A 72,089-nucleotide genomic window follows, 5' to 3' on the forward strand; every position below is an offset into this window, starting at 1 on the left:
GTCTTCTCCTTTCCTTGGTTTTTCTCTCTGGATCTATTTTGATCCCTTTCTTATTCTTTCTCATGCTCCTCTCTTTCACATCCTTTTCTTTCTTACTCACATTCTTTGTCTCTGTCTCTTCTCTCCTTTTCAACTTGTCTTTCTTTTTCTTGCCTTCCTCTTTCTTCTTTTTGGAATGTGCACATTGATCTGGGGAAGGTGCATATATTTCACTGAAGTGTTTGCTTTATTAATCTTTCTATTTCTCCCTTTATGATCCAATCTCTCCTCTTGGTTTCCTCATCCACAACATCATCTGATGAATCCTATGTTTTCAAATCTCCATTGACTTCTTTCTTTTTGGCCTTACATTCATCCAGCTGGGCCTCAGTCTACTTTTACAAGCAGCATTTTGTCTCCCACTTGAAGTTCATGCAATAACCTTGATGCACGCAGAGTAGATTCGGGTTCTTTATACTCAAAAACTCCAAATGCTTGCAACTCTCCTGAAGCTCCTTAGACTCTCTTCCAGCTTAAAACTAAGCCACATTTCACATGTAACTACCTCATTAACATATCACAAAGGAGCTGGTTGTAGACTACAGGAGGAATGGAGACAGGGTAGCCCTGTGCCTCTTTCACCTCAGACGGTTGAAGAAGTTTGTATGGACCCCCAAATCCTAAGAACTTTCTATAGGGGCACAATTGAGAGCATCCTGACTGACTGCATCACTGCCTACTATGGGAACTGTACCTCCCTCAATCGCAGGATGCTGCAGAGAGTGGTGCGGACAGCCCAGCGGATCTGTAGATGCGAACTTCCCACTATTCAGGACATTTACAAAGACAGGTGTATAAAAAGGGCCTGAAGGATCATTGGGGACCCAAGTCACCCCAACACAAACTGTTCCAGCTGCTACCATCCAGGAAATGGTACCACAATATAAAAGCCAGGACCAGCAGGCTCCAGGACAGTTTCTTCCACCAGGCTATCGGACTGCTTAATTCATGCTGACACAACTGTATTTCTCTGTTATATTGACTATCCTGTTGTACATACTATTTATTATAAATTACTATAAATTGCATATTGCACATTTAGACTGAGACATGACATAAAGACTTTTACTCCTCATGTATATGAAGATGTAAGTAACAATGTCAATTCAATTTAATTTTCTCAGATACAGTATGTTGCCTACAAAAACTGTTGTAGTCCCAGCACTGCTTTCATCACTGTCATGATTTATCTGAACAGCATGGCCCTTTCATGGTCCAATTTGCTTTCCAACCAGAGGTACAGAGGTTGGCACCAATCCTGTTTTCCCTCTGTATGTCAGTGGTTCATGATGTACTGTATGGAGACAGTTGTGCTATCATTCACTACCATTCAGTTGACTCTTGTTTGGTGGATGTAGCTTGTAAATGCTAGATGTGTCTCCTATCAAATTGTACTGGTATCAGCTACTCACATCCCCACAATGATGGTACTCCTGTCTTTACCACATACAAGCACAGTGTGGTTTGTTGGTTGTTGTATTTCACTAACACAAATCTCATTCACACTGCATTTATCTTTTGCCAGGATAAGTTCTTAGCAGGATATCTCCACATTTCAGTTTAGTATCTTTGAAATGCTGTTCAAACTCATTCTGTGGAATGACTGACACAGCTGAGCCAGTGTCCAATTCCATTTTCATGAATTTGCCATTCACTTTTATTGTAAGCCATATTGCTTGTCTCCTGTTAAATTACAAGCTATAATCTCAAGGCTACAAATTCCTGCATCATTATCCAATTTTTTATCAAAAACATACAGATTAGTGTTCTTTTTGAAACTGCACCTTGATTCTTTTAGCTTTTTCTCTTCTCTGTGCAGTCTATATATTTTTGTCTGCCCAACATTCTTTTAGTATGTGTTCTACTTAGTTGAATTTTTTGACAAGGTTTGCCTTTAAGTCTGCATTTGTTCCATGTCTGTGAACTCTTGCCACAATGGTAACACAATTTATTTACTCAGGCACACTTCTGCTTTAACATTGCAATTTTGTTCACGCTCACTTTCATTCCTGACTGCAGCTCAATTGCTTCTCCGTCTGCAGTTTCCATTGATACAGTTATTTCAATTGTTCTTTTAAATGTAAGTTTTGCTTCAGTTAGGAGATATTTTTGAATGCTTTCATGTAAGATTCCACAAACTAAATGATCTCTCAGTGCATCATTAAGCCTATCATTGAACTGACAACACTCAGACCATCTCTTCAATTCAGCCACATCTGCTGAAATGGACTCCCCTTCCTTTAGATTCCACTTCTAAACCATAAAGCATTCTGGCATTTCCTTGCTGTGCTTTTTTTTAAATCAAACATCTCACTACACTTCAATAGCTTCGTAGCTTGTTTTGGGTTTGTTTTAAGAATACTTCATCATCATTGTTATGTTTTGTAATTTGAAAACATTGAACTAATTCAAATGAAGACACAGGAGTCCAAAATGTGAGTGTAACTTTGTGTTTTCTTTAAGCAAGGCATGCACATATCATGTGGTAACGTCATGATGCATGCAATTCATGTAATCTTACATATAAACATAATGAACTATATAAACAACAAAGAATACTTCATCAAACAATATATTTGCAAGATTACTCAAATATTACTGAAATAATAAATACACACCAGATAACCTTCCAGTGTATTGTATTTAACACCAGATGCCAGATGGTGCAGCTTCTATTACAAAACAAGCAGAAATTGCACTTTGCACAAGTAGAGCAATGAAAACTCTCATTTCTGTCAAAACAAGTTCAGACCATTGTTCCTCTGGATTAGCAAGGTCTTCAACAATGTTTAACACTTTTCCCGCTCTGAGTTTCTGTGGATGTTGTGATACTACCTTCTTGACCTGAAGTGCTGTGCGTAATGAAAACCTGTTGAATATCTTGTCTCAGGAGAGTAGCACTGACTCTAGGAAATACAAATCTGCAGTCCTCTCAGAATGATAGCATTTGTATTCACAGTTACTCATTAACCAGACATCCCAAACTACTCTCACTCATGAGGATTCTATGCAGATAAATGCTAGATCATTTTAGGACTGTTCTCAGTTACCTTCTATGGCCATCTGCAAAACCCTGGAAGGGACCAGCAATTCATCGGCTTGACTATAATCAAGGAGTACAATGGATAGAAGTAATAGAGCAAGTAAAGGCTCTTGGTAAATTCAGTAAGGAATGGCCTAAAAATAATTTCTCTTGGATTGAATAATTTCCATTGCATGCATAAAAATATTTGACTTTTAAATCATCTGGTTCCAGTTCCCAGGACTTTTGCAGAGTAGGGCACTTTATCTTTATTGCCAGTCATGGATGCTAAACAATACTGGGTGGTCATTCATCTTTTACTGCTCATCCCTAATTGCCATTGGGGCGTTGCAAAAAATCTTCTTGATCTGCTACAGTGATGAGGGAATTCCATCACTGCTGATGTGGGGACAGCAGCAACACAGTGAGGGATTGGAATGGGAAGTACATTTCCAAGTGACAATGTTGTGTAGTTGTCTGCATTTGGAACTTCAGTAAACTTGTCCTAAGGTCCTGCCTTTTAAATGGAGGAATATATAATGAAGCTATTCACAGTCTCTCAGGCGTTCTTTTGCACGCAAAAACTAAGCACCTGCTCCAAGTATTTTTCCACTCAGTGGTGATCTCCAGGATGCTGCTATTGAGGAACAGGATATTGATAATGTCATGTGCAGTGGTATTTGCTGAATCCTATTGTGACACAGTAGGAAACTGCTACATATCATTCCAAGTGTAAAGTGAGAGGGTATTATGTATCAGGTGCAGACTCTTTCTCTGTGATGAGCAGGTTGGGCTGGATCCTTTAGAGAATCTCATGATTATAAAAAACCCTGATAGTGTATTCACAGAGACAGCAAGCCACCTGCCATCTTCCTCTGCATCCTCCTGGTCTTTCAATACTTCTTCCCGCTCCAAATTCTGTTGCTGCCTCAGAAGAGGTAAGAACTGGTTGAAGGAATGTACTCAACCAGCAGTTCTTATACTTGGATTAGTGAAATAATACAAGGCCAAGTGGCCTTTGCATCCAGAATCAGAATTAGGTTTAAAATCTCTAGCACGTGCTGTGAAATTAGTTGTTATGCAACAGGAGTACATAATAAAAAAACTGAGAATTACAGTAACTGTATATATATTGGGTTGGCGCATGGCCAAGTGGTTAAGGTGTTTGTCTAGTTATCTGAAGATTGCTAGTTTGAGCCTTGGCTGAGGCTGCGTGTGTGTCCTTGAGCAAGGGACTTAACCACACATTGCTCTGCAACGACACCGGTGCCAAGCTGTATGGGTCCTAATGCCCTTCCCTTGGACAACATTGGTGGTGTGGAGATGGGAGACTTGCAGCTTGGGCAACTGCCGGTCTTCCATTAAAAAAATCCTTGCCCAGGCTTGCGCCCTGGAAACTTTCCAAGGTGCACATCCATGGCCTATTGAGACTAACAGAGGCCTACACACACTATAAATATAAAGAAAGGTTAAATTAAATAAATAGTGCAAAAAGAGAGAGAACAAGTTGTGAGGTACTGTTCATTGATTCAATGTCCATTCAGAAATCTATGGCAGTGGGGAAGGAGCTATTACTGAATCACTGAGTGTGTGCCTTCAGGCTTCAGTATTTCCTCCTTAAAGGTAGTAATGAGAAGAGGGCATGTCCTGGGTGATGGTGGTCCTTAATGATGGATGACAACTTTTTGAGGCATCACTCCTTGAAGATGTACTCGATGCTGGGGAGGCTAGTGTCCATGATGCAGCTGACTGAGTTTACAAATTTCTGCACTTATTTTGGTTCTGTGCAGTGCCCCCCACCCACCCAATGTCAGATGGTGATGCAATCCGTTAGAATGCTCTTCATGGTACATCTGTAGAAATTTGCGAGTGTCTTTGGTAACATACCAAATCTCCTCAAACTCTGAATGAAATATAGTCGCAGAACATTGAACATAGAACACAGAAATCTATGGTACATTACAGGCCCTTCGGCCCACAATGTTGTGCCGACCATGTAACCTACTCTAGAAACCTCCTAGAATTACACTACTGCATAGCCCTCTATGTTTCTAATCAACATATACCTACCTAAGAGGCTATTAGAAGACCCTATTTTATCTGCTTCCACCACCTCCGCCAACAGTGCCTTCCACACATCCACCACTCTGTGTGAAAAACTTACCCCTGACATCTCCTTGGAGCCTATTTCTAAGTGCCTTAAAACCGTGCCTCCTTGTGTAAGCCACTTCAGCCCTAGGAAAAACCCTCTGGCTATCCATATGATCAATGCCCCTCATCATCTTATACACCTCTATCAGGTCACCTCGCATCCTCTGTCGCTCCATGAAGAAAAGGCCAAATACACTCAATCTATTCTCATCAGGTGCACCTCCAATCCAGGCAACATCCTTGTAAATCTCCTCTGCTCTCTCAATAGTATCCACATCCTTCCTGTAGTGTGGTGACCAGAACTGAACACAGTACTCCAAGTGGGGTCTGACCAAGGTCTTCTATAGCTGTAACATTACTTCACTGCTCTTGAACTTAATCCAACTTCTTTGTGATGTCTTCTTTGCCACTACATCAATACCTTGGGCCCAAGACAGATCTTTAGAGTTTTTGAAACCCAGCAACTTGAAATAGCTGATCATTTCCACTACTGATCCCTCGATTATCCCATTGGGGATGGTGGCAAAATACGAATGCCATAGTAGACTGTCTCAAATTAATGCTGTCATCTGAGCTTCCCTTTTCTCACTATTGATCATAATGATCTTCTGCAGAAAGATCCCCATTTATGTTACTTCCATTGGTGTATGATTGGACAATATCCCTGGAAAACTTTTCTATCCATAGATCCTATCAAAGTCCCTTTTAAATGTTGCTGTTGGTAAATGATGAAGAACCCCAAATTCCTACGTGGAGAGGGTTACATCACATGAGTATGATCTATACTCCTTGAATCATTACAAAACTCAAAATCCAGACAAAACTTGAACCAACATCAGCTGCTATTCCGTCATGTTGGGGAACAAGATGGATCCTTGTTCCCTTGAGGACAAAGCAAACAAGTAATGCAGACTGGGATTATGAGATGTTTCTCAGTGCCATAGCCTGAAATGGTACCTCTTGCATTCAATGATCACCTCGCAACCAGTGCATCTGGGCATGGGAGTACAGCCAGCAGAACGTGACAGATCAAAGCCACCATTACCTTTAAAAGCATTTGGAGGCATTGTTCTTTGGACAGGAGGTGTTGAACCATGGTTGCTGTATTTGAGATGATAAAGTCCTCTTGGCCAGACCCCTTCTTCTCTACTCATTTCCTCTACACTGCATATGTGCCCTTGCTTTTGGTCTCACACCTCTTGTTCCTGGTTGTCCTAAAGCCACAGCTCAATCATTCCCCAATTTCCACTTTCCAATGAACACATTTCAAGATTCCAACAACAGTCTTGAGGCACCTTTAGCGCAGATCCAACGGACTGATCAACAGACATACGAGTAATTGATTACGCTTCCTTTAGCACAAGTGTTTTGCCCATACTGTACTGGATATTCATTGAATATATGTGAATCAATATTACAGCGAAAATGCCAATTAGCAAAGGTGTAAAGACTCATGTCAGTGCCAAATGCTTCAATTGTTTTGTTTATTTGTTCCTAATGCACAGAGAACTGTCATGTTGTGGTCGAATATCCCATTATGTACAATATGTGCTATAAAGGTTATAATCACATTTACTGGCACATTTCACGCTGCAATTCAATCTGAATGTACATAAAAACACACACACTAAGGTATCCAACCTCCAGAGTCTAGGAAACATGTCTCATTGGAATGAGTTTTTTCAAGAAAAGAAAGACTTTTATTCATCCCACACCATTTATGATTTTAGTGTATCTGAATGTGCTTTGGTAATAATTTTTAAAGTGTAAACTGTGTTGTGATATAAAAAAAAACAGCAGACAATGTACACACAGGAAGGTCCTGTGAACAACAATGAGGTAATGATTATATCCTCTGTTTAGTAAATGGGAATAAATATTAGGCCATGTCTCAGTAAGTACTTTTGCTTTTCCTCAAAACAATGTCATGGCAACCTTTACATCTACCAAGGAAGACAGAATGACTGATCCTAAAGACATCTCCAATAGTGTACTCATCCATGAATACTACACACTGGATTTTATGAACTGGTGTTGGCCTAGAACTTATAACCTTCTGAAACGGAAGTTCAATTGCTTCATGGTTGAAACAGTTTAATTTTTCTAAATCTGAAATCTTATAATCAAAGATCTGCTCCATTGATAATATATGACTTAGTCAGAGACATGAGGTTAGTTAGCTACTGTAACTAGTCCCTAGGACAGGTTTTTGTTCAAATATGGGAGAAATTATGAAATGTAGGTAGAATAGGTTATAGCAAAATAAGTGGGGGAATGAAATTGCTCTGTGAAATAGAATTGGCTAGATGGCTCAAATGGCCTCCTTCTCTGCCTTAAAAATTGAGAAATAGGAAATATATTTTATGAAGCTTTAAGATTCCACCAGTAAATTTATTATCACATTTTAATTTTCCAATAGAAGTAAAGTTGAAAATTCAATGTACATCTATTGTCAAAGTATGTATAGATTATACGACCTTGAGACTTTTTTCCTTACAGGCAGCCACAAAACAATAAACCAGAAAGAACACATTAAAACATACTAACAAACACACTATTTGCAGATAGAACAAAAGAACACAAATCATGCAAACATTAAATGCAAGCAAAAGCATTCAAAACAGAACTCATGTCCATAGACATGAAGCCTAAAGCAGCCAGAGTTGGCCCACATCCTTAGCCTCAGTTCATCACTCAGCAGAGCAAATCACTGTGGAGCTCTCAGACACAAAGCCCGGAGCAGCTAGAGCAGGCCATAGCCTCAGCCTCAGTGCCACATGGAGTGGACTAGCAAGCAGAACTGGCCCAACCCTCGTCTCCAGGCCCAGCACCCTGCCTTTTCCAACCATCCAGCCCAGCAATTAAATCTTCAAACACAGGCTCATTCCTTGCACTAGGACCCAGGCCTGTCCATTCAATATGCCTTGGGCCTGATCCTCGCCACTACATTTTGGCCCCTACCTGATCTTTTCAAATCAGGCCTTTGCTCAAATTCTTTATTCCTAGTGCTAAGCACAGTACATAGAACTGTTAATATGTTCATCGCTGCCTCCATGTTTTAACATCAGTGGAATGGAATCAGAAATAGTGCCTGTAGTATCAACCAGCAAGTGATCAATAACTGTTATTTGCTAGAGCAGCTGGTGAGGGATTAAAGTTATTAACAGGAGGAAGGAAACAGGAGTTAAAGGGCTGAAGATGGGGCAGTTGGAATACAAGAAGATGCCATGTAGTGAGACTGTGAGGAAGGACAAGCAGATGATAGGAAAAAATTACAGTTAGTGCCCTCTATTGTGGACCTGTACTCTTTCAGGTTGAAGAAGAGGGCGGGGAACATCATAAAGGACTGCGCACGGACTGTTTGATCTGCTTCCGTCTGGTAGGCGCTTCAGATCCCTCCAGACTAAGACTAATAGGCACTGGAGAAGTTTTTTCCCTACTGCTGTCACTTTGCTGAACAGTTAACTTCCGGTTAACTGTCAGCTAACTATTACTTGGATTGCACTACCTGTATGTACAATTTATATTTTCATTTATATTTATCATTATTATTGTTATGAGCAGAGAGACAACATCTGCCGGAAGTAAATTCCTTGTATGTGCATAGGTACTTGGCGATTAAAGTCTGATTCTGATTCTGATTCTGATGAGTTGAAGTGTAACATGAGAGGAAACCAGAAAAGGGTAATGAATACAGGATTGAAGGTGCTATATTTGAACACACACTGTATACAGAATCAGGTAGATGAATTTGTATTTATACATTACATTATATAGCCTTGAAAACAAGACCACCAAACACCCAATGGGCAGAGAGAAAAAGAATCATACAAAGAATAAAAATAAGGAATTAGCATTTGGAATGATAGTGATTCCAGAGACATACAGTCTGGAGCAGCCAGAGCAGGCCACAGCCTCAGTTCAGCACGGGGCTGAGTTAATGTCTCTGGACAGTCAGCAGAAGGATGTCCATTTAGAACAGAGATGAGGAGGGACTTCTTTAGCCAGAGGGTAGGAAATTTGTGGAATTCATTTCTACAAATGGCTATGGAATCAAAATTATTGAATATACTTAAAGTGGAGGTTGATAGGTTCTAGATTATTCAGGGTGCCAGGGGAATGGGGTTGAGAGGGATATTAAATCAGCCCTGATAGAATGAAGTGCAGACTTGATATACCAAATAGCCAAGTTCTGCTCCTATGTCTTATGATCTTATAGATTTAAGTGACATGTCTTATCAGTATGAAATATATCACATTAAAATAGAATGGTACCTCCAGCATTCATTACTTATACATACTTCCTCCAGTCTTTCTATGTCTATTCTCTTTCTCAGGAGTAGGTGACATCCTCACTCATAAGCGATACCTAATTTACAATAAGGCATACACTTACTAAATTGTGATATTAAAATAATTGCCCTCAAAGTGCTACAATGGCAGTTTAATTTCTTATGCAAATAGCAACCGAACGGCTATAGTTTCACCAAAATCATTCCCATGCCACTCGAAATTAAATCAAAGGGCACTGTGCAGCATCTTTAACTTGTAATAAAACAGCAGAAATGTAAATATTTTTGAATCAGGGTAATATTTCTTTGGCTATTGAAATTTTACTGATGTTTTTATGTGATCTGGTTGCTCCACAGATATTTCATATGCAATGCAGGGCATCATTTCAAAAGTGAGGTCTACATCCTAACTGCTAAAATGTGATTATGTGTGAAGTAATCTCCTATGTGAACAAACAGAGTGACCAATAAATCACTTCTGCTATGAGTAATTGTAATGAAGACCATGGGGGAAATTATCCTTTTCACAGCATGGGCTGTGATTTCACAGTAATCTGAGAGAGCAAATCATGTGCTTTTGTTAGTACTCCTACTTGTGTTTGTGTTTCTTTGAAAAGGAAGTGATAAAAGGTTTCCACTTAAGGGAGTAATTCACTTGAGTAGAATATCACCCAGGTAGTGAAGATGAAAACATGCCTCCATTCCTTTGAGCTGTAAACTTTAAACAAATTCTTCTAAGAAATTAAATCAAATAGGCACAAATGTAAGTGTAGCTGAATTTAGAACATGGCTAAAAATCACAATTATTTCTTCACATCATTTTAATATTTAATGGCCTTCAGCATCCATATTGAAAACTTCATATTTCATTTTGCTGTGGGTAGCAGTGGACGCAAGTATGATATAGATACTTAAGAAGGTTTTAGCCACGTGAATGTACAGAAAATGGAGGGATATGGGCATTTTGCAGGCAGAAGGGATTAGGTGATTGACGGATTTAAATACATGTTTAATTAGTTCAGCACAACATCATGGGCCCAAGGGACTGTTGCTACACTGTCTATGTTCCTATATGTTCTATGGTCTAATCCCAATCAAAATTATGCAATATCAAAAAAGATTTTTGTTTTGGTTAGTTTGATTTCCCATCTACCTGACTTAAGATAAGTAAACCCAGGCAAAAACCTCTCTTCCCATTTTTGTGTATTTAGTATTTTAGCAATATTTGAATAATATGCTAACTATATTGCTTAATTAAGCATTCATTGTTTGCTTAAATAATTGATTAGCGGTTATATGTAAACGTCCTCTAACGTGAATGGCATACATCATCACACTATCACATCGTATCTGCACACTTCAAAAAATGTAAAATGAAGCTTGGAAACTTTCTCCCATGGTTTTCATTCAGTTAGTTTTGGATTTACAAAACAAAACAGTGGCAATGAGTAAGTTTAAAAACAAACCCAAGACATCTACCTACCTGTTGAAGCGCAGCACATTTTTTCTTTGGAAAAGGAAAGACAGCTGAGTTTTAAAAAGGCAGAAAACAGGCAAATTCATGGGTTCATCGAGAGTGACTATTGTGTTTCTCCGGAAACAGAAAGAAGGTTGAGTTAAAAACAGTCAGAAAATGGATGAATTCACAAGTTCATAAAACATCAGTACTGGGTGATAAAAATCATGGGTTTTAAAAAATCAGAAATAACTGGCTACATTGGAAAGATAAACATATTTGATTTTACATGAGTTAACTGGATATTGTATACTGAGTGAACTGAGCAGTATTTTAAAGCATACAGTATCACCAATGTGTAATGAGTGCCAGTTTTCATGAGTGGAAGAGCAAACAGTTTGCTTAGAGATTTGATTGCTTAAACCAAACCCGCCAAAATGAGCCTTAATGACATTATGAAAACAATGCAGGAGCATTTGGAACTGAAACCATCATCGATCACTGAACACTTGAAGTTTCATAAGTTGAATCAAAAGGAAGGGAAGTCCATTTCAGTGTACATTGCTGAATTGAGGAGAACGACTGAGCATTGTCAGTTCATTGATTGGCATAAAGATGAACTGAGAGCTTGCTGAGTTTGTGGACTCTCACAAGAAAGCATTCAAAAATACCTCCTAACTGAAGCACAACTTACATTTAAAAAAGCAGTTGATATCACTACATCAATGAAAACTGCAGAGATGCAATAGAGTTGCAGTCAGAAATAAAGGTGACTACAAACAAAACTGTAATGTCTAAAGAGAAACCTGCTTATTGAACAAGTTGTGTTGCTGGCAGAAAAAGCAACACAGTAGAACACATACAAACAGTATATCAGGCTGACAAAAATAAATAGACCGCAAAAGATAAAAAGTCAAGTTGCAGTTTCAAAAAAAGTACTAATCTGAATGCTGCTGATGAAAAATCAATGATAGCTTTTACAACTTTAATGGATAGGAGAGTCATTTTGCTTAAATGGAATGACTCTAATCCACCTACTGCTTTTTATTGACTTACCTCCATTATGTCCTGTCTAAGTTTAGAGAAAATAAGAAGTCAGACATTTGATACATACTTTAAATTTGAAGAAACCTGGTGACCTTTTAGTCAATATTTTCATATGGTTTTGTTTATTGCTCTTTGAGTTACTTTCTCAAAACTTTGGATTTGATCAGAAAGTTTCTCTTTTTTCTTGCTTTTACTCCAAGTATGGGCTGCCCAGTCCCTTTTCTTTCTCTTACTCTTTTTTTTTGTTTTTTTTTTATATAGAGAAGTGTTTTTTGTGTACACAAAATTATAAAAGTTTCTTTATCTTTATTTCTTTTTATGAAATAAGAGGAGAATTGATTATCTTATTTTTATTATATACTATTAGATTAATATTATGTATGATCTTGACAATGTTTATTTTACCTTTTATATGAATTATCGATATAGATATTTGAGATAATTCTCTTCTTGTTTGTATATATGTACTTTCCTTAAATTAATAAAAAGATTGATAAAGAAAGAAAGGAGAAAATCAAATGATGAATAAAAAGAGGAGGGCCAGCATTGGGGTACATTATTGGCTCAGACAGCTACAACTTGATTGGAGCTCCAACCACTAATTGCATGCCAAATCCTTTAAAATAGAGTCAACTGAAAGCGAATTAAGAAAGGCACTGGATGATGTCACTGCAGTTTTCAAGGATGGCATTGGAAAACTCAACCATATCAAGGGTAAAATAGTGTTAAATGAAAATAGCACATGCAAGTTTTACAAAGCCCATCTGGTTCCTTATGGCCAGTGAGCTAGATTGCATGGAAGTTGAAGGAATTTTCTCCAAGGTTAGGTGGAGCCCATGGGCAATACCACTGGTCTCAGTAGCAAAATAGGTCAGTCAGGATCTGTAGTGATTTTAAGGTTACCATCAACCCAAGATGGAAAGTAGATCAATGCTCACAGCCCAGGAAAGGGGATGACTTTGTAAACCTTTCTGGAAGGAAAATCTTCAGCAAAGTGGACTTAACTGAGGCTTACACATGGAAGAGAGTCCAAAGTGTTTCTCACATAAACACTCACAAAGGGTTTTATCACTAATATTGGTTTATTGTTGGAGTACATCTGTACCTGCACCCTGGCAGAGAGCTATGCAAGGCTGCTTGGGCACTCAGTCCAACTTGGATGACAGCATTGTTACTGACAAGGATGACGAGAAACATTTCCAAAATTTCAAGAGTGTTTTAAAAAGATTAGAAGATGATGGGCTCAGAGCATCACGCAACAAGTGTGAATTCTTAAAACCAAGCATTACTTACAGTGGTCACACCATTGAAACACAAGTTTTACACATTTCTGATAAAATTCAAGAAGTAATGGATGCCCCATGACCAAGGGATGTATCACAGTTGTCCTTTTCAGGATTTGTCAATTACTGTAACAAGTTCATGCCAAACCTGGACACTGTGCTCCACCCCTTAAACCGATCAGGAGGAAATGGCAGTGTGAGTTGGCTTTCAAAAAGGTTAAAGAAATTATCACATCAGACACTGTCCTCACACATTATGATCCTCACCGTCCAGAGCTATAGGTGCAGTCACATCACATGCTATGAGTGACGGAAGTGAATGCTCCATCACCTTTGCATCACATTCCCTTATTGTGGCAGAGAAAAATCACACACAGACTGATAGAGATGTCTTGAGTCCGCTTTGGGGTGTAAAATGTTTCAACTGGTACTTGTATGGGAGACAGTTTATCCTCATTAATGATCATCGGCCACTAGTGTCCATTTTCAATCCACAGCACTGTGTTTCCCTAACAGCAGCAACACAAATGCTGAGATGGGCTCTGTTTCTTGGAGAATGCGATTACAGGATCAAATTCAAGAGAGCAACTAATCATGAAAATGTTGATGGATTGTCCCATTTACCCTTAGCAAGGAAATACTTGAAAAAATTGCAAAAGAGGACACTCCTCTTGACATACTCTCCTTAATTCAAATCGATAGTCTCACTGTGGTTGATAAGATTAAAGAAATTGACAAAAATATTTGATTGCTCCTAGTAAGGAGCTTTACAAACAAAGGGTTGAGCTTCAAATGGAACACAGTTTATTACTTACATCTTGGATTGAAAATCAATTAATGAAAACCAGAAGTGATTTTTATATACACAGTGATAAATCGGGTAAACTGTTAGCTAACCAATTGAAGAATGCTTAGTTTAAATGTCAAATTATTAAGATTTGTCAACAGAATGGTAAACTGACAGTTAATCATGATGAGATAAACAAATCTTTTCAAGATTTTTATACCTCCCTGTATCATTCTGAATTTCCTCATGATCATAATACCATGCATGATTTTTTACGGAAATTGAATTTTCCAAAATTATCGTCAGAAGAACTTTTAATATTAGAAGCTCCTATTACGGATGCAGAAATTAAAGGTGTTATTTCCTCTATGAATTCTGAGAAAGCTCCAGGTCCAGATGGGTATACAGTGGGATTTTTAAAGTTTTTTTCCTCTACTCTTTCTCCTTGGTTATGCAGGGTTTTTGAAGAAGCAATTAGACTAGGTAAACTACCACAATCTTTTTATAGAGCTTCCATTTCTTTAATATGGATAAAAGATAAAGACCCTACTGACTGTGCATCCTATAGACCAATATCTCCCTTATTGGCGACCAGGCTGGAGAAGGTATTACCTCAAATTACCTCGGAGGATCAAACTGGTTTTATTAAAAATCATTATTCTTTTTTCAATATTAGGAGACTATTGAATATTGTTTATACTCCTTCACGCAGCACCACAGAATGTGTCATTTCATTAGATGCGGAGAAAGCATTTGATAGAGTTGAATGGCCATATTTATTTACTGTGCTTGAGAAGCTTAATTTTAGTCCGACATTTATATCCTGGATTAAATTGATATATCATACTCCAATAGCCTCGGTTTTTACTAATAATCAAAGAACTCCCTTTTTTCGTTTATTTTGGGGTACCAGGCAAGGCTGTCCTCTTAGTCCATTATTATTTGACATTGCTCTGGAACCTTTGGCAATTGCTATTAGAGAATTACCTAACATTTTCGGCATTACTCGCGGGATAGATATACATAAGTTATCATTATACGCAGATGATTTGTTATTATACATCTCTGATCCTGAGAAATCCATTCCTGCAGTTATATCATTATTGGCTCAGTTTAGTAATTTTTCTGGGTATAAATTGAATCTTAATAAGAGTGAATTGTTCCCCTTAAATAGACAGGTTCCAATTTATGGAAATTTACCTTTTAAATTAGTTAATGACTTGTTTATATACTTAGGGATTAAAATTACAAAAAATCATAAGGAGTTATTCACGGTTAATTTTTTACCGTTAATTGATCAGATTAAATGTTTGTTTACTAAATGGTCACCATTGTCTTTACCTCTGATAGGTCGGATTAATGCTATTAAGATGATTATTTTACCCAAGTTCTTATATATATATTTCAAGCGGTACCAATTTTTATTCCGAAATCCTTTTTTGACAATGCTGATTCAAAAATTTCCTCATATATATGGGAGAATAAAAATCCTAGATTAGGTAAAAGATATTTACAGAAGTCAAAGAAGGAAGGTGGATTGGCATTGCCTAATTTTAGATTTTATTATTGGGCAATTAATATTTGATATTTGAATTGTTGGTTAAGGGATTTGGATTTATCTCCTAGCCCTCACTGGGTAAATCTGGAAACTAAATCTGTACAAGGATTTTCATTGGGTTCTATTTTAGGGACTTCTCTTCCCTTTGCTCTTTCTAAGTTGCATAAACGAATTGACAATCCGATAGTTAAACACACTTTGCGTATATGGTTTCAATTTCGGAAATTTTTTGGGTTGAATCAATTTGTTTTAGTAATTCCTATTGTATCCAATTTCTTTTTTCATCCCTCTATTATGGACCAAGCTTATTCAGCTTGGAAGACTAAAAGTATACTAAGATTTTCTGATTTATTTTTGGATAATTGTTTTATGTCTTTTGAACAATTATCTAATAAATATAATTTGCCTAGATCTCATTTTTTAGATACTTACATATTAGGAATTTTTTAAACACTGTACTTCCTACCTTTCCAAATCTTGTTTCTTCAGGTATTTTGGAGAAATTGTTAGAAGTAAATCCTTTTCAGAAAGGTGTAATATCAAATGTTTTCAATATAATTATGAAAATACATTCAGAGGCCTTTTATAAGATTAAAAATGATTGGGAAAGAGAACTTAACTTTACTATCCCTATTGAGAATTGGGATAAAATTCTTCAATTAGTTAATTTATCCTCTATATGTGCTAAACATTCATTGATACAGTTTAAAGTTGTGCATAGGGCTCATTTGTCCAAGGATAAATTGTCTCGTTTTTATTCCCATATAAATCCTATATGTGACAGATGTCATTCTGAGATAACTTCTTTAAATCATACGTTTTGGTCATGTCCACTTTTGAAAAAATATTGGAAAGACATTTTCGATATTATTTCCACGGTATTGAACATTGATTTACAACCTCATCCTATAACTGCAATCTTTGGTTTACCAATGACGGAGTCAATTCATTTATCTTCTTCTGCTTGTCGGATTATTGCATTCCTTACATTAATGGCTAGAAGATCTATTTTGTTGAATTGGAAAGAAATTAAACCCCCTACCATATTTCACTGGTTTTCTCAAACTATGTTATGTCTAAATTTGGAAAAAATTAGAAGTGTCATATATGACCCTTCTATTAAATTTGAAAAGACTTGGAGGCCATTTATTCAATATTTTCACATGATGTAATTTGACCCTGTTCCAATCCTATTTGTTTTTTCGGTTTTGATTATATATATGTTGAGAGGATTGGAGTTGGGGACACTGATGATTCTTTGTCTTTTTATAGATACTATAAACAGCCCATTTTTTTCCACCTTTTTTCCTTTCTTTTCTTTATTAGTTAGTGGTTAGTTTGTTAGATTAGTTTTTCTTAGGGTAATAATATTTTTTTCTCTTTTTCTCTTTTCTGTTTTTTTTCAACATGATATACCTAGTTTTTTTTTGTTTTGTTTTATGATAGTTGTATCATTCATGATTTAGGAAGACTTAACTATATTGTACTTATTGCTTGTGTATCCTTTTATGTTCATTTTAATTTTGTAATCCCAATAACTATGTATTAATCTTATCATGTTGATATTAATAAAAAGATTGAAAAAGAAAGAAAGATAGTCTCACTGTTATGGCAGAGGTGATACAGAGGTGTTGTGTGGAGGCGTGGTTTACGACAATCAAAAGCCTCTTCTGTTGTTTTGGTCAGTGATTGGCTCATTTAAAGCCTGTGATGCTCTTTCCCCATTGATGGCTTGCAAGCCACAGCATTCATTTTCATTTCCGGTTGCCTTGGAGGGTGTAAAATAGCAGATGCAGAAGGTTTGCCCTCTCTCTCCTTTGTCTAAGGTACATTGCACAGAAAGCACAAGCTATTAACTAAGCACCTTTTGTTGAATATTTAGCTTTAAATATTCATGTTTGTGTTACTTGGGAGAACTTAAATGTCTGGTCTTTTTTTTACTGTTTGTAAATAAATGATTAATATGCTTATTTGTATTCAGTGTTTTCTTTGTCGCTCACCAAACCCATAAACCTCCTTCAACGTTACAAAATGGAAACAGAAGAGATCACACACTGTCCCAGGTCTCCAAAAGTTGCTAGAATTTGCAGCGGAATTTTCAGCTCCCCCATCTTTACCAGCACTATGATGAACTTGCCCTTGATGGGGGCTGCCTTTGAGAGCTGAAGTGTTGGATAAGCCACATGCCAGTCATTAAGGCATTGGCTTGAAGCTATGTCTGGTGCCCTGGGATAGATCAGCAGATTGAGCAGCTTGTTGTGCACTGTTCAGAATGCCAGCACGTCCAGAAGAATGGTGTCTATTGATATTAGAACCACATACTACTGGCACAGAGTCACTTCCTACGATCAGATTCAGAAGCAGAATCAAAATCAGTTTTAATATCACCAGTATTGTGAAATTTGTTAACTTAGCTGTAGCAGTACAATACAATATGTGATAATATAGAGAAAAAGTAAATGACTTACAGTAAGTACAATACTTTATTTTACTATTTCTGTTTTTGCACTTTTTAAATTTAACTATTTAACACACACACACACATATATATATCATATTTGTGGGGGTGTATAAAACAGTTAAATTAAAAATAATGAAAAACAGAAATAGTGAAAAAAAAAGTGAGGTAGTGTTCATGGTTTCAATGTCCATTTAGGAATTGGATCACTGGGGGAAAGAAGCTGTTCATGAATCACAGAGTGTGTACCTTCAGGCTCCTGTACCTCCTTGCTGACAGTAACAATGAGAAGAGGGTACATCCTGGGTGATGTGGTCCTTAATAATGAATGCCCCCTTTCTGAGGCACCGCTCCTTGAAGATATCTTGGATACTATAGAAACTAGTACCCAAGAGAGAGCTTACTAATTTTATAACTTTCTGTAGCTTCTTTCAATCCTGTGCAGTAACCCCACCTCTCATATCAGACAGTGATGCAGCCTGTCAAAATGCTCTGTAGATGTTTTGCAGTGTTTCAGGTGACAAAACAAATCTCCACAAATTCCAAATAAAATATGATAACTCCTAACATAAAATCTCCCAAAAAAATAAAATGAAACATGGACCACCATGGAGGAGGCCCTAGAACCTGAGATTGCTTCATAGCCACAAGTTTCACCTCCCAAGCAGAGTGACCTCACTGGTCAGGAAAGATGTTATCCCACAAGATTAAGAAATCCTCCACAGTAATTAAACAAGCTGAGATGTATTCTATATTGAGTGGGAGGTAAGCAGAGAGTAGTGCTGTGAATTTAATATTTCAGTACTATTGTAAATATATTGTTTGATTAAGAATTCTTAGTTTGTTTAAATAATTAATTATGGGTTATATGTAAAAGTATGTGACTAGAATATGTCATTATGCCACCACATCACATGTGCACACCTGACTAAAGTAAAAATGAAACTAAGAAGTACACGAGTTATTGTTGGTCTCCCACACTTTTCGTTCAATTTGTTTTGGAGTTACAAAGCATAACACACAAAATCAAACTTGTTTAATTAAATTCTTTATTGGCAGATGATGGATGATTCCAGCATCCTTGTCAATAATCATTATATCACAGGAAGAAGTAGAGAACTAAAAATTTTTTAAAAACTCATTTCTTGCACCATTTCTGAAGTATGGACCTTCTGATGATACTTGAAATACGTCTGTACTCTGAATGATTTTGTAATGTAGGAAGTAAAACAGATGTGGCAATATTTAAAGATGATGCTTCCCAGAAAATACAGCTGTATCAATGAATGTAAAGGCCTTTAGCAATGCCTGCATGAAGACTGCTTAATGACATCTTTGTTATAGGGGGACTGAGCAGGAAGAAGGAATTTGTGCTCCACCAAAACTGTAGCGTTCCAGTGTGTTTTGAGAGAACCAATACTGAGAACAGTGAGAGCACTGAAACAACCAAAAACTCATGAGAGTAGTGTGTGTGTGAGAGAGAGAGGGAGATAAGAGACAATATTGTGACTAACCTCTCATGGTTTCTGATGGTCCACATAGCCTAAACATTTATAGACCTGTTGCAAAGCATGCTATGTGTCTGAGTTGTATCCCACAAAGTACTTCGCAGGAGTTGTCTCTTTACACAAGCCATGGGGGATAGTTTAGTTCAATAGAAATAGAGTTCTGGGAAATTTAATATATTTATTTACACTGCTATGTTATATATAATTGTGAAACATGTTGGAACCATCATGAGATCCCAGAGCTCCCAGTGATACTGTGGCGACCCACTTTCTGCGCAGGTGAACCGGCTCACAAATAGCCAGCGCGCAGGGGGAGACTTTGGTAATGCACCTCTGACGTCATTTCTGCCCGGAGAGGGCGGGCGCTAGGGATTAAATGCCAGCGCTGCGAAGTTTGAATAAACTAGTCTCGAAACGACTTACCGACTGTGTGTCGTTATTTCAGCGCTGTGTGTAGCACATCGCTACACTGGTGACCCCAACGGTCCAAACGGGATTTGGACCAAAGATGACCGACTCTTCATCTGTTCACGCAGTTTCGCTAAAACTGCCGACTTTCTGGACGCTGCGACCACGCGTGTGGTTTAGCCAAGCAGAAGCCCAGTTCCAGATTCAGCAGATATCCTCTGATTCCACGCGTTACTACCACGTGGTGAGCGCCCTTGACCAGGAGACAGCCACCCAGGTTGCGGATTTCATACAGTCGCCCCCGGAAGCAGGCAAATATGAAGCATTCAAAGCGCTGCTCATTGGGACCTTTGGCCTCTCACGGCGTGAGCGGGGTGCCCGCCTGCTTCACCTGGACGGTTTGGGAGACAGACTGCCGTCAGCATTGATGAACGAGATGCTGTCCCTGGTTGACAGACACAAGCCCTGCCTCATGTTCGAGCAAGCGTTCCTAGAGCAACTGCCTGAGGACATACATCTGCTGCTGGCCGACGCAGATTTCAGTGACCCCCGGAAGGTGGCAGCCCGGGCAGACGTGCTGTGGAAAGCCAAGAGGGAGAGCGTGGCGTCCATCGGTCAGATTACCAGGCCATGTGCCCAACAGCGGACCAGACCAGGGCCGGTAGGGGGGCGCACACAACACAGAGGCAAGAGTGAGGAGGCCAGTGAACAGTGGTGTTTCTACCACCAGCGGTGGGGCACAAAAGCCCGCCGTTGTTGCTCGCCCTGCAAGGCCCAGCTGCCGCTAATGACTATGGCGGCTGGCCACCAGGACAGCCTCTTCTACGTCTGGGACAAATAGTCGTGATGCCGCTTCTTGGTCGACACCGGAGCGGAAATCAGCGTCTTGCCCCCGACGGGTTACGACACCTGCAACAGGAAGCCAGGACCCACCCTGAGGGTCGCAAACGGCAGCACGATACGGACCTACGGCACCCGCACAGTGCAGCTGCAGTTCGGCGCCAGCCTGTTCACGTGGGACTTCACACTGGCCGCAGTGGCCCAACCACTCCTGGGGGCAGACTTCTTGCGAGCTCACAGCCTGCTGGTCGACTTGCAAGGGAAAAGACTAGTACATGCTGAGACTTTCCAGATGTTTTCCCCTGGTGAAGCCAAGTTGCCGGCCCCACACCTGGACTCCATCACGCTGTTGGACAATGAATTCACCAGAATCCTGGCGGACTTTCCATTGATTCTGGCACCGCAGTTCACAGCAGCCATGCCCAGACACGGGGTTCAGCACCACATCCTGACCAAGGGACCACCCCTCCATGCCCGCGCACGAAGGCTCCCCCCGGACAAGCTCCGACTGGCGAAGGAGGAGTTCAAGGGGCTGGAGGAATTGGGGATCATACAGAGATCCGACAGCCCATGGGCCTCCCCCCTGCACATGATGCCCAAAGCAGCTGGGGGTTGGAGACCATGCGGCGACTACCGCAGACTGAACGAGGCTACAACTCCAGACTGCTACCCCGTGCCGCACATACAGGACTTTGCAGCAAACCTGCACAGGGCAAGAATATTTTCCAAAGTAGACCTCGTCCGGGGATACCATCAAATCCCGGTGCACCCTGAAGACATCCCCAAAACAGCACTTATCACCCCATTCGGCCTGTTCGAGTTCCTCCGAATGCCGTTTGGCCTGAAGAATGCCGCACAGACATTCCAGCGGCTAATGGATGCGGTGGGACACGACCTGGACTTTGCGTTCATTTATTTGAACGACATCCTTATAGCCAGCAGTAGTTGCCAGGAGCATCTGTCCCACCTCCGCCAGCTCTACTCCCGCCTGAGTGATTTCAGCCTCACGATCAACTCGGCCAAATGCCAGTTCGGTCTCGATACCATTGACTTCCTGGGCCACAGGATTACCAAAGACGGGGCAACACCTCTGCTCGCCAAGGTAGACGCGATCCGCCACTTTGCCCGGCCCAACACGGTCAAAGGCCTGCAGGAGTTCGTTGGTATGGTGAACTTCTACCACCGTTTCCTCCCCTCAGCAGCCCATATCATGCGCCCTTTGTACACCCTGATGTCGGGTAAAGGCAAGGACATTACTTGGGACGAGGAGGCCGCGGCTGCTTTCGTTAAAGCCAAAGAAGCTTTAGCAGATGCCATGATGCTGGTGCACTCCAGAACGGATGATCCAACCGCCTTCACGGTGGATGCATCTGACACAGCAGTCGGTGGGGTGCTGGAGCAGCTCATCAAGGGGCGCTGGCAACCCCTGGCGTTCTTCAGCAAGCACCTACGACCACCCAAACTCAAGTACAGTGCTTTTGACTGGGAGCTGTTGGCGCTGTATCTGGCAATCCGGCATTTCAGGTACTTCTTAGAAGGCAGGCCGTTCACCGCGTTCACGGACCACAAACCGTTGACCTTTGCGTTCACAAAGGTGTCCAATCCCTGGTCGGCTCGCCAGCAGCGACATCTGTCCTACATCTCCGAGTACACAACGGACATCCAGCATGTCTCGGGAAAGGACAACGTTGTGGCAGACGCACTCTCTAGACCAGCTGTCCAGGCCCTGTCCCTTGGGGTGGACTATGCAGCACTGGCAGAGGCGCAGCAGGCAGATGACGAGATGCCCAGCTACAGGACCGCAGTCTCGGGTTTGCAGCTGCAGGACTTTCTCGTAGGCCCAGGTGAGAGGACCCTCCTGTGCGATGTGGCTACCGGCCAACCTCGCCCCATCGGCCTGGCAGCCTGGAGACGGCGAGTTTTCGACTCCATACACGGTTTGGAGCACCCATCTATCAGGACAACCGTCCGGCTGGTCTCCAGCAAGTTCGCGTGGCACGGACTTCGCAAGCAGGTCAGTGAATGGGCCAGAACGTGCGTGCAGTGCCAAACAGCCAAGGTGCAGTGGCACACTAAAGTCCCGCCGCAGCAGTTCGAATCCACCCACCGGAGGTTCGACCACATTCATGTGGATATCCTGGGCCCCCTACCAGTGTCCCGAGGAGCGCGGTACCTCCTAACTATGGTAGACCAGTTCACGAGGTGGCCAGAGGCGGTCCCACTCACCGACACATCTGCTGATTCCTGCGCCCGAGCACTGATTGCAAACTGGGTAGCACGCTTTAGGGTACCGGCCCACATTACCTCCGACAGAGGTGCCCAGTTCACCTCCAGCCTGTGGTCGGCTGTGGCCAGCCTGTTGGGAACGCAGCTACACCACACAACTGCCTACCACCCACAGTCGAACGGACTAGTGGAACGCTTCCACCGTCACTTGAAGTCGGCTCTCATGGCCCGCCTGAGAGGACCTAACTGGGTGGACGAGCTTCCCTGGGTCCTGCTTGGAATTCGCACAGCGCCCAAAGCGGATCTGCACGCCTCATCGGCCGAGTTGGTGTACAGCGCACCCCTGGCCGTCCCGGGGGAGTTCATACCAGCTCCAAGGGGGCAAGAGGAAGAACCCGCAGCAGTCCTGGACAGACTACGTGAGAGGCTCGGCAACCTGGTCCCCGTACCGACTTCACAGCACAGACGGACCCCGACCCATGTACCCAAAGACCTGCAGAACTGTAAGTTTGTGTTTGTACGAAGAGGCGGACACTGGGCACTGCTACAGTGGCCGTACGAGGGGCCGTTCAAGGTGATCAACAACAACGGGTCCACATACGTTCTGGACATTGGGGGGAAAGAGGAGTTTTTCATGGTGGACCGACTCAAACCAGCCCATGTGGACTTGGCGCAACCGGTCGAGGTTCAGGTACCGCGGCGCAGAGGCAGACCTCCCAAACAGAGGCTGATCCAGACTGTGGACATTGAGGGGGGTGTATCGCTGGTTCTGGGAGGGGGTTATGTGGCGACCCACTTTCTGCACAGGCGAACCGGCTCACAAATAGCCAGCGCACGGGGGGGAGACTTTGGTAATGCACCTCTGATGTCATTTCCGCCCAGAGAGAGTGGGCGCTAGGGATTAAATGCCAGCGCCACGAAGTTTGAATAAACTAGTCTCGAAATGACTTACTGACTGCGTGTCGTTATTTCAGTGCTGTGTGTAGCACATCGCTACGATGCAATGCTTTCATTCTCTGAGGCCGATGTGTGAGTACCTGGCCAAGTACTAAATACCTGTGCTGAACAACAGGCTGCAGTGTTCACTAAAATCTTTAACCTCTTGTTTCGGAGTCTGAGGTGCCCAAGCAAGCACTTATATTGGTGTTTAAGAAGAAAGTGGTAATCTGCCTCTGACTATCGCCCAGTAGCACGTACATTCATAATGATGAAGTGTTTTGAGAGTTTGGTGATTAAATATATCAACTCCTGCCTGAGAAGCGACTTGGATCCACTTCAATTTTCCTATTGGTGCAACAGGTCCAAAGCAGAAGCCATCCCTTGGGCTTTTCATTCAACCCTAGAATATCTGGACAGCAAAACTACATATGCCAGGATGTTCATTATCAACTACAAATCAGCATTCAATACTATCATTCCCTCAAAATTAACAATAATGTTCAAGACATTGGCCCCAATAACTTCTTGTGTAATTGAATCTTTGATTTCCTCACTTGCAGACGTCATTCAGTTCAGATTGGCAGCAACATCTCCTCCACAACCTCCATCAGCACAGGTGCATCACAAGGCTGTGTGCTTAGCCCCCTGCTCTATGCACTTTACACTTATGATGGTGTGGCTAAGCACAGCTCCAATGGCATATTCAAATTTGCTGATAAATCACTGTTGTAGACCAAATCAAAGGAGGTGATAAATCAGCATATAGGAGGGAGATTGAACATCTGTCTGAGTGGTGCCCAGTAACAACATCTTACTTAATGTCAGCAAGACAAAGAAGCTGATTAAGGCCTCAGGAGGAGGAAACCAGAGATATTGAGCCAGTCCTCATTTGTGGATCAAAGGTGGATAGGGTCTGCAACTTTAAATTCCTCAGATTATTATTTCCGAGAACCTGTCCTGGGCAGTCTGTGAACTCTCGGCATGACATCTAAAACACTCACATACTTCTATAGATGTGTGTTGGAGAGTATATTGATTGATTGAATCACAGTCTGGCATGGATATACCAATGCCCTTGAATGGAGAGTAATGGATTCTTCCCTCGCCATCACGGTTAAAGCCCATCCTACAACTGAGCCGATCTACACGAAATACTGTCGCAGAAAAGCTGCATCCTTTATCACTGACTTCCCATCAGCCAGGTCATGTCTGTTCTTGCTACTGCCATCAGGAAGAAGGTACAGGAACCTTAGGACTCACACCACCAGGTTCAGAAACAGTCATTGCTCCTCAAACATCAAGCTCTTGAACCAAAGGAGATAACTTCACTCAATTTCACTTGCCGCAGCACTGAAATGTTCTCACAACCAATGGACTAACTTTCAAGGACTCTTCATCTCATGTTCTTGATATTTATTGCTTAGTTATTTATTATTATTATTATTTATTTTCTTTTGTATTGCACAGTTTGTTGCTTTTTGGTTGAATGCCTAAGATAGTATAATCCTTCATTGATTTTATTATGATTATTATTCACTTATAGATTTTAAAGATTCAAAGTATTCAAAATATATAAAGAATTTATTGAGTATGCTACAAGAATATGAATCACAGGGTTGTATATGGTGACATATATGTACTTTGATGATATATTTACTTCGAACTTTTGAACTTTATATGTGTACTTCCTTTGAATTGCCTTCACACTCAGATCTTACTCACATGAAATGTGTACCCCATTGAAACTGCTGAAAAAAAATGTTTAATCATCCACTACTAAATTCAAAGCTGTGATGTGCAACTTTAAAAATGTATCAATTTGATGACACGGATACTGAGGAAAAGGGAGGACAGCTGAAATGCTCTTTGTTCAAGACTGAAGGGAAAAAGTGTACAAGACTCAGTATTAGATCAAAATGGAAGCTGCTGGTTCTCCTGTTCATGGCAGCAGAGTTTTAATATAGAATTGAGATTTCTCAGCCATAAGAAAAAGGCAACCTGACCAATTGTGTCCCTGTGGATCATTGGTGGATTCATCTACAGGAAGTCACAGTTCAGATGGTCGCAAAGGTGGGTATTGAGAAGTGGAAAGGTATGCTAATGATTAATGTAATCCATTAACATTGAGTAAAGGCTTTCCATAAAAACAATGCATTGCCAATGATAATTCAATTACTGGCTCTATGTAACATTGGGAGATGATCCAATTGGCCATGCATTTCCTAGAAGATCCTTTATTAGAAAGTATAATTTGGAAGAGTACAATTCACAATAAAAGATAACAATGAAATCTGAAACCCATCTCATTAGGATCTGCAGCTACCATCATCTCCAGAAACAGCACTAAGAAGAATTTCACTTTGGCCTCAGTGATGCACAATAATGAAAATCATGTCATTTCAAGAGTACTTCACATCTCTCCCAGCAACAAGATGGGGTTTAGTGACCAAAACCTAGGTTTTGAAAGGTGATAGACAAATAATCTGGCTTGTACTAAGGAGAAATGGAGAGAAAAGGACTGAATTTCTTCAGTATGCTTTCCTCTCTTTTTGCATTTCTTTAATTTAACAATTGTATCCATATTTCTTATAGTAATTTATTGTTTTTATAATTATGCAAAACAATGTACTGCTACAACAAAACAACAAATTTCATGACATACTGTATGCCAGTGATATTAAAGCTGATTCTGAGATGATCCTTATATTACCTACTGCATTAGGATACTGTTGCCTGTCTGGTGCCCAGGCTTGGGATATCTCATCTGACCTAAAGAGGACTTTGGAGCAAGAGGGGAAAGATCCAGTTGTCATGGTCTATATCAGTACCAACAATGTAGGAAGGGCAAGGAAAGCAGTTCTGCTAAGAGAATTTGAGCAGCTAAGGACTGAATTAAAAGACAGAACAAAAGTGTAATAATCTTTGGATTGTTCTCTGAGCCACCTACTAACTGGCACAGGTTAACGGATGGTTTGAATTCAGATGGAATTGACATCAGTATTGAGGAAGGAGGGCACTGTTCCAATGGGAAGGATTCCACCTGAGTCATGCTGAGATGAGTGTGTTGGTAAACCTCATAACTAGGGAAATTGATAAGGCTTTTAACTAATTGGTAGAAGGGTGTGTTTAACAGCTTGGAAAAGGATGGATAAAGTAAAAGGGAAGGAGAGTGCAGGAGAGGTTACTCCTCTCCTGTAGGAGGCTATCAAAATTCAAAATGTTCTCATCGAACCTTACCAAAGTTTTTTTTGATGCACCGTAGAAAGCATTCTATCTGGATGCATAATGGCTGAGGATGGTGTTATGCCGTTGGCCCCCTCCTTTGTGAAAATTGCAAGAACCCTAGTTAAGGGGGGTCAACTGACCCAAAAAGAGAGAGAGACCATGTTCTCCCAAGAAGCAGAATGAAGGTGACCTTGACTATTGTCTCATGGAGACCACGTGAAAAGCCCTCGGGCAAAGTGGGCTGGTTGAGAGAGAGATCGCATTACCTGCAACTTGATTGACACCTGCGATCCCGTGAAGAAGTATAAAGGCGGGTCTGAGGGGGGGGAAACCCACAGACGCACCCAGCAGACACCAAGGAAACACGATATCGATTCCCGTGGGAGTGGGACGCCATGTTGAAGGAAGCCACGTGCGTTAGATTCCGAATTTGAATCTGTGGTTAAAACCAACGAAAAACTGCTTTTAAATAACAACGGGGAAGTCTGCTCCCCTGATTCCAAGGATTTGCTCTGCCAAGACGACGGGCAAGTGTTTATCTTTTCTAAATCACCTCTTTCTCTCTACAACGTGAAAACCCCAGCGGTTCCCAAAAAGGAAAAGCCTGCAAACTTCTGAGTGACTCTTTATATTTCCGTTGGACTCAGTATTAACCCCTAGACAACTGTAGAGCTTATTTCTGATTGATTATGGTTACACCGGTGTTTTAGATTGAGTTTTGACGATGTATATGATCTGAATGTTTTGTATTAACCATACGTTTGTGCCCTTATTGAATAAAACGCTTGAAAATAGTAGCATCCGACTCAGCTGATCCATCTATCTTTGCTGGTAAGTTACCTGGTTACGGGGTTTTCGTAACAAGTGGGGGTTCTCGTCCCGGATTTGAAACCAAACGGGAGGGTCAGTGAATCGGGCTGTAAGTCCAAACTTAAATCTGGTTACGCAGGTAGCCAGATGGGAAACCAGCAAAGATGGATGTGGGTGAATTTATGAGAAACCCGATGGTAGAGGTGCTAGGGAAGGCTACAAAATCAGACTTGGTAAATTTGGCGCAGGCGTTAGACCTCACAGCGGTGAAGCCAGCAATGAAAAAGCAGGAAGTGCGAAGGGTCATACACCAGCATTACGTTGGGAAAAAGGTGTTTGCAGCTGAGGATTTGGAAAATATCCCCGAAAAGAGATTAGCGAGTGGGACAGATCAGGTAGAGTTGGAGAAAGCAAGGCTGGACCATGAGCTTAAAGTAAAGCAGCTAGACGTAGAAGCAGCTGAGAAGGCTGCGGAGAGAGCTGAGAGGGAAAAAGATGCCGAGAGAGCTGAGAGGGAAAAAGATGCCGAGAGAGCTGCGAAGGAAAGGGCTGTGGAAAGAGAGCATGTGTTCAAACTAAAGGAATTAGAGATAGAACGGGATCGTGAACTCCAGCTAAAGCAGCTAGAAGTAGAAGCAGAAGAGAAAGAGAAACAAAGGAGCCATGAATTGGAGCTGAACAGGCGAAAGCAAGAGCGAAGAGATCAAGGGGAAGAGAGAGAGGAGGGGTTTGATGTTAGCCGGGCGTTGAGGTTGGTCCCCCCGTTCGAGGAGACGGATGTTGATAGTTATTTCTTGATTTTTGAGAAGGTGGCAAGGAATCAAAAGTGGCCCAGAGAGCAGTGGGTGGCGTTGTTACAAAGTGTGTTACGAGGGAAGGCACAGCGGGTATATGCCGCGCTGCCCCCAGAAAGGGACGGAAATTATGCTCAAGTAAAGGAGGCCATTCTCCGAGGTTACGAGTTAGTACCTGAGGCGTATAGACAAAGGTTCCGAAATTTAAGAAGAGGGTGGAATCAAACATATACCGAGCTAGCCCATGAGAAGGGTGTGCTCTTGGACCGTTGGAGCACAGCTGAAAAGGTGGCCGAGAACTATGGGCGTCTCAGGGAGTTAGTTTTGATTGAGGAATTTAAAGGTTGCGTTCCGGAAGAGATCCGAATGTATTTAAATGAGAGGACGAATCAGTCCATCTCAGAGATGGCTAGGGTCGCAGATGAATATGCCCTAACCCACAAGACAAAGTTTTCCTCGCCAAAAAGTTACCCGAGAGACCGTCGGAATGGTAGGGAAAGTCCGCCGGCTGAGGCGGAGATCCCGCCGGGAGCTAGCAGAAAAAGTGAGGATAACAGACAGGAAACCTGGAGATCTCCTGGTTTAACCTGTTTTAATTGTGGGAGGGTGGGTCATATCGCATCAAACTGCTTTGCTCCGAGAAAGGAGCCAGAGAGGGAGAGAGCAGCGACCCCTATCGGGTGTGCAGTGGTAATCAGGAAATGGACAAGAGGGTCCCAGGTAGATGGAGTACCGGAGGGGCGGGAGACATTTAGTTCCGAAGGAACCGTGTCTTTGAGGGAAGGGGACCCCCCCATCCCCGTACGAATTTGGAGAGACACGGGGGCGGAACTATCGTTAATTAGCCGTAATGTGTTAAAATTCGGCCCTTGCACGGGCAAGGTAGCCCTGAGAGGTATCGGGAACCAGACCGAGGTCGTGCCTTTGCATAGGGTCCTTCTCGATTGCGAGTTGGTGTCGGGACCTGTGGAACTAGGAGTCCTGCCGGAATTACCGGGGGAGGGCGTGGACCTCCTGTTGGGTAATGACCTCGCGGGTGGGAAGATGGGAACCGCCCTGATAGTTGAGGCCCCGCCCATGGAGTCCCCGAGCTATCGCGCATGCGCGGTCACTCGCAGCCTGTCGAGAGCGGCGGCTGGGACAGCGCGCAGTTTGAAATTGGCCCAGACGTTTTTACCGACCCTACACCACGAGGGTTCCGAGGGTGGTAAAACAGAAAGTAGTAAAGTGAAAGGGGGTAAGGGCAAGTAGATAGCTCCCCCCTTAGTGAAGAGAAAAGTCCTAGAGGTAGGAAATAAAGATGAGAAACGGATAAAGCTGTTAAAACGTCCAGAGTTGGACGTGGTTGATCTGTCTGGTTTGGCAGAATTGTTTGGAGAAGTTGAGAGTTCTAAATATGTTCTCGATGGTCCCGAGAGTGAAATGAGGGCAGTCTTAGGGGAGAAGGGTATCCTTGCTGTGGAGAAGTCAGCTGACATGGCCGAGGAGGTTGTTTCAGCTCGCAGGGTTGCGCCTTCCCCAACAGGGGGCTGCCTGGAGAGTAACTGGAAGGAGGGGGGGACGTTTGAATTTGAAAAAGGTACAGGTGTTGAAAGCCTGGAAGAGGCCAATGTCCCGTTTGAGTGTGTCCAAGATGGGGATGCACGTGGTGCTGAACCTAGTCACGGAACTCAAGGGAAAGGGGAATGTGTAGTTCCCAAATTGAATGAAGAAAATTTAAAGGCTGGACTGATATCAAAAGCAACAACCAGGCTACAGAGACAATGGCTTGGTACCACAAAGCCTGTGAATCAATTACAGGTTGAGTTGGAAGGTAAATGGGCCCCACACGCTATTGTTATTCCAGAGTGTGGTGTGAAAAGGCAGAATTTGAAATGCTGTCTGAACAAAGCGGGATCGCTTGCGGATCTTAAATTGGAAACTAATAGCATGACGGGTCCTGAAGAGAAAAACAACAAATGGCCTAAAATTAAGGAATTGGGTGGTCTAAGTTTGGAACACGCTGATAAAATAACTCCTATGAAAGGAGCGGGCGAAAGCCTATTTCGCCAGGGTGCCCAAGATCGTCACGAGGGAATTAACCAGAAAAGAGGCGAGGGTTAATGGGGACGCGATTTTTAAAATAGCAGAAGCCGGTTTTAAGGGATTTTGACAAAGTATGTGAATAATAAAGACAACACCCATGGAAGCTTGACTGTTAAGTTTGAAAGTAACATAAAAATTTGTCTTTTGCATGAACCTTTGTAGATGTATGTAAGCTAAGATCACACCTCCGTAGTTATGTTGCTGAAGAAAGCAAATAAATAAGGTGGTTATTGAGCTGAAGTTTGATGCTACCAGGCGTTAGCATGGCACGTGAGGTTAAGGTATTAAAGGAAAAGGGGCACAGTACTTGTTACCTGTTTAGATACTGACTTGAATGTATAACAGTAGTACTCTGTGAAGAGAAAAGCTTGTGTAGTATGTAGATTCAAAAAAAAATCCTGTGTCAACCTGTTTTTAACCGCTGGTTAAAAACCCATTATGGGGGGAGGTGTTATGCCGTTGGCCCCCTCCTTTGTGAAAATCGCAAGAACCCTAGTTAAGGGGGGTCAACTGACCCAAAAAGAGAGAGAGACCATGTTCTCCCAAGAAGCAGAATGAAGGTGACCTTGACTATTGTCTCATGGAGACCACGTGAAAAGCCCTCGGGCAAAGTGGGCTGGTTGAGAGAGAGATCGCATTACCTGCAACTTGATTGACACCTGCGATCCCGTGAAGAAGTATAAAGGCGGGTCTGAGGGGGGGGGAACCCTCAGACGCACCCAGCAGACACCAAGGAAACATGATATCGATTCCCGTGGGAGCGGGACGCCATGTTGAAGGAAGCCACGTGCGTTAGATTCCGAATTTGAATCTGTGGTTAAAACCAACGAAAGACTGCTTTTAAATAACAACGGGGAAGTCTGCTCCCCTGATTCCAAGGATTTGCTCTGCCAAGACGACGGGCAAGTGTTTATCTTTGCTAAATCACCTCTTTCTCTCTACAACGTGAAAACCCCAGCGGTTCCCAAAAAGGAAAAGCCTGCAAACTTCTGAGTGACTCTTTATATTTCCGTTGGACTCAGTATTAACCCCTAGACAACTGTAGAGCTTATTTCTGATTGATTATGGTTACACCGGTGTTTTAGATTGAGTTTTGACGATGTATATGATCTGAATGTTTTGTATTAACCATACGTTTGTGCCCTTATTGAATAAAACGCTTGAAAATAGTAGCATCCGACTCAGCTGATCCATCTATCTTTGCTGGTAAGTTACCTGGTTACGGGGTTTTCGTAACAAGTGGGGGTTCTCGTCCCGGATTTGAAACCAAACGGGAGGGTCAGTGAATTTAAGTCCAAACTTAAATCTGGATTTAAGTCCAAACTTAAATCTGGTTACGCAGGTAGCCAGACGGGAAACCAGCAAAGATGGATGTGGGTGAATTTATGAGAAACCCGACGGTAGAGGTGCTAGGGAAGGCTACAAAATCAGACTTGGTAAATTTGGCGCAGGCATTAGACCTCACAGCGGTGAAGCCAGCAATGAAAAAGCAGGAAGTGCGAAGGGTCATACACCAGCATTACGTTGGGAAAAAGGTGTTTGCAGCTGAGGATTTGGAAAATATCCCCGAAAAGAGATTAGCGAGTGGGACAGATCAGGTAGAGTTGGAGAAAGCAAGGCTGGACCATGAGCTTAAAGTAAAGCAGCTAGACGTAGAAGCAGCTGAGAAGGCTGCGGAGAGAGCTGAGAGGGAAAAAGATGCCGAGAGAGCTGAGAGGGAAAAAGATGCCGAGAGAGCTGCGAAGGAAAGGGCTGTGGAAAGAGAGCATGTGTTCAAACTAAAGGAATTAGAGATAGAACGGGATCGTGAACTCCAGCTAAAGCAGCTAGAAGTAGAAGCAGAAGAGAAAGAGAAACAAAGGAGCCATGAATTGGAGCTGAACAGGCGAAAGCAAGAGCGAAGAGATCAAGGGGAAGAGAGAGAGGAGGGGTTTGATGTTAGCCGGGCGTTGAGGTTGGTCCCCCCGTTCGAGGAGACGGATGTTGATAGTTATTTCTTGATTTTTGAGAAGGTGGCAAGGAATCAAAAGTGGCCCAGAGAGCAGTGGGTGGCGTTGTTACAAAGTGTGTTACGAGGGAAGGCACAGCGGGTATATGCCGCGCTGCCCCCAGAAAGGGACGGAAATTATGCTCAAGTAAAGGAGGCCATTCTCCGAGGTTACGAGTTAGTACCTGAGGCGTATAGACAAAGGTTCCGAAATTTAAGAAGAGGGTGGAATCAAACATATACCGAGCTAGCCCATGAGAAGGGTGTGCTCTTGGACCGTTGGAGCACAGCTGAAAAGGTGGCCGAGAACTATGGGCGTCTCAGGGAGTTAGTTTTGATTGAGGAATTTAAAGGTTGCGTTCCGGAAGAGATCCGAATGTATTTAAATGAGAGGACGAATCAGTCCATCTCAGAGATGGCTAGGGTCGCAGATGAATATGCCCTAACCCACAAGACAAAGTTTTCCTCGCCAAAAAGTTACCCGAGAGACCGTCGGAATGGTAGGGAAAGTCCGCCGGCTGAGGCGGAGATCCCGCCGGGAGCTAGCAGAAAAAGTGAGGATAACAGACAGGAAACCTGGAGATCTCCTGGTTTAACCTGTTTTAATTGTGGGAGGGTGGGTCATATCGCATCAAACTGCTTTGCTCCGAGAAAGGAGCCAGAGAGGGAGAGAGCAGCGACCCCTATCGGGTGTGCAGTGGTAATCAGGAAATGGACAAGAGGGTCCCAGGTAGATGGAGTACCGGAGGGGCGGGAGACATTTAGTTCCGAAGGAACCGTGTCTTTGAGGGAAGGGGACCCCCCCATCCCCGTACGAATTTGGAGAGACACGGGGGCGGAACTATCGTTAATTAGCCGTAATGTGTTAAAATTCGGCCCTTGCACGGGCAAGGTAGCCCTGAGAGGTATCGGGAACCAGACCGAGGTCGTGCCTTTGCATAGGGTCCTTCTCGATTGCGAGTTGGTGTCGGGACCTGTGGAACTAGGAGTCCTGCCGGAATTACCGGGGGAGGGCGTGGACCTCCTGTTGGGTAATGACCTTGCGGGTGGGAAGATGGGAACCGCCCTGATAGTTGAGGCCCCGCCCATGAAGTCCCCGAGCTATCGCGCATGCGCGGTCACTCGCAGCCTGTCGAGAGCGGCGGCTGGGACAGCGCGCAGTTTGAAATTGGCCCAGACGTTTTTACCGACCCTACACCACGAGGGTTCCGAGGGTGGTAAAACAGAAAGTAGTAAAGTGAAAGGGGGTAAGGGCAAGTAGATAGCTCCCCCCTTAGTGAAGAGAAAAGTCCTAGAGGTAGGAAATAAAGATGAGAAACGGATAAAGCTGTTAAAACGTCCAGAGTTGGACGTGGTTGATCTGTCTGGTTTGGCAGAATTGTTTGGAGAAGTTGAGAGTTCTAAATATGTTCTCGATGGTCCCGAGAGTGAAATGAGGGCAGTCTTAGGGGAGAAGGGTATCCTTGCTGTGGAGAAGTCAGCTGACATGGCCGAGGAGGTTGTTTCAGCTCGCAGGGTTGCGCCTTCCCCAACAGGGGGCTGCCTGGAGAGTAACTGGAAGGAGGGGGGGACGTTTGAATTTGAAAAAGGTACAGGTGTTGAAAGCCTGGAAGAGGCCAATGTCCCGTTTGAGTGTGTCCAAGATGGGGATGCACGTGGTGCTGAACCTAGTCACGGAACTCAAGGGAAAGGGGAATGTGTAGTTCCCAAATTGAATGAAGAAAATTTAAAGGCTGGACTGATATCAAAAGCAACAACCAGGCTACAGAGACAATGGCTTGGTACCACAAAGCCTGTGAATCAATTACAGGTTGAGTTGGAAGGTAAATGGGCCCCACACGCTATTGTTATTCCAGAGTGTGGTGTGAAAAGGCAGAATTTGAAATGCTGTCTGAACAAAGCGGGATCGCTTGCGGATCTTAAATTGGAAACTAATAGCATGACGGGTCCTGAAGAGAAAAACGACAAATGGCCTAAAATTAAGGAATTGGGTGGTCTAAGTTTGGAACACGCTGATAAAATAACTCCTATGAAAGGAGCGGGCGAAAGCCTATTTCGCCAGGGTGCCCAAGATCGTCACGAGGGAATTAACCAGAAAAGAGGCGAGGGTTAATGGGGACGCGATTTTTAAAATAGCAGAAGCCGGTTTTAAGGGATTTTGACAAAGTATGTGAATAATAAAGACAACACCCATGGAAGCTTGACTGTTAAGTTTGAAAGTAACATAAAAATTTGTCTTTTGCATGAACCTTTGTAGATGTATGTAAGCTAAGATCACACCTCCGTAGTTATGTTGCTGAAGAAAGCAAATAAATAAGGTGGTTATTGAGCTGAAGTTTGATGCTACCAGGCGTTAGCATGGCACGTGAGGTTAAGGTATTAAAGGAAAAGGGGCACAGTACTTGTTACCTGTTTAGATACTGACTTGAATGTATAACAGTAGTACTCTGTGAAGAGAAAAGCTTGTGTAGTATGTAGATTCAAAAAAAAATCCTGTGTCAACCTGTTTTTAACCGCTGGTTAAAAACCCATTATGGGGGGAGGTGTTATGCCGTTGGCCCCCTCCTTTGTGAAAATCGCAAGAACCCTAGTTAAGGGGGGTCAACTGACCCAAAAAGAGAGAGAGACCATGTTCTCCCAAGAAGCAGAATGAAGGTGACCTTGACTATTGTCTCATGGAGACCACGTGAAAAGCCCTCGGGCAAAGTGGGCTGGTTGAGAGAGAGATCGCATTACCTGCAACTTGATTGACACCTGCGATCCCGTGAAGAAGTATAAAGGCGGGTCTGAGGGGGGGGGAACCCTCAGACGCACCCAGCAGACACCAAGGAAACATGATATCGATTCCCGTGGGAGCGGGACGCCATGTTGAAGGAAGCCACGTGCGTTAGATTCCGAATTTGAATCTGTGGTTAAAACCAACGAAAGACTGCTTTTAAATAACAACGGGGAAGTCTGCTCCCCTGATTCCAAGGATTTGCTCTGCCAAGACGACGGGCAAGTGTTTATCTTTTCTAAATCACCTCTTTCTCTCTACAACGTGAAAACCCCAGCGGTTCCCAAAAAGGAAAAGCCTGCAAACTTCTGAGTGACTCTTTATATTTCCGTTGGACTCAGTATTAACCCCTAGACAACTGTAGAGCTTATTTCTGATTGATTATGGTTACACCGGTGTTTTAGATTGAGTTTTGACGATGTATATGATCTGAATGTTTTGTATTAACCATACGTTTGTGCCCTTATTGAATAAAACGCTTGAAAATAGTAGCATCCGACTCAGCTGATCCATCTATCTTTGCTGGTAAGTTACCTGGTTACGGGGTTTTCGTAACAAGTGGGGGTTCTCGTCCCGGATTTGAAACCAAACGGGAGGGTCAGTGAATCGGGCTGTAAGTCCAAACTTAAATCTGGTTACGCAGGTAGCCAGACGGGAAACCAGCAAAGATGGATGTGGGTGAATTTATGAGAAACCCGACGGTAGAGGTGCTAGGGAAGGCTACAAAATCAGACTTGGTAAATTTGGTGCAGGCGTTAGACCTCACAGCGGTGAAGCCAGCAATGAAAAAGCAGGAAGTGCGAAGGGTCATACACCAGCATTACGTTGGGAAAAAGGTGTTTGCAGCTGAGGATTTGGAAAATATCCCCGAAAAGAGATTAGCGAGTGGGACAGATCAGGTAGAGTTGGAGAAAGCAAGGCTGGACCATGAGCTTAAAGTAAAGCAGCTAGACGTAGAAGCAGCTGAGAAGGCTGCGGAGAGAGCTGAGAGGGAAAAAGATGCCGAGAGAGCTGAGAGGGAAAAAGATGCCGAGAGAGCTGCGAAGGAAAGGGCTGTGGAAAGAGAGCATGTGTTCAAACTAAAGGAATTAGAGATAGAACGGGATCGTGAACTCCAGCTAAAGCAGCTAGAAGTAGAAGCAGAAGAGAAAGAGAAACAAAGGAGCCATGAATTGGAGCTGAACAGGCGAAAGCAAGAGCGAAGAGATCAAGGGGAAGAGAGAGAGGAGGGGTTTGATGTTAGCCGGGCGTTGAGGTTGGTCCCCCCGTTCGAGGAGACGGATGTTGATAGTTATTTCTTGATTTTTGAGAAGGTGGCAAGGAATCAAAAGTGGCCCAGAGAGCAGTGGGTGGCGTTGTTACAAAGTGTGTTACGAGGGAAGGCACAGCGGGTATATGCCGCGCTGCCCCCAGAAAGGGACGGAAATTATGCTCAAGTAAAGGAGGCCATTCTCCGAGGTTACGAGTTAGTACCTGAGGCGTATAGACAAAGGTTCCGAAATTTAAGAAGAGGGTGGAATCAAACATATACCGAGCTAGCCCATGAGAAGGGTGTGCTCTTGGACCGTTGGAGCACAGCTGAAAAGGTGGCCGAGAACTATGGGCGTCTCAGGGAGTTAGTTTTGATTGAGGAATTTAAAGGTTGCGTTCCGGAAGAGATCCGAATGTATTTAAATGAGAGGACGAATCAGTCCATCTCAGAGATGGCTAGGGTCGCAGATGAATATGCCCTAACCCACAAGACAAAGTTTTCCTCGCCAAAAAGTTACCCGAGAGACCGTCGGAATGGTAGGGAAAGTCCGCCGGCTGAGGCGGAGATCCCGCCGGGAGCTAGCAGAAAAAGTGAGGATAACAGACAGGAAACCTGGAGATCTCCTGGTTTAACCTGTTTTAATTGTGGGAGGGTGGGTCATATCGCATCAAACTGCTTTGCTCCGAGAAAGGAGCCAGAGAGGGAGAGAGCAGCGACCCCTATCGGGTGTGCAGTGGTAATCAGGAAATGGACAAGAGGGTCCCAGGTAGATGGAGTACCGGAGGGGCGGGAGACATTTAGTTCCGAAGGAACCGTGTCTTTGAGGGAAGGGGACCCCCCCATCCCCGTACGAATTTGGAGAGACACGGGGGCGGAACTATCGTTAATTAGCCGTAATGTGTTAAAATTCGGCCCTTGCACGGGCAAGGTAGCCCTGAGAGGTATCGGGAACCAGACCGAGGTCGTGCCTTTGCATAGGGTCCTTCTCGATTGCGAGTTGGTGTCGGGACCTGTGGAACTAGGAGTCCTGCCGGAATTACCGGGGGAGGGCGTGGACCTCCTGTTGGGTAATGACCTTGCGGGTGGGAAGATGGGAACCGCCCTGATAGTTGAGGCCCCGCCCATGAAGTCCCCGAGCTATCGCGCATGCGCGGTCACTCGCAGCCTGTCGAGAGCGGCGGCTGGGACAGCGCGCAGTTTGAAATTGGCCCAGACGTTTTTACCGACCCTACACCACGAGGGTTCCGAGGGTGGTAAAACAGAAAGTAGTAAAGTGAAAGGGGGTAAGGGCAAGTAGATAGCTCCCCCCTTAGTGAAGAGAAAAGTCCTAGAGGTAGGAAATAAAGATGAGAAACGGATAAAGCTGTTAAAACGTCCAGAGTTGGACGTGGTTGATCTGTCTGGTTTGGCAGAATTGTTTGGAGAAGTTGAGAGTTCTAAATATGTTCTCGATGGTCCCGAGAGTGAAATGAGGGCAGTCTTAGGGGAGAAGGGTATCCTTGCTGTGGAGAAGTCAGCTGACATGGCCGAGGAGGTTGTTTCAGCTCGCAGGGTTGCGCCTTCCCCAACAGGGGGCTGCCTGGAGAGTAACTGGAAGGAGGGGGGGACGTTTGAATTTGAAAAAGGTACAGGTGTTGAAAGCCTGGAAGAGGCCAATGTCCCGTTTGAGTGTGTCCAAGATGGGGATGTACGTGGTGCTGAACCTAGTCACGGAACTCAAGGGAAAGGGGAATGTGTAGTTCCCAAATTGAATGAAGAAAATTTAAAGGCTGGACTGATATCAAAAGCAACAACCAGGCTACAGAGACAATGACTTGGTACCACAAAGCCTGTGAATCAATTACAGGTTGAGTTGGAAGGTAAATGGGCCCCACACGCTATTGTTATTCCAGAGTGTGGTGTGAAAAGGCAGAATTTGAAATGCTGTCTGAACAAAGCGGGATCGCTTGCGGATCTTAAATTGGAAACTAATAGCATGACGGGTCCTGAAGAGAAAAACGACAAATGGCCTAAAATTAAGGAATTGGGTGGTCTAAGTTTGGAACACGCTGATAAAATAACTCCTATGAAAGGAGCGGGCGAAAGCCTATTTCGCCAGGGTGCCCAAGATCGTCACGAGGGAATTAACCAGAAAAGAGGCGAGGGTTAATGGGGACGCGATTTTTAAAATAGCAGAAGCCGGTTTTAAGGGATTTTGACAAAGTATGTGAATAATAAAGACAACACCCATGGAAGCTTGACTGTTAAGTTTGTAAGTAACATAAAAATTTGTCTTTTGCATGAACCTTTGTAGATGTATGTAAGCTAAGATCACACCTCCGTAGTTATGTTGCTGAAGAAAGCAAATAAATAAGGTGGTTATTGAGCTGAAGTTTGATGCTACCAGGCGTTAGCATGGCACGTGAGGTTAAGGTATTAAAGGAAAAGGGGCACAGTACTTGTTACCTGTTTAGATACTGACTTGAATGTATAACAGTAGTACTCTGTGAAGAGAAAAGCTTGTGTAGTATGTAGATTCAAAAAAAAATCCTGTGTCAACCTGTTTTTAACCGCTGGTTAAAAACCCATTATGGGGGGAGGTGTTATGCCGTTGGCCCCCTCCTTTGTGAAAATCGCAAGAACCCTAGTTAAGGGGGGTCAACTGACCCAAAAAGAGAGAGAGACCATGTTCTCCCAAGAAGCAGAATGAAGGTGACCTTGACTATTGTCTCATGGAGACCACGTGAAAAGCCCTCGGGCAAAGTGGGCTGGTTGAGAGAGAGATCGCATTACCTGCAACTTGATTGACACCTGCGATCCCGTGAAGAAGTATAAAGGCGGGTCTGAGGGGGGGGGAACCCTCAGACGCACCCAGCAGACACCAAGGAAACATGATATCGATTCCCGTGGGAGCGGGACGCCATGTTGAAGGAAGCCACGTGCGTTAGATTCCGAATTTGAATCTGTGGTTAAAACCAACGAAAGACTGCTTTTAAATAACAACGGGGAAGTCTGCTCCCCTGATTCCAAGGATTTGCTCTGCCAAGACGACGGGCAAGTGTTTATCTTTGCTAAATCACCTCTTTCTCTCTACAACGTGAAAACCCCAGCGGTTCCCAAAAAGGAAAAGCCTGCAAACTTCTGAGTGACTCTTTATATTTCCGTTGGACTCAGTATTAACCCCTAGACAACTGTAGAGCTTATTTCTGATTGATTATGGTTACACCGGTGTTTTAGATTGAGTTTTGACGATGTATATGATCTGAATGTTTTGTATTAACCATACGTTTGTGCCCTTATTGAATAAAACGCTTGAAAATAGTAGCATCCGACTCAGCTGATCCATCTATCTTTGCTGGTAAGTTACCTGGTTACGGGGTTTTCGTAACAATGGTAACTGCTCTCCACATGACCACAAGTAACTGTTGAGAGTTGTGGATACAGCTCAGCACATCATGAGAACTAGCCACCCCTTTATGGACTCTGTCCATACTTCTTATTGCAATGGTAAAACAGCATAATCAAAGACACCAATCAGCCCAGTTGTACTCTCTTGTCCCATCAGGCAGGAGCGAGAAAAGTTTGAAAGCATGTACTACCAGGCTCAAGGACAGCTTCTATCCTCTTATCAGACTCCTGAACGGACCTCTTGTATGATAAAATGAGCTCTTGACCACACAGTCTATGACCTTGCACTTCATCGTTTACCTGCACTGCACATTTTGGTAGCTTTTACACTTTATTCAGCCTCTTTACAGTTTTACTTAATTCCACCTCAGTCTGCTGTGCAGTGAACAGTATGCATGACAAGCATTTCACTGTACATGTGATAGCAATAAATCAATAGCAGTACTGAAGTCTCCAGAGTAAGGAATAAGACAAAGTTTAGAAAGGGATAAGACTATAACTTGAAGCAACATGGAGAAAAGATTGAGAAAGGTAGTGAATACAGTACTGATGGTGTGATATCTGTACGCACACAGCATACAAATAAGGTAGATGAGCTTATAGCACATTTAGAAATTGGCAGGTATGACATTGTGGGCATCACAGAGTCATGGTTGAAAGAAGATCACAGCTGGGAGCTAAGCAGCCAAGGATAAACATCCAATCGATAAGACAGGCAGATGGCCAGAGTAGCTGTGGTAGATCTGTTGGTAAAAACTGAAAACAAATCAGTAGAAAGAAGTGACATAGGATAAGAAGGTGTAGAGTCTTTGCAGACAGAGTTTAGAAACTGCAAGGGTAAAAAGTCTCTAATTGGAGTTTTATATACAGGTCCTCCAAATATTAGCCAAGACGTTGGATACAAATTACAAAGAGAGATAAAAAAGGCATGACAAAGGGCATTGTTACAATGCTCACAGAGGATTTCAATATGTAGGTGGATCGATAAAATCAGGTTGGTGCTGGATCCCATGAGAAGGAATTTATAGAACACTAACAAAATGGCTTTTTCGGGCAGCTTGTGGTTGAGCCCAATTGAGAGAAAGCGTTTCTGCATTTGGTGATGTGCAATGAACTATATTTAATTAGAGAGCTTAAGGTAAAGGAAACCTAATGTATCAGCAATCATAACATGATATATTTCACCCTGCAGTTTGAGAGGGAGAAACTAAGATCAGATGTATTGGTAACAGGGTTGAGTACAGGTTGACTACTGAGACACAAGAGAGAAAAGAGCAGGCTGAAGTTGATTAGAAGGGGACACTATCAGGCATGATGGCAGAAGAGTAATGGCTGGAATATCTGGGAGTAATTTGGAAGACACAGGATCAGTTCATCCCAAAGAAGAAGTGAACCTCCTTCATCCTTCCTATAAGGAGGATAAGGCAATTGTGATGAAAATGGAAATCAAATACTGCATAAGAGCAAAGAAGAAGGCATTCAATACAGTAGGAAGTTATAGGATTGGGAAGCTTTTAAAAACCTACAGAAAGCATGTTGAAAAAAGAATAAAGGAGAGAAAAGATATAGGTAAGCTAACCAACAATATTCGTATAAAATAATACCAAAAGCTTTCAGATATATAGAATAAAAGAGAGGCAATGGTGGACTGGTAATTGACGATAGAGAGCTAGTAATGGGGATCAAAGAAATGGAGGACAAATTAAGTATTTAGCATCAGTCTTCATGGTGGAAGACACCAGCAACATGCTAGAAGTTTGAGTGAGTCAGGGGGCAGAAGCGAGTGTAGTTGCTTTTAGTAAGAAGGTGCTGCAGAAAGTGAAAGTTCTGAAGATAGATAAGCCATATGGAACAGATGGACTACAGCCCAGGAACCTGAAACAAGTAGATGAAGAAATTATGGAGGCATTAGTAATGATCTTTCAAGATTCATTCGATACTGGAATGATTCCGGAGGACTGGAAAATTGCCAATGTCATCCTACTCTTTAAAAGGAAGAGAGGCAAAGACAGAAAATTATAGCCCAATTTGTCTGACTTTAGTAACTGGTAAGATGTTAGTGTCCATAATTAAGGCTGAGGTCTTGGGGTACATGGAAGCATGTGATATAACAGGATGGTTTCATAAAGGGAAATCTTGCCTGACAAATTTTCAGGAATTCTTTGTGGAAGTAGCAGGCAGGATAGACAAAGAACAGTGGATGTTGCTTACCCGGTTTTCTGAAGGCCTCTGACAAGGTGCCATATATAAAGCTGCAAAACATGCAGGAATTGCAGGAAAGATACTGACATGGACAAAAGATTGGCTGACTGATGGAAAGCAAAGAGTGGGAATAAAGGCGGACTTTTCTGGTTGGCTGCCAGTGACTAGTGGTGTTCCGCAGGGACCTGTGCGGGGACCGTTACTCCTCGTGTTGCATGTTATTGATCTGGATGATGGAACTTATGATTTTGTGGCAAAGTTTGCAGATGATGCAAAGACAGGTGGAGAGGCAGCTAGTGTCGCAGCAGCTGGGTGTCTGCAAAAGGACTTGGACATGTTAGGAAAATGGGCAAATGAGTAGGAGATGGAATACAGAGTAGAGAAGTGTATGGTCATTCACTTTGGTAAAAGGAATTAAAGCATTGACTATTTTCTAAACAGGAAGTGTATTTAGATATCAGAGATACACTGGGACTTTGGAGTCCTTCTGCAGGATTCCCTAAAGATAAACATGCAGGTTGAGTCAGCAGTAAGAAATACAATGTTATCATTGATTCCCAGAGGATTAGAACATTAAAGCAAAGTTGTAATTCTGAGGCTTAAGATATTGATCAGACCATACTTGGAATATTATGGGTAGTTTTTGGTCTTATTTCTAACGAAGAATGTGCTGCTGTTGCAGGGGGCCCAGAGGAGGTTTATGAGAAGGACCCCGGAATGAAAGAATTAATCTATGAGGAGCTCTGGGCCTGTACTCACTGGAGTTTGGGAGAATGAGGAAGGATCTCATTGAAACCTATCAAATATTCAAAGGTCGGATAGAGTGGATGGGGAAAGGATGTTTCCAGTAGTATAAGAATTTAGGACCAGATGGCGTAGAATAGAAGGTTTTCCCTTCAGAATGGGGATGAAGAGGAACCACTTTAGCCAGAAGGTGGTGAATCTGTGGAATTAATTGCCATCACAGCTGTGAAGACTAATTCATTGAGTCTATTTAAAGCAGAGGTTGATCATGTCTTAATTGGTAAGGCTGTCAAAGGTTACAGGGAGAAGGTAAGATAATGAACTCATAGGAAAAATAAATTAGACACGATCAAATGGTGGAGCAGACTTGATGGGTTGAATGATCCAATTCTGCTCCTATGTCTGATGGTCTTATGGTCATATTGCTGTAATAGTGAAAAGGCTACGAGTACTCATGATACAGCCCACGGCCAGAACGTAACCTGCTATGGTCTTTTTAAAGGCAGAAGCTCAAGACAACAAATTATTTTTCAGTTTCAAGATACTTCCCAGACCATATTTCTCCTGGATGACTGAACATGCTTTTCTTTCTTCCATTAGCACACACCTCCCAGCTACAACCTAAGGCTGTTCTTGTGACATTTGAAGGTTCACGAAAGTGAGATGCCAATTTGCTCTTGGTTTAAGCAGCTGGTGAAGCTTGTTCCTGACAGCCAGTGCTAGCTGGAGAGATGATTCCTGCCTCATCCATTTCTTGGACCCTGCAGATACATGCCTATTGGCAGTCAAATGGCCAATCAGGATTCCTCAAACTGTGAGACATTTGCACATTATACAACTGCTATGTTGAAGAGATCCAATGGAAGTTGAAGAAGTTACCTTTATTTTTAAAAAGTTCCAAATTAATCTCCCTCATCTCTAACTGAAGAGTTTTATTTCCTCTTCTGACAGTGTATTCAGCGGAAAGGAAATATAAGCTGCAATCAAATGTTTGCATTATTCCAGGCATTCAAGAAAATGTGAAATATTTGGAGACTTGTATTTTGAAGTGCAATTGCAGGGGCATGATAGGTTTTCAGTCTTTAAGCTGGTACTGATATCATATCATAAAGTTAATGAGAGTCATCATTTTTTTCTTCAGCAGTTTGATTGAGGAATGGCTGTGCAGGCACGTGGACATCAGCAAGTTAGACCGGTGGGAAGAGTTTAAAAAGAAGACAGTTTTATGAAGCAGGCATCGGAGGAGCGGGTGACAGAGTAGAGGGAGTCAGAGTAGGAGAGCTTTGGCTTAGCGGGGCTTTAGTGATAACGGGTCAAGGCGAGGTAACTTGCCTGTGAAGAATAGGAATAGGAAGTATGTCGGTGAGACTGGTGTTCTGTAGGGGGTGTCAGGAAGTCTCCCAGCATCCCACACGGCCACATCTGCACCAGGTTCGTCGAGCTGCAGGTCCTTAGGGACTGGGTTAGGGAACTGGAGATGCAGTTCAATGACCTTCGTCTGGTCAGGGAAAGTGAGGAGGTGATAGAAAGGAGCAAGTGGTCACACCGGGGCCTCGAGAGACAGTTAAGTGGGTAACAGCCAGGAGAGGGAAGGGCAAGAGTCAGATACTAGAGAGTACCCCTGTGGCTGTCCTTCTTAATAATAAGTACTCCTATTTGAGTACTGTTGTGTGGGGGGTGGGCTACCTAGGGGAAGCAACAGTGGCAGTGCCTCTGGCACAGAGTCTGGCCCTGTGGCTCAGAAGGGTAGGGAAAGGAAGGGGATGACAGCAGTGATATGGGAATCTATGGTTAGGGGGTCAGACAGGCGATTCTGTGGATGCAGGAAAGAAACACGGATGGTAGTTTGCCTCCCAGATGCCAGGGTCCGGGATGTTTCAGATCGCGTCCAAGACATCCTGAAGTGGGAAAGTGAACAGCCAGAGGTCGTGATACATATTGGTACCAATGACATAGCTAGGAAAAAGGAGAAGATCCTGAAAACAAGACTACAGGGAATTAGAAAGGTAGTTGAGAAGCAGGACCTCCAAGGTAGTAATCTCGGGATTATTGCTGTTGCCGTGTGGTATTGGGAAATGAACCTGGCCAGGTGTCAGGTCTCTCAGTGGGAGAGCATTTTGGAGATAGTGATCATAATTCTATCTCCTTTACCATAGCATTGGAGAGGGATAGGAACAGAAGTTAGGAAAGTGTTTAATTGGAGTAAAGGGAAATATGAAGCTACTAGGCAGGAACTTGGAAGAATAAATTTGGAACAGATGATCTCACGAAAATATACGGCAGAAACGTGGCAAATGTTCAGGGGATATTTGTGTGGTGTTCTGCATAGGTACATTCCAGTGAAACTGGGGAAGGATCGTAGGGTACAAGAACCATAGTGTACAAAGGCTGTTGAAAACCTAGTCAAGAAGAGAAGAAAAGCTTACTAAAGGTTCAAAAAACTAGAAAATAATGGAGATCTAGAAAATTATAAGGCTATCAGGAAGGAGCTTAAGAAGAAATTAGGAGAGCCAGTAGGGGCGATTAGAAGGCCTTGGCAATCAGGATTAAGGAAAACCCCAAGGCATTCTACAAGTATGTGAGAGAATAGGACCAATCAAGTGTGACAGTGGAAAAGTGTGTATGGAACCGGAGGAGATAGCACAGATACTAATGAATACTTTGCTTCAGTATTCACTACGGAAAAGGACCTTGGCAATTGTAGGGATGACTTACAGTGACTGAAAAGCTTGAGCATAGAGAAATAAAGAAAGAGGAAATTATGGAGGTATTAGTAATGATCTTTCAAGGTTCACTCGATACTGGAATGATTCCGGAGGACTGGAAAATTGCTGGAGCTTTTGGAAAGCATCAGGTTGGATAAATCACTGAGACTGGATGAGATGTACCCCAGGCTACTGTGGGAGGTGAAGGAGGAGATTTCTGTGCCTCTGCCAATAACCCATTACCGATGGGTTCAGAAGAAGTTCTGGAGGATTGGAGGGTTGCAGATATTTTTCCCTTTTTCAAGAAAGGGAGCAGAAATAGCCCAGAAAATTATGGACCAGTGAGTCTTACTTCAGTGGTTGGTAAGTTGATGGAGAAGATCCTAAGAGGCAGGATTTATGAACATTTGGAGAGGCATAATATGATCAGGAATAGTCATCATGGCTTTGTCAAACGCATCTCTCCCATTTTCGGCACATCTGCCCTCACCCCATCCACCCGCCACCCCACTCAGGATAGAGTTCCCCTTGTCCTTACCTACCACCCCACCAGCCTCCAGGTCCAACGCATAATTCTCCGTAACTTCCGCCACCTCCAACGGGATCCCACTACCAAACACATTTTTCCCTCCCCCCCCTTTCTGCTTTTCACAGGGATCGCTCCCTACGTGACTCCCTTGTCCACTCGTCCCCCCCCCCATCCCTTCCCACCGATCTCCCTCCTGGCACTTATCCTTGTAAACGGAACAAGTGTTACACCTGCCCTTACACTTCCTCCCTCACCTCCATTCAGGGCCCCAGACAGTCCTTCCAGGTAAGGCAACACTTCATCTGTGAGTCGGCTGGTGTGGTATACTGCTCCCGGTGCTCCCGGTGTGGCCTTTTATATATTGGTGAGACCCGACGCAGACTGGGAGACCGTTTCGCTGAACACTTACGCTCGGTCCGCCAGAAAAAGCAGGATCTCCCAGTGGCCACACATTTTAATTCCACGTCCCATTCCCATTCTGATATGTCTATCCATGGCCTCCTCTATTGTCAAAATGAATCCAAACTCAGGTTGGAGGAACAACACCTTATATACCGGCTGGGTAGCCTCCAACCTGATGGCATGAACATTGACTTCTCTAACTTCCATTAATGCCCCTCCTCCCCTTCTTACCCCATCCCTGACATATTTAGTTGTTTGCCTGTTCTCCATCTCCCTCTGGTGCTCCCCCCCCCCCTCCTTTCTTTCTCCTGAGGCCTCCCTTCCCATGATCCTTTCCCTTCTCCAGCTCTGTATCACTTTCGCCAATCACCTTTCCAGCTCTTAGCTTCATCCCACCCCCTCCGGTCTTCTCCTATCATTTCGCATTTCCCCCTCCCCCCACTACTTTCAAATCTCTTACTATCTTTCCTTTGGGTTAGTCCTGACGAAGGGTCTCGGCCCGAAACGTCGACAGCGCTTCTCCCTATAGATGCTGCCTGCCCTGCTGTGTTCCACCAGCATTTTGTGTGTGTTGTTGTTTGAATTTCCAGCATCTTCAGATTTCCTCGTGATGGCTTTGTCAAAGGCAGGTCATGCTTTACAAGCCTGACTGAATTTTTTGAGGATGTGACTAAACACATTGATGAAGGTAGAGCAGTAGATGTAGTGTATATGGATTTCAGCAAGGCATTTGATAAGGTACCCCATGCAATGCTTATCGAGAAAATAAGAAGGCATGGAATCCAAGGGGACCTTGCTTTGTGGATTCAGAATTGGCTTGCCCTCAGAAGGCAAAGATCGGTTGTAGACAGATGATATTCTGCATGCAGGTAAGTGACTCAGGAATCCATTCTGGGTACATGTCTCTTTGTGATTTTTATAAATGATCTAGGTGAGGAAGTGGAGGGATGGGTTAGTAAATTTGCTAATGACACAAAGGTTGGAGGTGTTGTGGATAGTGTGGAGGGCTGTCAGAGATTACAGTGGGACATTGATACGATGCAAAACTGGGCTGCGAAGTGGCAGATGGAGTTGAAATCAGAAAGGTCAAATGTGATGGCAGAATATAGTATTAATGATAAGACTCTTGGCAGTGTGGAGGATCAGTGGGATCTTGTGGTCCCAGTCCATTGGACACTCAAAGCTGCTGTGCAGGTTAACTGTGTGGTTAAGAAGACATACAGTGCATTGGCCTTCATCAACCATGGGAGTGAGTTTAAGAGCCAAGAGGTAATGTTGCAGCTATATAGGACCCTGGTCAGACCCCACTTGGAGTACTGTGCTCAGTTCTGGTTGCCTCACTATAGGAAGGATGTGGAAACTATAGAAAAGGTGCAGAGGAGTTTTACAAGGATGTTGCCTGGATTGGGGAGCGTGCCTTATGAGAATAGGTTAGAGTGCTTTGTTCCTCTTGTGTCAATGGATTCAGAGAATGCACCTAACCATTTACTCTATATGCCCTCCTTCTTACCATATATGCCTTATCCCAAAAAGAAGTGACAAACCTTGATATATTGCTTGCAGCTGATCAGTAATTGTTCCTTCTTGTCATGGGCAATCTGCTTAACATATTGAGCATCAACACTAAACAAATTACATGAAAGATGAGAGTGCATCATGTGGCATGGTGTTTTACTGCTATGAAGTGGAGGAAAGTTTCAACGTTATGCTCGCTGTTTGGAGTAATGAGATTAAAATATGCAACTATCAAAGTCTAGTTGCACATTTTTCAGCTCTGGAAGACAAGTAGTGCAATGATGCAAGGAATGAGATAATATACAAATTCTGGTCAGGGAGTTTCTCTTTAAGGCAGCCATCTTTTACTCTTCTCAAAATATTTCAGACAGAGTGTACAGAGCATTAGTTTCAAAGCAGCTTCCTTACAAAGAAGGGCAGAATGGTAAACCTCTGATTTTAATATGATCAAATTCACTCTGAAATTTCAGAAGGAGAAGCTAAAGTCAGGTGTATCAGCATTACAGTGGAGTAAGGGGAAATACAGAAACATGAGAGAGGAAGTGGCCCGAATAGATTGGAAAAGAACACTGGCAGGGATGATGGCAGAGCTTTAATGGCTAGAATTTCTGGAAGCAACTCAGAAAGCACCTAGATATAAACATTCCAAAGAGGAGGAAGTATTCTAAAAGAAAGATAACATAACCATGGCTAAAAAGAGAAGTCAAACCAACATAAAATCCAAAGAGAAGGCAGATTATAAAGCAAAAATTAAAGGGAAGTTAGAGGAAGGTGAAGATTGAATATGAAAGTAAGCCAGTCAATAATATTAAAGAGGATACCAAAAGTTTCTTCAGATAGATTTTTGTGCTATGTGTTAATAATTTGGATGATGACATTGGTGGCTTTGTTGCATAGTTTATAGATAATATGTAGATAGGTGGAGGGGCAGACATTTCTGAGGAAGTAGAGAGGCTACAGAAGTGCTCAGGCAGATTAGGAGAATGGGCAAAGAAATAACAGATGGAATATAGTATTGGGAAATGTATGGTCCTGCATTTTGGTAGAAGAAATGAAAGGGTTGGCTTTTTCTAAATGGAGAGAAAATATAAAAAACTGAGATGCAAAGGGACTTAGGAGTCCTTGTGCAGGATATTTGAAAGGTTAATTTGCAGGTTGAATCTGTGTTGAGGAAGACAAGTGCAATGTTAGCATTCATTTCAAAAAGACTGAAATACAAAAAGCAAGGATGTAGTCTTGAAATTTCATAAAACACTGCTGAGGCCTTGCTTGGATTATTGTGAGCAGGTCTGGGCAACTTATCTTTGAAAAGATGTGCTGAAACCGGAGAAGGTTCAAAGGTGGCTCACAAAAATGATTCCAGGACTGAATGGCTTGTCAGATGAAAAGCATCCGATAGCTCTGGGCCTGTATTTACTAGAATTCATAAAAATAAGGGGTGATCTCATTGAAACTTATTGAATGGTAAAAGGCCTTGATAGAGTGGATGTGGAGAGGCTGCTTCCTATGCTAAGAGAATCTAAGGCCAGAAGGCGTAGCCTCAGCATAGAAGGGTGTCCTTTTAGGATGGAGTTGAGGAAGAATTTCTTTAGCTAGAGGGGTGGTGAATCTGTGGAATTCTTTGCCTCTGGCAGCTGTGGAGCCCAAGACTTTATGTATATTTAAGGCAGGTGTTGATAGATTCTTGATTGGTCAGAGCATGAAGTTATACAGTGTGGGGGTGGGGGAAGCTAGGAGATTAAGGCTGGGAGGAAAATTGGATCAGCCTTGATGAAATGGCGGAGCAGTCTCAATGGGCCAAATGGCCTAATTCTGCCCCTATGTCTTACTGTCTTTAAGTCACAGGCTCCAGCAGTTTCAGAAGTAAAATTACAATAAAAGAATTAGGGGATGTAGAAAAGATAAATTGATTGAATATCTGGATGACGTCGCCCGAAGAATCATTGTTCGCTGGTGCCCCCTTGACCAGAACTAATGAATGGGTTTGGTATTTACAGAAATCCATTTGGTTGTAAATCCAAAAATACACAAAATTCATATACATAAATGGTCATAATGCCTCCACAGTATTTTTATGAATGCCATCAAAAACTCAAAAAGCTGATAGAATTAATAACAGTGAAGAGAGTGGAAACTTGTTGATAGATACATTTGTACAATGTATCTATCAACATAACTCAGACTTTTGATCTTAATTTTATTATTGGAGTTCATTTGTATGTACATGCATCTGTAAGTCAGACTTCCATACCTCAGGGATGGTCTGTAACAGCTATAATCACAGGGACTGAAATCAAAGAGAAATTGATTTGAACAATGGTTGTTGCACAGATGGCAATAAGAATAGAAGATAACTGCACATTTAAAGATTTTGGAGAAAAAAAGCCTAAAGATGTGTAAAAGATGGCCTTCTGAAGAAGAGGCTTTGATGGTTGATAAGATGAAGAGGGGCAGTGCAGAAGTCAGTTGAATCAGAATCAGAATCAAGTTTAATATGACTAGCACATGTTGTGACATTTGTTGTCCTTGCGTCATCACTGCAATAATAGAAAAAATACAGGAAATGTATTAAATAGTTAAGTTAAATAAGTAGTACAAAAATAGAAATTAAAAAGTAGTGAGGTTGTATTCGTGGGTTCAGTGTCCATTCAGAAATCAGATGATAGAGGGGAAGAAGCTGTTCCTGAATCTTGAAGTGTGTGCCTTCAGGCTTCAGTACCTCCTTCCTAACAGCAGCAATATGAACAAGGCATCACCTTGGTGATGGGAATCCATAATGATGGATGCCAGTTTTTTGAGGAATCACTCCTTGAAGATATCCTGATATAATAGAAGCTAGTACCCTTGATGGAGCTGACTAAATTTACAACAATCTGCAGGTTATTTCAATCCTGTGCAGTAACCTCCTTCCCCCCATAACAGACAGTGATGCAGCCAGTTAGAATGTTCTCTACATACAACTGTAAAAATTTGTGAGTGTCCTTGGTGACATACCAAGTTTCCTCAGATTCCTAATGAAGTATAGTTGCCGCTGTGCCTCCTTTATAGCTGCATTGATATGTTGGGTCCAGGATCGATCCCCAAAAATATTGACACCCAGGAACTTGAAAGTGCTCACTCTTTCCACTTCTAATCCTTCTAGGAGGACTGGTATATATTCCCTCATTTTACCCTTTCTGAAGTCCACAACCAGTTCTTTTGTCTTATTAACGTTGAGTGCAAGGTTGTTGCTGCGACACCACTCAACTAGCTGATATATGTCCTCTCTCACCATCAGAAATTCTGCCAACAGTAGTTGTATCATCAGCAAATTTTAGATGGCATTTGAGCTATGCTTAGCCACACATTCGTGGGTGTAGAGAGAGTAGGGCAGTGGGCTAAGCACACACCCCTGAGGTGCGCCAGTGTTGATTGTCAGGAAGTGAAGATGTTTTTTTTTCAATCCACACAGATTGTGGTCTTCCAATTAGGATGTTGAGGATCTAGTTGCAGAGGGAGGTACAATGGCCTAGATTTATTAGCTTTTCAATCAGAACAGTAGCAATGATTGTGTTAAAAGCTGAGCTGTAGTCAATAACTAGCATTCTGACATAGGTATTTGTATTATCCAGGTGAACCAAGGCCGAATGAAGAGCCAAAGCCATAGACCTATTGTGACAATAGGCAAGTTGCAGTGGGTCCAGGTCCTTGCTGAGACAGGAGTTAATTCTAGTCATACCCAACCGTAAATGTGAGTGATATTCAATGATAATCGTTAAAGCAGCTCACCCTGCTCTTCTTGGCCACTGGTGTAATTGCTGTGCTTTTGAAGCAGGTGGGAACTTCCGACTGTAGCAATGAGAGATTCAGAAAAGCTAATTGTTGATCATTTCAGCAAATGCTTGGATCAGAAGAGATGCTTGAAAGGTTAAGATCTGTATGGTGAATGAATTAAACAAGAAAGAAACAAATTTTATAAAAGGGATGAACTTGAAGAAAAGCATATCATTTCAAAGGGCAACTACATTAGACAAAACCAAATTAAACTAGCTGGTCAGTGGAAGCTAAGTTGCAGATTGTACAGAATCAAGATTTTAAAATAGCAGAGTTCTGAAATCTAAAACTGTTATTGGTGCTTTACAACCACTTGATTTTGTTCCTTTCCATGATGACATCGATTACTTGGTGCTTTCAGCATGCAGGTGAACATTTCCCTTCAGACCAACATCATGATATGCTTGATATTCAAGTATTTATTTTGGTTGCTGATAAACTAGCAATAAGAGCTGTTGTAAACTGAGCTCAAATCTGTCCCCACCCAACTAACACAAATTCCATGTGGGATTTAGAGAAGCTTCAAACATTTCCCTATTTTCATTTTCATTTGTACAGGAATACTAAGGTTAATCATAAGTGTACTGCTGAAGTCAACAGATCCATCACAGAATAGGCATTAAATTTAGTACTTCTACAATGGATACAGACCATTTATTCACAGGATAAAGTCACTGAGCTATCGGGGAAATCTTGCTTTGAACTTTTAATGACAGGAAAGCTAAACACTGCTCATACAGCGTGACTGAAATTCCTAATACACTATACATGGTTTTGCATTTGTAAAGGTGCAAAATTGATTTATTTTTGCAAGATTTCAACAGTGATTCTGTAACGATTCTGCGATAGGGCACAAAAGGTTATATTGGATTTTTGATTATTATTTATGAAATGTATTCAAAGTTTTTTTTATTTTTCAGTTTATTGATTGCAGTCCTATGGAACATGATCTTTCCTCAAATGCTTGTGTCACTAACTGATAAAGGATGTTTAATATGATCTTACTGAGACAATATTGAAATAGCAGGAAGTGTGCTGAATGTGAATATAAATTAATATTCATTATTTTGTGGGGTGATGGTGCTGTTGTAACCAAATCTAATTTTCCAGTGAGTTTAAGATTAGTATTGTCTCTATTATGACTTTTTTTTTCTTATCCAGCTGTCGCAAACGATCAATAGATCACAGAAAAAATAAAGAAAATGTGTACCTTATTTGATAGTTATAGCCCTGAATATTTACGGAGGGATTATGACACCTGACAGTCACTTAAATGATACCTGCAGGAGATACAAGGACAGCTTCTACCAGAAACATGGTTTCATTGAGTCACTCTAGTTTTCAACACACTTTCTGATGGATGTCACTTCTTCTCAAGTTGGCATATGCTATTGGAAACTACAGTGAGAGCTGAGGAATTTTATGAATAGATTTTCCACTAACTGGATACAAATGAGGTCCAGCATATCCCTAAACATTGAAGTTGGGTTGTCTAATCTTAACATGTGGGGAAAGAAGCATGGACCAAATTCCTGACAACATTAGGCCAGATCAGTCTCACTTCTAGTCAATATTTTCTTATCTAGATCCTTCTTGTTTGTCAGCTGATCTCTGCATCTGAGCATTTGACATAGGAGTCAAGATGGAGGTTAGATAGTGGCATATCAGTTCACCATTAGCTACCACAATGGAACACTTCTGTGTTGCCAAGGGAGTGGAATGCTTCTGCATTTGCTGCCTCAACTTCACACCAACCGTGACTGTCAGAAGAACATGAACCTACACTCTTACTTGGAGGTTGCCAACCATGTCAAGAAAGGAAATGCAGGTAAGTAGTTTAATTATCTTTTTTTGTTTTCCTTCATTAATGTTTTAATCTTATCTCATGGGCTTCAACTAAAATTATCACTTGACTTCTAACTTTCTTTTTATAAAATTAGCCTTATCAGTATTGAGTAGTTAAAAGACCATCAAGTTGTTCTAGAGTCAATGGTATTGAATTGACTGCCTGAGGCCAAGATCCTACTTACAGCACAATCTGCTTGCCAGGAAGATTTTCAGGCACAGAACATTCACTTGCCTGTGCTTCTATAGCAGTCTTGGGTCAGTCAAGATGGATCGGTAGAGTGGTGATGCACCATCAATAACTCTCTCTGAGACATGAAGATGAGATATCGGCTTTTATTAACTGGAAGAAAGAACAAGCAGTGGTTGACCACCATACTACATCCTGGAGACAGAGAGGCTGGGCTCAGGCCTCAATCGCCTTTATACCGGGGTCTGTGGGAGGAGCCACAGGAGCAGTCAGCAGGGGGTGTGTCCAGACAGGTATATGTAGTTCACCACAAGTGGACAACTGTGAAGGCAATGGGCTGGATCCACTGTGTTCTCAGCCAGTTGCTTCTCAGTGAACAATTAGAAACTGAAACCTTAGAAAATGAATATTTGTTGAAAAGCTAGGCAGAATAAAATGCTGCATTCAGCTACTGCAGTGTTCAATAATGGCAGGATACACTTCTAATATGATTGACTGGAGAGATTCAGCCAGGGGGGTATTTTCACTTCTTCCCTCATTATACTTTTCTTTAAGGACATATCACATGATCAACAGGGGATCTAGGTCTATAGATTGGAACTATCATGTTGATATTTGATATGGAAATTTATTCATTATTACATGCCATTGTCTTCTCTTGTTTATATTTTTAATAACAATAAATTAAGATGCATTGAATAAAGTAGGTTGATGATGGCTAATTTCTCACATGAGCTGCAACTACTATTCCATCGAAAATAAGTTGTTTCTAAAGATATCTGTGATATACTGCTCTAAAAGGAAGATGCAGATTCTGACACCGCTGAATGTTAAGAGTCCTATCATGATGCAATGGAAGTATTACTCAGCCTTAACCTGCCCATCAACTCTCATTAGGGAATGTAAAGTGAGATTGAATCTGTTACCCCATCATGGTTTTAAGATACTGTCCTTCAGGATAAAAATATTATTTTTGATGCAACTAATTAGGTGCATATTTATCATTAACAGTGGGGAAAATTGAACAATTGAATGTTTGTCTAATGAATTCTAATTATATCAAAATCATCTGAATGCTACTTCAGAAAGGTTTACCATTCCAAAGAATTCATTTGCTCTGAGCTCACTCAAGTTCAATTTCAATTTGCTTAGACGGTTTTCTTAATAGTTCTGTGAAAGTTGAAGTCCTCATAAAGAAAGCCACATACTGATAGTGTACTGCTGGGGCTATAACACACAGATTTATTATGCATCTCCCAAGGTATTTTATATCAACAATGATTGCAATTGTTCCTTGTGTGGCAAGCGCACTAACAAAGGTTCAATAAATAAAAATGAAGATCCTGAACTGTTTCACATCGAATTTGGAGTCAAAACTAACTTTAGATTTTTCCCTTCTTTCTAGGAGCTTTAATAACCTTTAGTACTTAATACAAACAGTAAAGACTTTATGTCCATTCCTAGTCACAGAGCCAGAGGGTGGTAGCTACAATCACACTAGGATATTTTCTAAATGCTTTGTCCTGTATAATCTCAAACAGACCCTGCCATGTGTAGCATTTAACTCATGTTTATCATGTAACTCTGCATATCCAGTTATTGCCACAAATGGATGTCACTAATTGATGGAAATTTCCATTTGTGTACCTCTGTGGATAATAGGAAAGGTTGGCAGCTACCACTGTATGTGGTATGGGTTGTCAATATATGGTCACCAGGGACCGTTCCTCCAGATTTATATCATATTACCTATTGGCAAACAAACCAGATGGCATTGTCTACAGGACCTCAGTTGACAACTCAGTGTTCCTCTAGGTTGAATAGTGTGACAGTATGAGTTTCCTCCAAGTACTCTAGTTTCCTCTCATGTTACAAAAGGTGAGTGGGTTGATAGGCTAGCTAGCGTGGAATTGAAGGGGAATTGAGGGTAATGTGGGGAGGTGTATAGGACTATTATAAGCGACCACTTGATGGTGTGGACTCTGTGGGTTGAAGGGCCCATTTAAATGTAAGTGTATATAATTGAATCATTTTTGTGATATTATAAGAAAATATATACAATGGCTGGGTTGATCAGACCCAAACAATTTGAGTGTCCAGGAAGTAATAAGCATACAAGCACAACATAGTAACTGAAGCCCAATTTATTATCATAAAATAGAAATCACAAATAAACCACACTAAATACTACATATCAAGTCACATAGATTTCCACAAAGATGTCGGGGCTCATGATTCTTAGTCACCCCTTGATTGTTGCTGTTGTCATGGGAACTCGGAATTCCCACTCACTCGTGAAACTACCCTTGGATCCTAGGGACCATTTGCAATTTCTAGTCTAGGCAAAGTCCAAAGAACTCAAGGAAAGGTACCCAATGAATAAGAGTACCACAAGCATAAAGAGATACACAGAGACAAACTCTTTGATCTTTTGTTCTCATGCCATTAACTCAGCCTGGTTTCTTTCATTCAACCAATACATGTGTTCATTAACGCAGTGTTCAGCACACACTCGTAAAATAATTAGACATGTTAGCAGTCACTCCTTGTCCATCAGTCTACCAATGTTTTGGACTTAACTTTCCTTTGGTTACAAAAGAGCATTAATATTACATGTAAGTGATAAGCCCAAATGCAAAAAGAATCCATCAAGCCAATTTGACAAACACTAAGAAAGAATCCATCAACCTAGCCCTCAAAGTGACCAACAGACATTTAGTCATTAACAGACATCCTCATGTTAATAGTGCCTAATACTAAGAAAGAATCCAGCTGCTATCAGCAAACATTATGCATTAGCAACCCTACAGTGTTTACCTTGTACAGACACTCTACATGCAGAGACCTCAATTGTCATTTTGAACTGTTCAAACATTCATTCAATGTTTTACAAAACGTTGTCAAACATGAGAGGGGTAAGATATAAGGAAGGACCTGAGAAGACATCTTTTTCACCGAGAGGGTGGTAAGTCAATGGAATGAGCTGCCAGAGGAAGTGGCTGAGGCAAGTACAGTAGTATCATCTAAAGGAGCACTTGGACAAGTATATGGAAGGATGGCATTTAGAGAGATATGGGTGGATTGCAGGAAATTGGGACTAGTTGGACTGGCACCATGGTTGGCATGAAGGGCCTGTATCAACGCTGTACTGCTCTGTGACTCCATAACTCTAAAACTATAACTCACTTATCAATAATCTGTTTTTGCCCTTGGTTGTGAATGTTGGCCCAAATAGCTGGAGTGCTGGCTGCTTTTCTTTGAGTGCTATCATAGGATCATCAGCATCTGTCTGATTTAAAGCTTGTTTTCATTGTCCATCCAAAAATCAAATGTCCAATAGCAGATGGCTTTGAAGTCTCAGACATGATGAGTGTTGTATTTCTCCATTGCATGAAGCTAGACCATCACCACATCACCTGCAGTCAGGTAATCCAATCCAGTTAAGCTATGAATGAGTTTCAACCACAGATCTCTGACCAGAGATACTGGGTGGAATTTTAATTCAGAGAAGCACAAGTGGGTGAAACTGTAAAGACTGTCTGCGCCATCTCAAACCTGCCAACATCCATATTTAACTGCTGAATTTAGGCTGTCTACATGTGGGAAAAGGCAGATTGCCTATTAGTGTCTGTTAATTGGAGTGTTAGTTGACAACATTTTTTAAATTTAACATTGCATCCTCAGATTTTCTGGGCGAGCTGAAACTGAAAATGAAAGCAAATGAAAATATATCAAGAATTGAGGGGGCTGGTTGAAACCTGTGGAAACATTGCAATAGATACTCAGTATTCACAGCTGGGTCCTAACATCCTTGTGTGGGTGGATTTCATCTCACTACTTTCACTGAGAGTCATTTAGAACACTTTGGCAACCAAGATGCATCAGGGACAAGTGCTAATGTGACCAAGACCAGCAGCAGAGGTTTGTTTGTAAGTGAGCTGTAGTTAGACAGCAGAGAGGTGAATAAAAGAGGTAGCACTAAAAAGGAAAGTGGAGAGAGGACAGCAGCAAAGAAGGTAGTAACAAGGAAGGATTGTTGCTCAGGAATAGAAGTATCTGAGCTGGTGAGTGATCTAACTAAATCCTGCACTCTTGGAGGGAGGGAGTTCCCCTAAGGAATTATCAGCATTTTCTGAGACTTGGATTATCTGCTGATAGATGCATGAAGGCCCTGTGGGAGATATAAGACATACATTTGAGAGATAAAAGGCTTGCAGAGAAGGTGAAATAGCTTTATGCATACATTCATTTTTCAGTGGCTGTTGACATCATGTCTGAGAGTTCTAAGCCATGTGATTGTCTGATATTTAACTCTGTCTTACAGCCATCATAGATCCCCATTTCTACTGTACATCTCTGACAGACAATGTTGTGAGAATCCCTTGATCTCCATTGCTTTCTCCTTTGCAGTAGGCTCTGAGAGATGACTGTATGGCTACCTCTATTGCTGGTGTTAGTCCTGTTCTCTTTTCCTGCAGTAAGGGAAAGAAGAGTCAGAATAATGGTCTGTCTTTTTCAGATGGCTGAGAAACATTTGTTGCAGGTCAGAGTGATGGAGAAGCACAGCATTGTAAGAAGATGGTAGGGAATGTCAGAGGTGTAAACATGGGTGAAGAATATGAGTTGGAATAGGCTGAATGATTATCACACTTGCAAGTTTTATTAGTGTGAGAGTGATCTGTTGGAGCAGAAATAAGTTTCAAGATTCAAGATTATTTAATGTCGGTTCCAGTACACAACTGTAAAGGTAAAACAAAATAATTGTTACTGCAGATCCTCCAATATAGTATAATTAAAGTTATAGTTAAAACTTGCACACCAAAATTCCTCCATCAATAAATTTTAAAAATACTCTGTGTATTCAGCATTCCAATACAGAATGCATGAAAATCAGTCCTTTCACCTGAGGCAGAATGCTTAGTAAAAGCAATGGTGATGGAGAATGAAGCAACTGCAAAAGATTTCCAGGTTTTTTGGAGTTCGTACAAGGTGAACACAAGGGAATGGACAAGGAAAATATTGAACAAATTGATCTTTGAAATAATTGAATCAGGGAGTAGAGCTTCAATGCAGAATCAAAGGGGGGAGAATCAGTTGTAGTTGATGTTGAACCAAAACCAAAGGAAATGCTGTTTTAACTCAGATATACGAAAGAAAGCTACACATGGCATTAATGAAAGTCCTTATGTTCATCCTTTCTGAGTTTAAGCCAAAGGTAACTGCCATTAATTGCTGGCTTCAGATCATAATTGGGCATCTCATGATTCAGAAATCAGGAGTCTTTACCTCCCATTATGATTTTGGCTCGATGATATGGCTTGTTTCAGTTCAACGAGAGATCATTTCAAGGAAACCCATCAAAAGACAAGGTTAAAACTACTTTTCTGCCGTCATAGGAACAGGAGTGCTTCATTGAGGGAATGAAAGTGATTAGAATTTCTGACACCGCTGGCTATTCTGGTGACATACACCCACACCACCCCCCACCTCAAGTGTAAAACATCAACACCGCAGGCCCCCAACATTAGTGTGTATCTGAAAGGGTGGAAGAAATGAAGGGGAAATTGAGGTAGAGTGTGAAAGATGCAGCTGCCACAGCAATGTTGTAACTGACATAATTTACAGATGAAGTTCCATCCTTAGGTAAGGAATTTCATGTAGATTTAGGGAACGATACATCTGCTTCAAATCAGAGACATAAAATAAAATTCTTCCATACTCATTTCATAAGTCAGCCACATGGACAATGAAACAACTCATAAGACTGGAGCACATACTTTGGACTATTTAATGAAAGATGACATTCCTTTGATATAATAGCCTTTTCCACTTTACCATGCTTTTATTTTCACAGTTTTAAATCAGTTTTCTTTAAAGTAAATGCTGGCAATCATTTATTTTATCTCATTGACCTTATAGAAAGTACACTCATGTCATATTTCTACAGCCCTTATACAACATGTACTGTTGTCAAAGTAATGATTATAATCATGAGGCAATAAATCGTTGTTTTTTTCCAAAGGAACTGCCGTGCCAATATTTCACCATGCACCTTGTAATATAACTTTTCAATATTGTTTGGTCAGAAAATATTGAAGTGTTGCTACGCGTTGTTATCCTAGGACTATCACAAACTGAGAATCATTCAGTTCAATTATTTTAGTTTTGAACTTCAATCTTATTTCTTCAAGGGGAATGAAATACAAGTGATGCTTTATTATTTCTCTTCCTGAACAAACTGAAAATTTGCGACAAAAACAATGTCTGATCAGTTCTCATCTGAACCACTAGAGGGAACCATAACAAAGAGCTCCATTTTAGAGGCAAAACAACCAGTTTCCCCCACAAATAAATCTTCCTGTTACAAACTAAACCATGAATATTCATGTTGATTTCATGTCTATGTAAACACGAACTCTATAGATGACATTAACTCCACTTCAATATCTTGGTTCTTGATGAAACTTGCCTTTTTGGGTGTCTTGGAGTTGAAGCATCAGTAGGTATTAAGAGTAGCTGCGGCTGACATGATGTTTTAGAATCTAGTATGCATCATGACATGAAACTGAATCAGCTTTTACCAGCATGAGTTTAAGTCCACTTGAACTGTGGCTTCACAGCAACAAGATTAAAAATTTCTGTAGCTTAGTAAGGTAAACAGCAAAATACCAACTATCTCCAATTTTCTTCAAACCCTTCAGGCACAAGGTATGTATATCTACACATGAAATGCCACTTTGAACATAAATGATGGATCACCTGGTATCTGCAGTTGATTTCACTGATTTCCATATGTTCTATATTTAATTGCTGGCATGAACTTCCCTGTCTAAAGAGCACTTGTGAAACATGTGCTGTGTTCAGTGGGCACTTTTTCAGCTTCACCTATTAAACAGAGACCAGCAGTATTGGCTTCTACACCCAGCTTCTACCGTCTGGTTTCTACCGTCTGGTTTTCAACAGCCAGACTTCAATCTGTTTCATTCATCTATTGGTGAACGTAATGGAGATAAACTGAAATGGCCTGAGAGAAGTTGCAGTCAAGGTTATGCCTCAGTCCTGACAGAACATGGGAACAAAATGGAGCTCTTAGATTCAAAAATAATGATCTGATAAAGGCAAAAGAAAGCAGAACCATTATATAAGGTGATAGCTTGTGCATTTTTATTTAACAGTCGCTTCACTGCAAAAGCTTTTCCCACAAGAGTAACACAAAACAGACTAAAAGATACCTTGTAGTACTTAATCAAGAGAATACAAACTGTTCCCCAGAAGAGTGGAGAAAGGAAAAAGGTCTGAACAGAGCCACATGTGGTTACAGCCAAACTTTTACTAAACGATTAGAAACATTTTCTTTTCTACAAGGGAAGAATAAGATGTTTCTTGTAGTACTGATTTTTTTTAAAGTAATGTACTCCCTTGTGAATAGTTCTAAGTTCAAAGGAAGACAGAAATGGAAGTTAATCTTAACAACAGAACTGAAGCACTGCTGTTTTCAGTCATTTTGTAATCTGAAAGGTTATCTTTATGGATAGAGAATTGTAGTTCAAAAAATCTCACTGTTTATTCATGAACACAATGTATTGCCATTTTGGTGCTGTGTTTTTAGTAGCATTGTATCTTCTTTCTATTGCGAAGATTCTCTTTCTTCTGACTCATATGGTGCACCTCAGGCAGAGTGGCATCTGTGCCTCCTGTATTTTTATAATGAGAAATAATTGGTATTCAAATAAATTATCATTTTTTTCTATCCTGGTTTCAACTACTGTCCTTCTGATTCATATTTCAGTCTTTAGGTTACATTGTCCCCAGCTCAGAGGGTAGCTAAATCGTTAATCTCTAATCAAAAACATCGAGAAGAGTGAAGGAAGTGTGCAAGAACTTGTTGGGAGGATAAATCCACTGAATGTTATCTCCATTATCTCCCTGAAAAGAAGCTATTGGACATTGCCTTTGTTGTCATAGCTGAATTGATTTTACCACACATAGGCCTCAGTTACAAAACCTAATTATATTATCTTTCCACTTTACTGTGAAATACTTGGTGCAGCAATGTTATGCAGAACCAGGAGTTAGAAGGTCAGCCTTAAATTCAACTTTTTTGCATGATTGAATGGTGCATTAAGCAAAGCTATTTATTTGTTGCCCTGAAATCTTTCTTGAATTTCTCATTTATAAAACCGATTTCTCCCTTTGTTAATTAAAATAAAACTTGCATGATTAGTTATTTTTTAGAATAGAAGCCTTTTCGTTCATGAATAATGCACATCTAAACACGTTAATAGAATGAATTCTCACCTTTGCAAAACTGAATCTGCTTATATAATTAGTCAGTTTAGTATCTTATATTCATAAACCACTATAGAGTTCAACAGAAGGGTGCTTAGTGAATGGTTCTGTCTAATATTGCAGATTTAGTTTTTCTTTTACATGTTGATGTACTAAGAGTGATGAATAAATATCCCATCATTTCTGTTTTATCATTCCAAACTTGCAATACTGTACATCTATCTGCATTAATGCTTCTTGCTGAAATGGATAGTATGAAGAAAGTCTAAGGTTATTGTTTCTGGAAATAAAACTATTTGCTTGCAGCAAATGTTACAATAGATCTGGCTCATTCTGATGTACCTCCAGCATTTATCTGCCACAAATGGCAGACATGAACATATTGGTATTTTGTTTTCATGCTTTAAGCTTTACAGAAACCTGCAATAAACTTGGTAAATATAGATCTGATTTCCAGATCCTATTAATAGAACAGTATTCTCACTGGAGTGTCATTATTAATGGCCTCATATCAATACTCTACAGTTTAATCAGCATTTCATTGATGATATTCAATTTGTTTTCTGTTTGTGTGTAGAGTATTATTCTTTTTGATTGTCATTCTGTATTTCTGATTTTGAAACAACCATCTTAAATATAATGGATGATTAGAGGCTTGATGATATTTCATCTAAATTGTAGCTCTTACACATCTTCAGTCTGGTATTGGAAAATATGGAAATATATTTCATAAACATTTTATATGTGAATATCTGCAAGCAAAATGGATTGGAATTCATTATATTAGAAATATACAAGAGATGGCATCATTAAACATGGAATATCTATATGAAAAGAACATTTATCCATGACAATAAAATCAAATCTTTCTCTGGCAATAAGTTAATGACCTTCTTTCCACAGAAATATTCTTTAAACTGACTGAAAATGCTCATTTTATACATTTCAGGCTGAGCATGTATTTCTAGCAGTTTTGCTTCAGCCTATTTAATAGCAGATGTTCAGCAGACTATTACCAACCAAACAGCTAATGAAACTTGCTGGTGTAAATTAAACAAGTCAGATGCACTGCTGGAGTCTGTCAGAAGGGTTGTTCAGGAAGTCAGCAGTTTCAACTAATATTGATCCATCAGCAGATTGTGAAGAACTGGTTGTACTATGTGGCTGGTACAATTTGAAACCAACCTATATAGGACTAGGAAATTGAGTCAATGTGTAAATTCAGATTGAAACTGTCCTCATGCATGAACTGAACAGAATAATCACATTTTAAAATTATTCATATGATAAGATACAACTGCATAGCATAAAGCATTGATGAGTGTGGTTGAATAATGAGATCAGACATGAGATGAGCATGGTAAAAGATCTGTGGAAGCAAGACCCTCTGAGGACTGTGGGTAGGTGGGTGGATGGGAGGGAAGAACAGGGCCTGCTTTTCTCGTGTTGCTTGTTGTGTTCTGTGTTGTTCTGCCAAGTGCTGTGGACATGATATGTAGGCACTGGAATGTAGCAACACTTGCAGGCTGCCCCCAGCTCTCCATTGGGTGTGTTGGTTGTTAATACAAATGACACATTTCAATATACATGTGATAAATAAAATGGATCTCATTCTGAATCTGTTTTTTTAAATAATTGGATAAATGTATGAACAACACGCACATTTTCTGAAGCTCCTCATTCCAGACAAATTCACTGGAGAGGATTGAAAGATTAGTCAGTGCAGGGTCCATTCTTTCTAGCTTTAATCTGATTTATTTCTCTTTTATCACTAAAAAAAAGAAGTGCCATTAGAATGATAGGACATAAGCTAACTTTCTCATTTTGGCTGACAGCTGTATGCAAAATGCAGGTGGCATTTAGGAGAACAGTGCAATTATTTCATATTGATAAAAATAAGAAAATGTTTGTCTTTTTATTTTTATTAAACAGTGTATTTTATACTGAAATGGAATGAATAGTTATTGACATTCCATAATTCCACAACCAGGCTTCATGTTGCGTTTAAATCGAAGCAAGAGGCGGAGAGGGAAGAAGTAAAGTCATCTTGGAGAGAAGCCATTTTTTTTAACTGATCGGGGGAAAAGAGGCTAGACTGCGCAGGCGCGTGATGTAGCGCACCAAAGGTTTAAAAAGGAGAGGGAATCTTCAATGGTCTTTCAAATCGAAGCAAGAGGCGGAGAGGGAAGAAGTAAAGGTATCTCAGAGAGAAGCTGGTTTTTTTTACTGTTCAGGGAAAAGAGGCTAGATGTTGCAGGCAAGTGACGTAGTGCGCCAAAGGTTTAAAAGAAGATCACCGTATACAGCAGCCATCCTTGGAGCGGATTGAGGCAGAGTGGGATGGCTTTGGCTCAACAGGCTTCGACATGAACAGGCAGAGGCAAGGTTTGAACGGGGCACGACTGCACAAGTACGTGAAAGTTGGCCTCTGAGATCAGCGGGAGAATTTAAAAAGCGAGCAGAGGCTGAGAACGAGCTTCACTCCAAGTGAGGTAAGGCCGGGTAAGCTCCTTTAATTAATTTAATTACCTTAGGAGTAGGTAATGGAGGCAGCAGTTAGGGCCGTCGAGTGCTCTGTTTGCAGTATGTGGGAAGTCAGGACGAGCACAATTGTCCCTGATGACTACATCTGCAAAAGGTGCATCCAGCTGCAGCTCCTGACAAACGGTGTTAGGGAACTGGAGCTGGAGCTGGATGAACTTCTGATCATTCGGGAGGCAGAGGCAGAAATAAACAGGAGTTACAGGGAGGTAGTCACCCCTAAGATTCGGGAGACAGGTAGTTGGGTGACTGTCAGGAGAGGGAAGGGGAATAGACAGGAAGACCAGAGCACCCCTGTGGCCGTTCCCATCAATAACAAGTATACCGTTTTGGATACTGTTGGTGGGGACGACCTACCAGAGACAAGTTGCAGTGGTTGCATCTCTGGCACTGAGACTGGACCCTCAGCTCAGAAGGGAAGGAGGGAAAAGAGGAGAGCAGTAGTGATAGGGCATTCAATAGTTAGGGGGACAGATAGGAGGTTCTGTGGAAGAGATCGAGAATCCCGGATGGTCTGTTGCCTCCCTGGTGCATGGGTCCGCGATATCTCGGATCGAGTTCTCAGTATTCTCAAGAGGGAGGGTAAGCAGATAGGGACAGAAATATTTCAAACGTCATTAGAAATGGGGATGGTGCCGGAGGATTGGCGTATTGCTCAGTTGTTCCATTGTTTAAAAGGGGTTCTAAGAGTAAACATAGCAATTATAGGCCTGTAGGTTTGATGTCAGTGGTGGGTAAATTAATGGAAAGTGTTCTTAGAGATGGTATATATAATTATCTGGATAGACAGGGTCTGATTAGGAACATGGATTTGTGCATGGAAGGTCATGTTTGACAAATCTTATTGAATTTTTTGAAGAGTTTACTAGGAAAGTTGACGAGGGTAAAGCAGTGGATTTTGTCTATTTGGACTTCAGTAAGCCTTTGACAAGGTTCCGCATAGAAGGTTAGTTAGGAAGGTTCAATCTTTAGGTATTAATATTGAAGTAGTAAAATGGATTCAACAGTGGCTGGATGGGAGATGTCAGAGAGTATTGGTGGATAACTGTTTGTCAGGTTGGAGGCCGGTGACTAGTGGTGTGCCTCAGGGATCTGTACTGGGTCCAATGTTGTTTGTCATATACGTCAATTATCTAGATGATGGGGTGGTAAATTAGATTAGTAAGTATGCAGATGATACTAAGATAGCGGTGTTGTGAATAATGAAGTAGGTTTTCAAAGCTTGCAGAGAGATTTAGGCCAGTTAGAAGAGTGGGCTGAAAGATGGCAGATGGAGTTTAATGCTGTTAAGTGTGAGGTGCTACATTTTGGTAGGAATAATCCAAATAGGACATACATGGTAAATGGTAGGGCATTGAGGAATGCAGTAGAACAGAGTGATCTAGGAATAATGGTGCATAGTTCCCTGAAGGTGGAATCTCATGTGGATAGGGTGGTGAAGAAAGTTTTTGGCATGCTGGCCTTTATAAATCAGAGTATTGAGTATAGAAGTTGGGATGTAATGTTAAAATTGTACAAGGCATTGTTGAGGCCAAATTTGGATTATTGTGTACAGTTCTAATCACCAAATTATAGGAAACAGGTCAACAAAATAGAGAGAGTACAGAGGAGATTTACTAGAATGTTACCTGGGTTTCAGCACCTAGGTTACAGAGAAAGTTGAACAAGTTAGGTCTTTATTCTTTAGAGCGTAGAAGGTTGCGGGGGGACTTGATAGAGGTATTTAAAATTATGAGGGGGATAGATAGAGTTGACATGGATAGGCTTTTTCCATTGAGAGTAGGGGAGATTCAAACAAGAGGATATGAGTTGAGAGTTAGGGGACAAAAGTTTAGGGGTAACACGAGGGGAAATTTCTTTACTCAGAGAGTGGTAGCTGTGTGGAATGAGCTTCCAGTAGAAGTAGTAGAGGCAGGTTTGATATTGTCATTTAAAGTAAAATTGGATAGGTATATGGACAGGAAAGGAATGGAGGGTTATGGGCTGAGTGCAGGTCGTTGGGAGGAGGTGAGAGTAAGCATTCGACACGGACTAGAAGGGCTAAGTTGGCCTGTTTCCATGCTGTAATTGTTATATATTTGTATATGTCCTGTTGAACATTTAACAATTGATAACTGAAACATTGCAAATCTAGCCAGTGCACAAACAGGCATCAGCAAGGTGATCTTGTAAACACAAGGAAATCTCAGATGCTGGAAATCAAGGAGCACACACAAAATGCTGGTGGAATGCAGCAGGCAGCATCTGTAGGCAGAAGCACAGTCGATGTTTCAGACTGAGACCCTTTGTCAGGACTAACTGAAAGAAGAGATAGTAAGAGTTTGGAAAGTGGGAGGGGGAGGGAGAGATCCGAAATGATAGGAGAAGACAGGAGGGGGAGGGATGAAGCTAAGAGCTGGAAAGTTGATTGACAAAAGGGATACAAGGCTAGAGAAGGAAGAGGATCATGGGACGGGAGGCCTAGGGAGAAAGAAAGGGGGAGGGGAGCACCAGAGAAAGATGGAGAGCAGGCAAGGAGTGATTGTGAGAGGGAGAGAGAGAGAAAAGAGAGAGAGAGAAAAAAGGAGAAAATAATAAATATATAAATAAATAAGTGATGGGGTAAGAAGAGGAGGAGGGACATTAACGGAAGTTAGAGAAATCAATGTTCATGCCATTAGGTTGGAGGCTACCCAGACGGAATATAAGGTGTTGTTCCTCCATCCTGAGTGTGGCTTCATCTTGACAGTAGAGGAGGGCATGGATTGACATATTGAAATGGGAATGGGACATGGAATTAAAATGTGTGGCCACTGAGAGATCCTGCTAAGTTAGTTATCAGTTAAAATTATTTTAAACATTTATATTCACTGTGAAATTTTTATTGACAATACATATAATTTATGCATCAGAATTAGAATCAGGCTTATTGTCACCGACATACAGTATGTTGTCAAATTTATCATTTTGTGGAATCAGTACAGTGCAATACATTTATAAAAGTTACAAAGAGAAATATGAAAATAATAAAAATAAATAGTGTGAAAAGAGAGCAAAATGGGGAGGTAGTGCTCATGGGTTCTTGGACCATTCAAAAATCTAATGGCGGAGAGAGGAAGAAATTGCTCCTAAAACAATCCTGTAACTCCTCCCAAATGGTCATAATGAGAAGAAGGCATGTCCTGGATGGCGATGATCCTTAATGAAAGATGCTGCTTTGCTGAGGCTCCACTTCACAAAGATGTTCTTGATGGTGGGAAGGCTAGTGTCCATGATGGAGATGGCTGAGTCTACAACCCTGTGCAGCTTTTTCTGAGCCCTATGCATTAGCGCTTTCATACCAGATGGTGATGCAACCTGTAAGAATGCTCCCCACAGTATATCTGTAGAAGTTTGCTGGATTCTATGTTTCCTAGTGTGTGCCTTTTAATTTCTGAATGGAAGTAGTTAAAGTAAAAGAAAACTCTCATGGAGAGGTGTAAAGTCTATTCAATAAGGGCAAACTCCATCTGCCGCTTATTAATCAATACCTATAACTGAACTATATCCTGCTGGTTTCTTTGATAGTTCTTTACATTTTCCACCAATCCACCAATCTTGGTGTCATCTGCAAACTTGCTAATCCACCCATCTACATTTTCATCCAAAACATTGATATATATCATGTTAAAGTCCCAACAATCTTGTCAATTGCTTCTTTCAATATTCTGGGATATATGCCATTAGGCCCTGGGGACATTCACTTTAATGCTTTTCAGAAGATCCAGCTCTATATCTCCTTTATCTGAAAATGTCTCAGCTCAGAACAAGAGTATGCTCCATTCTGTTTTCACTATCTTCCAAACACTTTTCCTTGGTGAATAGTGACACAAAGTATTCATTTGGTATCTTAGCAACTAGCTCTGACTCAAAGCACAAATTTCCTCTTTTATTCTCAAGCGGACCTAATCTCTCTTCAGTTATCCTCTTTTTCTTAATGTAAGTATAAAATACCTTGCTATTATCCTTCATCCTGCTTGCCATGGACATTTCATGGCCCCTTTTGGCCTTCTTAATTACCTGCTTGAGCACTTCCCTGCAATCTTTATATCTCACAAGGGTCCAGTCTGATTTTAGCTTCTTAAGTCTTAGGTAAGCTTCCTTTTCCTTCTCAACTACATTTAAGATCTCCTGGGTCGTTCAAGGTCCTTTCTTTGTCATCCTTGACCTCACTTCTTATTGGAACATGCTGATCCTAACCTCTAATCAGCTGGTCGTTAAACAATTGTCCCATGTCATATATTGTTCCCAATCAACCATCCTTAATCCTGTTTCATTCTGCCAGAATTTTCCCTCCCTCAATTTATTACCCTTCTGAAGATCCAAATACTTTCTCATAACTATCTTAAAACATGAGTTGTGGTCACTATTCCCAAAATGTTTATTCATTATCAGATCTGTCACCTGGCCTGATTCATTTCCCAAAAATTAGGTCCAATATGTTCTACCCTCTAGCTGGACTCTCTGCATACCGCTTCTAGAATCCCTCTTGGATTCACTGATGAAATACTGTCCCATTTAAGTTTCTTGTATGAAAAACATTCTAAAAATATCTGGGAAATTAAGATCCTCTAATGACAACCTTGTTGTTTCTGTATTTCTACAACACAGTTACATGGGTCAAAGATTACCTAGAACTCGGGACTGCTGGAGCATACAATATTCCCTGTGAATGCAGAAAACCGTATATCGGCCAGATGGGACACACGTTGGAAACCCACATCGAGGAACACAGGTGTTGTATCTGTTTGTGTTACCCAGAGAATTCAGCCATAGCAGAACATTGCATTTTCAATGGTCATAGGATTGACTTTGAGGGCACAGAACTACTGTGCTGAGCCAATGGCTTTTGGGACTATCTGGTGAAGAAAGCCATTGAAATAAAACCAGAGAAATTTAAATTTAACAAAGACAAATGTCTCTCTCTAAATGAGAACTGGAATTCGACTGTAAATAAGGTGGGACTACAGAAAACTGGTTGAATGAGGACTAACCAATTGTGGGTGGGGGGGGGGGGGCGGTGGATGACAGGGTTATATATACCACCAGACTAGAGATGCCCAGACATTATCCTTGATGAAGATGACGAAGTCTGTCATTAAAATGTTGGCTGAAGTCAATACCTGTACCCAGCTGGAAGCCTGAGAAGAGCTTATTTGTCTGCTTATCTGTTTCTCCACCTCAGTGACTATTGTGGGGGGGGGGGCATAGTATAATTTCATCAGCATAAACTCTCCTTTCCTATTTCTGAACTCTGCAAAAACTGCCCCTTGTAGATGAGCACTCCAGTATGTCCTCTCTGAGTGCTGATGTAGCATTCTCTCACATCAGTAGTGCCACTACTCTATGTCCTTCACCTCCATCTCTTTCATATCTAAAAAAAAAGAAACACAAGAACGTTAAGCTGCCAGTCCAGTGTCTCACACAACCAGGTCTCTGAAATGGCAACAACATTGTAATTCCATGTACTGATCCAGAATCTATGTTCATCTTCCTTTCCCACAATACCGGTGGCGGAGGAATAAACACATTTCCGCCTATCAGTCCCTCCATGTTTGTTATCCTGTCCTTTGCTGTTCATCTTTTTAGTTTTATTTGTGAAACCATCTTTCTTGACCTCAACCCTACTAACTGTGTCCCCTGTTATTGTGGTTCTTATCCCCCGCCATGCTAGTTTGAACTCTCTTGTGTAGCACTAGCAAACCTCCCGGTGAGGATATTTGTTCCTTTCCAGTTCATTAATTCAACTCATGTGGGAGACTTGTAGAAGGTGAGATGCAATATTGTAGCAATAAAGTTTGAGCAAGGGATTGGAGCAATGACATGGCTTTGTTCTTGTTTCATTCAGCTTAGTGCAGAAGCAATAAAGTGCCATCAATTACCACACCTCTGCAGCATAAAACTTTTAATCTTCTCTATCTTTTATTTTTATTATCAGTCAGTTTGGATCCTGGAACTTCCCTTTACTTCTCACTTGTACAGTTTCTAACTCTACCCAGGTTTCTTTCCTTGCTCATTACTTCATCTCCATTCAGTCAAATTTGTTAAGATGATTATTGAGGAGAATTTTGTCAGCAAATGGTCCATTCCCTGGAGCCTCTGTCAGTTTTGCTCCAACTGTTTTTACTTTGTTCTTTAAAAAGTTTCAAGTCAGCTCATCCTGTAGGTTAATGTTTAAGAGAAATCCACATGTAATCAATGGCCTATCAGATTGTTCCATTTCCCAATGGTTGTGAATGCACAAAGCAAAGTAAAATATTTTGTATCACTAAATTTGTTGTACTTTCCTTTCAACTTAAAAGCATAAAATTTTTCATTTATAATAACTGCATTTAAGCATTTGGCATCTAAACAAATAAGCAATCTAACAACCTATTACAAATTGTAAACATTCACGCTTTCATTGATTCATCTATTTTCTTTATGACCTTTAATCTTACGCTCTTTTGAATTATTCCTATAATTATTCCCAAAGAGCAAATAGAATTTCTTGATGTGAATAAATTATTAAGCTAATTCAGGTGTTCTCAATCCTTGAATGAATCCTTATATTTGTGTGGAAGTTGATTAAATTCAGCATCTCTTTCATTTTTAACTTTGAGCAGCTTTTCTTTCAATTATTTTTTTCTCGTGTAATGACTTAAAATTGTCTGTCCCCCTTTGGCTGCTAATAAAGCTGTGATATATGTGGCATTGTTTGGCAAGTATTTGAACTGTGTGGGTCACTCATGCTCACCAACCAGATAATCTTCTCTTTTATCTTCTCTATCTTTTGATGATTCACACTTTGCATTTCTAATACTATTTCTTAAACTCTATGACTGCTACCCAGGTTGCTTCTCCTCCAACTAAACGCTATACTGCAATTGGTCCCTGTCGTGCCTAACTTTTGATCCTCTCTGAACAGCCGCCTTTCTTTTAAATGATTAGTTAGATTCTGTAAATTATTCTGCTCTCCATTACAGA

The sequence above is a fragment of the Hemitrygon akajei genome, chromosome 11 (assembly GCF_048418815.1).
Source record: "Hemitrygon akajei chromosome 11, sHemAka1.3, whole genome shotgun sequence".
NCBI lineage: Eukaryota > Metazoa > Chordata > Chondrichthyes > Myliobatiformes > Dasyatidae > Hemitrygon > Hemitrygon akajei.